Source organism: Prunus mume, linkage group LG1, assembly GCF_029339155.1.
Source record: "Prunus mume cultivar Tortuosa linkage group LG1, ASM2933915v1, whole genome shotgun sequence".
Classification (NCBI taxonomy): Eukaryota; Viridiplantae; Streptophyta; class Magnoliopsida; order Rosales; family Rosaceae; genus Prunus; species Prunus mume.
Window position 1 is genome coordinate 31,605,205 of NC_142698.1, and position 70,553 is coordinate 31,675,757.

The 70,553-nt window shown below is 36.7% G+C and overlaps 6 protein-coding genes, 1 long non-coding RNA gene, 2 other non-coding genes and 1 pseudogene across 15 annotated transcripts; 6 read left to right on the plus strand and 4 right to left on the minus strand.

The window, feature by feature from the left end:
* Positions 1-809: 809 nt before the first annotated feature.
* On the minus strand, positions 810-3,954 carry LOC148921615 (uncharacterized). Its single transcript, XM_089049411.1, has 2 exons — positions 2,326-3,954; positions 810-836 (listed from the first exon to the last, which is right to left on the minus strand). The coding sequence occupies exons 1-2, from the start codon at positions 3,952-3,954 to the stop codon at positions 810-812; spliced, it is 1,656 nt and encodes a 551-aa protein (XP_088905537.1).
* LOC148921616 (small nucleolar RNA R71) lies at positions 3,461-3,567 on the plus strand. The gene has a single exon (XR_016123430.1). It is a non-coding gene; the product is annotated as a small nucleolar RNA R71 (small nucleolar RNA).
* A 12,473-nt stretch (positions 3,955-16,427) lies between the features above and the next one.
* LOC103329047 (UDP-glycosyltransferase 88B1 pseudogene) lies at positions 16,428-18,245 on the minus strand (annotated as a pseudogene). The gene has a single exon (XR_016123237.1). The product of XR_016123237.1 is annotated as a UDP-glycosyltransferase 88B1 pseudogene (transcript).
* An 870-nt stretch (positions 18,246-19,115) lies between these two features.
* Positions 19,116-25,387, plus strand: RIN1 (P-loop containing nucleoside triphosphate hydrolases superfamily protein). Of its 3 annotated transcripts, none has more exons than XM_008231504.3 (13): positions 19,116-19,294; positions 20,870-21,010; positions 21,676-21,864; positions 22,000-22,131; positions 22,240-22,389; positions 22,548-22,703; positions 23,307-23,441; positions 24,109-24,174; positions 24,251-24,357; positions 24,538-24,637; positions 24,748-24,839; positions 24,915-24,984; positions 25,081-25,387. In XM_008231504.3, exons 2-13 carry the CDS (start codon positions 20,921-20,923, stop codon positions 25,168-25,170), a joined length of 1,377 nt encoding a protein of 458 aa, XP_008229726.1. In that variant the 5' UTR covers positions 19,116-19,294; positions 20,870-20,920; the 3' UTR covers positions 25,171-25,387. The 3 variants fall into 3 exon arrangements, with proteins under 3 accessions (XP_008229726.1, XP_008229714.1, XP_008229720.1); XM_008231492.2 differs by having other exon boundaries at positions 19,131-19,294; positions 20,821-21,010; XM_008231498.2 differs by having other exon boundaries at positions 19,156-19,294; positions 20,792-21,010.
* A 1,082-nt stretch (positions 25,388-26,469) lies between these two features.
* On the plus strand, positions 26,470-32,563 carry LOC103329081 (Leucine-rich repeat (LRR) family protein). Its single transcript, XM_008231514.3, is given in 12 exon segments — positions 26,470-26,768; positions 26,872-26,943; positions 27,019-27,111; positions 29,327-29,408; positions 30,504-30,560; positions 30,700-30,764; positions 30,853-30,948; positions 31,218-31,304; positions 31,398-31,478; positions 31,577-31,835; positions 31,838-32,023; positions 32,026-32,563. Coding segments are annotated over 12 exon segments (1,479 nt in total). The 5' UTR covers positions 26,470-26,669; the 3' UTR covers positions 32,328-32,563.
* A 7,008-nt stretch (positions 32,564-39,571) lies between these two features.
* LOC103329091 (uncharacterized) lies at positions 39,572-41,548 on the minus strand. 4 transcript variants are annotated; one of them, XR_513898.2, is made up of 6 exons: positions 41,427-41,548; positions 41,249-41,337; positions 40,789-40,872; positions 40,437-40,710; positions 40,249-40,326; positions 39,572-39,807 (listed from the first exon to the last, which is right to left on the minus strand). It is a non-coding gene; the product is annotated as an uncharacterized LOC103329091 (long non-coding RNA). The 4 variants fall into 4 exon arrangements; XR_016123267.1 differs by having other exon boundaries at positions 41,431-41,449; XR_016123266.1 differs by lacking the exon at positions 41,427-41,548 and having other exon boundaries at positions 41,249-41,420.
* A 5,762-nt stretch (positions 41,549-47,310) lies between these two features.
* LOC103329099 (F-box family protein) lies at positions 47,311-48,611 on the plus strand. Its single transcript, XM_008231530.3, has one exon. The coding sequence runs from the start codon at positions 47,388-47,390 to the stop codon at positions 48,396-48,398; it is 1,011 nt and encodes a 336-aa protein (XP_008229752.2). The 5' UTR covers positions 47,311-47,387; the 3' UTR covers positions 48,399-48,611.
* A 3,979-nt stretch (positions 48,612-52,590) lies between these two features.
* PSAO (photosystem I subunit O) lies at positions 52,591-54,951 on the plus strand. The gene is given in 5 exon segments (XM_008231541.2): positions 52,591-52,761; positions 52,879-52,908; positions 52,911-52,947; positions 53,201-53,383; positions 54,674-54,951. Coding segments are annotated over 5 exon segments (426 nt in total). The 5' UTR covers positions 52,591-52,676; the 3' UTR covers positions 54,765-54,951.
* Positions 54,333-54,404, minus strand: TRNAQ-CUG (transfer RNA glutamine (anticodon CUG)). The gene has a single exon. It is a non-coding gene; the product is annotated as a tRNA-Gln (tRNA).
* Positions 54,952-66,612: 11,661 nt separating the features above from the next.
* Positions 66,613-70,143, plus strand: LOC103329275 (trichohyalin-like protein). The gene is made up of 3 exons (XM_008231726.2): positions 66,613-67,621; positions 67,904-68,026; positions 68,544-70,143. Exons 1-3 carry the CDS (start codon positions 67,100-67,102, stop codon positions 69,879-69,881), a joined length of 1,983 nt encoding a protein of 660 aa, XP_008229948.2. The 5' UTR covers positions 66,613-67,099; the 3' UTR covers positions 69,882-70,143.
* The last annotated feature ends 410 nt before the right edge of the window (positions 70,144-70,553 follow it).

Here is a 70,553-nt window from a genome sequence, read left to right on the forward strand (position 1 = left end):
TGCAAGTAAACTTGAAGGTGGGCCCAATCCGGTCACTTACCAAGTTCTATGTGGTGGACATAGATGTGGCTTACCATGCTTTACTTGGAAGGCCATGGCTTAACAAGCATAAACTTGTGGTCTCTACCCCATCAATGTGTGAAAGGAAGGATTGGGCTGAGGCCATTCCACATACCTGGAAACCAAGCACCGTTCAACAAAAACGAAGCTCATTACTCCGAGGCGAGTTTTACACTGAATGCACAGTCTTTGGAAGCAACCCATCCAAAGATTTCGGGACCTATCTTCTTTCATGGGCTGAAATTCGTGATCTAAGCAACGAGGAGCTCATCACCATTGTCGATCAAGAAAGGAAGAGGCACTCGAAGGTCAACAACCATGCCTACGACCATCCCCAATGCTCAAAGCGACGCTGCCAGATGGGCGCAACGTGTATCGCTTATGACTGGATTGGGGCTTGACCGTGTCTTATGGGAAAGCCTCGAGTATGGAGGAGAGGCAATGCAAACAAGCAGTAGTAAGAGTCCAGATGACAAGACACCTATGCCTTTTGCTTTCCAAGAGCCAATGACAGCACCTAGACACATGCAAGATGGATCAACAGCGGTAGTGAGCAGCTGAAACAATTGATTTGAGTGAGGATCCCTCTGCCCCAAGGCCCATCTCCATCAGCGTTCATTTGACAAATGAAGAGAATGAGGCCTTGGTATATTTGCTAAGGAAATTTTGAGATATGTTCACTTAGAGCTATGAGGAAGTGCCAAACTTAGTGAGTCACACTTTGAATATTGAGCTTGGTACAAAACCTATTATGCAGCCAATGAGGAATTTCCATCCTGAAATTGAAAAGCAAATCAAAGTGGAGGTCGAAAAGCTGCTGGCCGCTGGGTTTATCAAGCCAATCAAGCATCCAACATGGTTAGCAAATATTATTCCCGTGAAAAATAAGACTAGAGTAATTAGAGTATGCACAGACTATCGAGACCTCAACCGAGCTTGCCTGAAGGATGAATTCCCACTTCCCAACATGGATATCTTGATCGATTCGACTGATGAGTCGATTTTATATTATATATTTAACCCCATTCTTAGTATATTTTGGTTAATATTTTGGAAGAATTTTGATACTTTGAATTATATTTCTAATATAGGTCTTTCAACTTCCTCTGGAGCAAAACATAATCAAATGGACGAATTTTGGAGTAATTCCAGTTGGAGGACGTTCGTGAGTCACTTAACTTGATCATGTCAGAATTTCAGACTTTTTCACTAAGCGCTGATTTCCTGGCGAATAAATAAAGGAGCAGTGCGCTGTGCTGGAATAGTGACATTTTGGGCTTTTATTGCGATTTTAGAGCCCAATATGACCTCGGATGGGTTCGTGACCTTCTGGAGAAGTGTTCGGAATATTTGTATCTTTAAAACGAGCTATCTTGGGCCAGATTTGGAGGAGATTTGAGACCAAAACGTGGCTGGGCAGATTTGGGCAGATTCTCCTAATCCAATTTGGACTTTATTTCCTAGTCTTATTTTATTTTAACTTAGTTTCCTTGTGGGGATTGGGTAGCTAGGTTTTAGGAGGTATTTAAGCTTCTTTTCACAGCAATTTAGAGAACTTTTTAGAACTTCTTTTGGGCTTTTGGAGCAATTGCTAGGGTTTTGGATTTTCGCTACTTTCAAGTGTTTTCATTCTTACTTATTCGAATGATATTTTCTTGGATTTCAATTATGATTATGTCTAACTAATTTCTTTTGCTAGGGTGAGGCCGTAAGCCTTAGCATGAAAATGTAGTTTTATTAATTTGCTTATGAATGGATGCATGTTTGCTTTGAATTATTAATCACTGTGTTTAAAACTATCTATCTATTTTAATGACCGATCACCATTAGGATATGTAGACAAGTAATTTGATGCAATTTCTGTTGGAACATCACCCTGAAATTCAGGAGGGCTTCTTGTGATTAGTAATTGTAAGTTCACTTAAGGCGAACATCACGCTCTTAAGGGTTGCATGGTTTTTCAAAGGGTTTTCACAAAGCTTAATGAGTCTTGCATGTTTATATTTGATCTGAACATCACAGACGGATTGCATGTTAGATATACGTTTTCGCTTGAACATCACAAGGAAAGTATGTATTAGGAAAACCTAACCTTCAAAGCATATATGTGGAAATAGGCATCAAATTAATACTTGCACCCAAATCAATTAAAGCACTTTTAAAATTAGAATTTCCAATAGTGCAAGAAATATTAAAACTCCCTGGATCTGTTTTTCTTAGGTGGCAATTTGTGTAGCAAAACACTGCACTGCTCATCAAAATGACTTTTTCCAAATCTAAAAGCTTCTTTTTGCTGCTGCAAACTTCCTTCAAAAATTTGGCATATGATAGAATTTTCTTGATTGCATCCAGTAACGGAATGTTGATTTGAACATTGGATAATGTCTGCATAAAGTCCTTGAGTTGCTGATCTTTTGCTTTTGGCTTCAAACGTTCTGGATATGGAATTGGGGCCTCATAAACACGCTCAGGAACTTGTTTTGGAACAGTTTCTGGATCTGCCCGTTTATGTTTTTCTGCAATTTTGGTAGGTTTTGCTGTTGCAAAATTTTCTATATTATCCTCCACTGCTTGCTGCTCCTGTTGAATGCTATTTTCACGATTGTCATAACTTTTTCCACAACGTAAAGTCCGAACAACATTGCAATCTTCACGTCCATTTGGATTAGGAATCGTTTGACTAGGAAATTTGCCTTTGTCTCTGTCTGAAATCTGTGCAGCTAGCTGGCCAAATTGTTGCTCCAAATTTTTAATTGATGCTTCAACATTTTGAAATCTTTGATTGTTACCCTCGATGAATGATTGAGTTGTTGCTGCCAATTTAGCTAGTTGATCATCCAGAGATGGTTTGGAGGGAACAAAAGGTTTTTGGGCATGCTGGAATGGTTTTGCATTATTCTGATTGTCACCCCATTTGAAATTAGGATGATCCTTCCATCCTGGATTGTAATGATTGGCATATGCATCATTCCTAGGCCTTTGATAGCTGTTCATCATATTGACATGTTGTTCAACAAGCTCTGGGTAGGAGTCTCTATGTGGGCAGCCCATTATATCGTGTGTAGCCATGTTGCAGATAGTGCAAACTATTGTTGCAGGTGGCTGCTGTGTAGAACTTGCCATCTGTTGTAGAATAATGTCAAACTTTGCATCAATTTTCTTCTCCATTTGTGCCATTTGTGCAGACATGTTAGGAGATCCTGCTGATAACTCAAAAATTCCCCTTTTCTGTGAATGTTCTGCTGCCCATTGTTGATATTCTGTAGCCATCATATCAAATAATTCAAATGCTTCTCTTGCAGATTTATTTGACAACGATCCTCCAGCTGATGCATTCACATGACTCTTAGATGTTGGATTAAGCCCATCAAAGAAAATATTCATCTGTGTATCTGAATCAATATTAACATGTGGACACTTTATGTACATCTCTGTATATCTTTCCCATGCTTCATGAAACTCTTCATTAGGCTTCTGTGTAAATGTCAAAATCTCTCTCTTGTAATTCAATGTCTTGGATGCTGGATAATATTTGTTCAGGAATTTTGTGTGTAACTGCTGCCAAGTAGTAATGCTATTAGCTGGTAGAGTAAATAACCAAGTTTCTGCCTTGTCTTTCAAAGTGAAAGGAAAAAGACGTAACTTGATAGCTTCAGCAGAAAAACCCCTAATCAAAATATTCTTGCAACCCACAATAAATTTTGCAATATGTATGTTCGCATCTTCATTAGGCAGCCCACGGAATGTTGGTAAAATCTCAAGCATGTGGTGCTTGATCTCGAACGAATCACCCTCTTCTTGGGTCGGATAGACTATGCAATTAGGAACATCAGTGGCACGGGCTGCCAATGACTCTCTGAGTGGTCTACCTGCTGCAGGTAATTCTAACGCCATGTTACCCTCGTCTACAAACAAATTCTGCAGAAAAGTGTCCTGCGAATCCCTGTGCCCAATTAACTTCTCTTCATGCATGCGAGTTCGCCTCAGTTCGGATCAAATGTATAAGATGTGCGTTCTCGATCCGTTCGACCATGCATTTGCGAATCCAAATGAAGCAAAGCTGTTCAAAAAAAAATTTATATTAATATTTTGACGAAAATTAAAAAAAATATATATATAATAATATAAAAAGAAGAGAAAGAAAAATTGTAAACAAAATCAACTAAGAATATGATAAAAACAAATTAGTTAAAACAATCCCCGGCAACGGCGCCAATTTCTTAGGATTTTTAGTACCTGCGCAAACAGGGTTAAAATCACTGAAAATACTTGCAAGAATACAAGGTAATTGTAGTATAAATGCTCATGCAAGGTCGTTGTCCCCAAAGATTGTTTGACTAATCTGTAATTAAACTAACTCTTAATTAATAACTAAAATAGATTTTATCAAAGATTTGAAGTTTATGAATTTGAAAAGATTAAACTAACATAAAAGAAATCTGAAAGTTGGGAAATAATAACAGCAAAGAAGAAAAACGATTTCTTTTTAAAGACTAACAATTTAGAAAACTAGGTTTAGCCAACACCGTCGCAATCCTATGCAATTCTATCAATTACTTATGAATTTCCACATATATGCTTTGAAGGTTAGGTTTTCCTAATACATACTTTCCTTGTGATGTTCAAGCGAAAACGATATCTAATATGCAATCCGTCTGTGATGTTCGGATCAAATATAAACATGCAAGACTCATTAAGCTTTGTGAAAACCCTTTGAAAAACCATGCAACCCTTAAGAACGTGATGTTCGCCTTAGGTGAACTTACAATTACTAATCACAAGAAGCCCTCCTCAATTTGGGTGATGTTCCAACAGAAATTGCATCAAATTACTTGTCTACATATCCTAATGGTGATCGGTCATTAAAATCGATAGATAGTTTTAAACACAGTGATTAATAATTCAAAGCAAACATGCATCCATTTATAAGCAAATTAATAAAACTACATTTTCATGCTAAGGCTTACGGCCTCACCCTAGCAAAAGGAATTAGTTACACATAATCATAATTGAAATCCAAGAAAATATCATTCGAATAAGTAAGAATGAAAACACCTGAAAGTAGCGAAAATCCAAAACCCTAGCAATTGCTCCAAAAGCCCAAAAAGAAGTTCTAAAAAAAGTTCTCTAAATTGCTGTGAAAAGAAGCTTAAATACCTCCTAAAACCTAGCTACCCAATCCCCACAAGGAAACTAAGTTAAAATAAAATAAGACTAGGAAGTAAAGTCCAAATTGGATTAGGAGAATCTGCCCAAATCTGCCCAGCCACGTTTTGGTCTCAAATCTCCTTCAAATTCATAAACTTCAAATCTTTGATAAAATCTATTTTAGTTATTAATTAAGAGTTAGTTTAATTACAGATTAGTCAAACAATCTTTGGGGACAACGACCTTGCATGAGCATTTATACTACAATTACCTTGTATTCTTGCAAGTATTTTCAGTGATTTTAACCCTGTTTGCGCAGGTACTAAAAATCCTATCATCGACCTCGGGTCAAGGCTTGCTGTCATTCATGGATGGGTTTACTGGTTACAATCAAATCAAGATGTCACCTAAAGACGAAGAAAAGACAGCCTTTCGAACACCATGTGGGAATTTTTATTACACGGTCATGCCGTTCGGTCTTAAGAATGTTGGCGCCAACTACAAAGGGCCATGACAGCAGTATTTCATGACATGATGGGAAAGGAAGTGGAGGACTATGTTGATGACCTTGTGGTGAAGTCCAAGACCAGAGAAAGCCATCAAGAAGTTTTGAGGAGGGTGCGGGAAAGGTGTCGGCTATACAGATTGAAGATGAATCCAAAGAAGTGTGCGTTCGGGGTTTCATCCGGTAAATTCTTAGGGTTTCAAGTACACCAGCGTGGCATAGATGTGGATCTCGAGAAGACTAAAGCCATAAATTCTTTTGCGCCATCTAGAAACCCAAAGGAATTGAAAAGTTTCATGGGAAGATTATCGTATATTCGACGCTTCATCCCAGGTCTTGCTGCCACTATGAGTGTTAAGAAGGGCAAGCCGTACGAATGGAGCAAGAAGTGCCAAGAAGCCTATAAGCAAGTGCAACAAATAATCAACAAGCTGCCCACTATGAGAGCACCCATTTCGGGTCTTCCTCTCAATCTTTATCTGGCTACAACAAATACAGCGGTTGGGGCCTTACTTGCCCAAAATGATCATAGTGGAGAAGAAAGTCCTATTTATTATGTGAGTAGGCAGCTAAGGGGAGCTGAAATGAGATACCCAAAAACCGAACTCTTGTGCCTTGCTCTTGTCTATGCTACACAGCTTTTACGACATTACTTCCTTGCTCATAAGCTACAACTCATAGTGAGGTCTGACCCCATAAGATACTTGTTCACAAGGCCGGTGTTATCTGGACGTCTTACACGTTGGTTGCTACAGCTGTCCGAATTTGATATCACACGCACCACTCCGAAAGCCATCAAAGGACAAGCCGTGATTGACATGCTGGCTCTATTTCCTGAAGTAGAAGAATCAACCCTTTCTAAGGAAGTTATGGGGGAGCTGCCGAAAATAGTTGCTGTTGTTACAGAAGAGGAACCATGGACCCTCTACTTTCGATGTAGAAGCAGGTGTAGTGCTCGTTAATCCCGAGGGGCAGGTCACAGCCCTCTCATTCAAGCTAAATTTCCCATGCACAAATAATACGGCAGAGTACGAGGCCTTCATCATGGGAATGCCTACAGCAAGGGAGATGGGTATAGAAAGAATTAAAATTACAGGGGACTCAAACCTCAGTGCTGAGTCAATTGCAAGGAGTTTTGCTGTGAAATAGTCAACATTGGCGCCATATCGTACAGCTGCTGAAAGGCTTGTTTAGTCTTTCGAACAAGTTGTATTGGAACATATTCCGAGGGTTACTAATAGATATGCTGATGTGTTGGCCACTTTGGGATCGAAGCTTTCATTTGTTAAAGAACAACCCAACATCATCGTGATTAAGAAAGACATGCCAGTGATTGAAGCAATGGCACAAGAGGAGCGGCTAGAAGAAGACGACTGGAGGAAGCCTGTGAAATAAAAAATAGGCAAGGAAAGCAACATCAAGGAATTGAAAGATTATGCGATCATCTTCGGGGAGCTGTACAGAGGCGCCTTCCAGGAGGTATTTTGACCTGCTGCATAGGGACAACAGAAGCATGAGTGAAGCTCCAAGAGGTACATGAGGTCACTTGCAATTTGGAGCCAATAATCAGCTTGTATCGGCATTTCCAATGCAAGGGTTATTACTAGCCAAAAATGAGAAAACAAGCAGCTGAAATGCAAGCCAATTGTCCAAAGTATGCAAGGATACCCTCCACCAAAGAATCATTCACCGTCTCGTTTACGGAGGATTGGAGGGCTCCATACTTGGTATCTTTCATCAACAAAGTTTTGCCAACCAATCCCAAGCATGCTCGCAAGCTCAAAAAGACAATGAAAAGGTACTTCATAGACAGGTCGACTCTCTACCGCAAAAGGTTCAAAGGTGAGCCATTAAAATGCTTGGGAAAGTCAGAGGCACAACAAGTCATGCAAGAATTCATGCTGGAAAGTGTGGTGAGCATCAAGGAATGAAAAGGCTTCACTGGCAGCTGCTGAGTGTTGGGTATTATTGGCCTACTATGAAGGATGACGCATACAACTTTGTGAAGAAGTGCTACACATGCCAAGTCCACGCCAATTTAAGTCACAAGCCTCCCACGTTACTGCAGGACATGCGCACTTCTTGGCCCTTTCACACTTGGGGGCTTGACTTGATTGGGACTATCCATCCACCATCCGATGGTTACATATGGATCCTCACTGCCACTGAATATTTCACGAAGTGGGTTGAAGCGATTCCTCTTCGGAAGGCCACGAGGGCTGCCATTACAAATTTCATCTGTGAATATATCGTATGTAGATTTGGAATCCCGTACAAGATTGTCACTGATAATGGCACCCCATTTGTCAATAAGCAAGTAAGTTCGATGCTTAGTGGCTACGATGTCAAGCATCGTCACTCCACGCCCTATTACCCACAAGGAAATGGTCAAGCGGAGGCCACAAACAAAACTTTATTGAGGATCCTAAGCAAAATGGTCTATGAGTATGAAGGAGGTTGGAGTGTTCACTTGCCGGATGCTTTATGGGCTTACTGCACTTTTCCAAGAAGTGCCACGGGTTTCTCGCCTTATTCACTTGTGTATGGATCCGATGCCATTTCATCGGTAGAGATTACCATCCCTACTGCCAGAGTATCAGCCGTTAACAACCTCCTGCTGGACCTCGGATTGACTCACTGGACCTCGAAGCTTTGGATGAAAAAAGAGCGGAAGTCGAAAGACAGACAATGTTATACCACAAATCTGTAGCCCAAGCCTATAACAGGATAGTCAAGCCTCGAACCTTCAAGCAAGGAGACCTCATGCTAAAAGTTGTGGAGCATGTGAGAAGACAAGTGTCGGGACCTTCCAAGTTTGCTCCGCAATGGGAAGGCCCGTTTGCAGTCAAAGAAGTTTACAGCAGCGGCTATTATCGCTTGGTCTCTGTCAAAGAAGGCACGCTAACGGATCCCATCAACGGGAAGTGGCTCAAGCCATATTACTGCTAAGTTAATTTTATGCCCAGCACCTTTTGTTATCGTATTTCCCTTTGTTTAAATATGAATTCCTTCTGTCTTACTTTCGTATTTTTTTAAAAAAAAATACACTTTTGTATGATGCACTGTCATGGTAGCATGGGCTTTGCAATGAGAATGAAGGAATATTTTTTATAAAAAAAAAAGGTATTATGTCCTTGAAATTTTACTATTACTTACACGTTTCCCAAAATTCTTTATAAAAAAATAATAATAAAACATGCTGCTTAGCAGTAAGACATGCCAAGCGAAGTCACTTGGATGGGGTCCCGAACCATCAACAAGCATCATGCTTAAGCAAAAAATAGCATAAGACACGAAAAAACTGATCTATTACAAAGAAACATGCAATCTTGAGGTGCTGGAATAACATGATACGCAACATCTGGGAGTTTTATAAAACCTTGGTAAAAATCATGCACATACTAGCCTGACCCTTTTTTGGCAAAGCAAGAAGCTATTTTTCGAACCTAGAGGTTAGATAAACTATGCAAAAGAAACTTTAGAAATTCTGCTCCTGTCGAAATTTTGACAGCATGTACCTTGTTTTCAAGGATACCCAACCTGTCAGAAAATCTCAAGCAAATTCGCAGAAACAATTTACGTCCAACCGAGCTATATATATATATATATATATATATATAAAAGGCATGCAGGTTATAATGTGTCTCAAAGCATCCAGAAAATAATACAAACTCTAATGGTTCAATATTACATCACAAAGTCATAGCTACTGGAACATTCGAAATAAAATACATAGCCTTGGCAAGAAGAAATAAAACTACACATGCTGAAGAATGGTATGTCCCATGGTCCCAAGAAAGTATGCGCCAAGATAATCGGTCACCAAGCCAAGGAAGAACAACCTGCAAAAGAGAGGAGGTATATGTCAAGGCTAGCTGATGCTGGAAGAAGTAGCATGATAAAAAAAAATGAGGAATGAGCTACATACCTTGAGGCTATGGGGAATGCCCGAAGAAGATGGAGGAAGCCCTAGGAGACGCTCAGCTTTGCTTCCGCCACGCATTCAAGACTTTAGCGTAAAGCGCCTTTAGCAAGAAAGAGAGCATGTAATTCTCGGTGCTTGTCCTCTAATTCTCGCTGTTTAATATTCAAGGAGTTGGCAACAGCTCTTATCTCATCAGAACCATGTGATAATGCCATGCTATGGATAACCCGCGCTCCGAAGACGGCACGTGCTAGGTCTTTCACGAGGTTGAGAAGGAAGTCCACATGAAAGCCCAGAGTTATGGCCTCATATATCGCGTCCCGCCAACAAAATAGTTTGTGATTAGTGATATCAAGAAGCTGCATGGTGTCTTTCCCGTGAAGCACTAAGCCCAGGGCTCGAAAGGCGACACACCTTGAGAAAGAAGAGGTGATATCGGTAGCTTCCATGAAACTCCCGTGTTTGTCCATGAATTTTCTCAAGACCACAACCGTCTCTGGATGCACAAGTGCGCCTTGGAATGCCACATAACCATTGAATTTGTTGCAAAGCGGAAGAAGCTCGTCGATGGATTGAAGAATTGTGACACAGCCGTAAAAAAAGGCTTTGAATGCAGTGAAGGAATTTTCTCAATCCTGCCAAGACATGCTTTTCTCGGATGAATGCCCCCCAGAGGTACACTGTGACAAAAGCATCACCATTCTTATGGTGTCGTCAATAATCTCGGATGAGGCAAGACCTTTGGAAGGTGTGGAGAGGTGCCGGCAGCTATGTTGGATGTGCTTAGGATAGAAGGAGTAAGAGGCAGCATAGCTAAAGGCATCGAGAGGTCGCAGCTATGTCGGATGCGCTCGGGATAGGAGGAGTAAGAGGCGCAATGCTTGGAAGTGGTGGAGAGGTGTCAACGTGTCGAATCGCTCGAGATAAGAGGAGTAAGAGCGACCTTCTTTGAAGTGGTGGAGAGGTGTCGTGACCATATCGGATGTGCCGAGGATAAGAAGAGTAGAAAGTAGCATTGGCAGTAGTGTAAGATGTGCCTAAAGCGCAGAGCGAGAAGTGCACCGTGGAAGACCAGGGTAGCGTCGATGATGGCGAAAAGTCAAAGCCGGCCTCTAATGAGTCACCTGTAGTGTCCTCAACGGTGGGCACAACTGCGGGAGAAGAACAATGTATAAATTGCAGGTCACAACAGGCAGCATGCAACGTAAACATACCAAGTAGAACAAGCAAGAAGGTTATTTGATACCAATTCAATGTCAACACGCTGCCCACGGTCACTAGCCAATTTGGGAGGGATATCTGAGATATCTGGCTCCTCCAAGTGAGTGTTAAAATCCGGGTATTTGTCTTCATCACGACTATAGTATTGGTCTTCATCAAGGTCCTCATCCATGCCGCTTGTGCTGTGAGTGCTCTCTTGCCTGTGGGTGCTAATCTCAGTCTCTGCATCACCACTTTCGTCACTGCCATCATCATCATCATCAACCATTACCACTACCTTGGGCCCCGAGTCTTCACCCTTGTTCTTGCGGTACTGGCAAACCTTGTTTGGAGAATGCGCATGCTTGGTAACCGGGATCACGAGAGCTTCTTTACCTTTGCCTTTGTTTTGGGAAGTACCTGTATACAAAATAATAATAATAATAATAATAATAATAATAATAATAATAATAAAATTAAATATACAAGAAAAATGGGGAGAAGCAAAAGGAAACAAAAGAATGGTGAGACTTCTGCGAAGAGACAGAGCTTACAGCGCTTGTTCTTCTTTGGAAGCTACAGCTACTGTGGTAAAATTTCTAGGAAGGCACCCTTTTTCAAGCTAGGGGCCATTCGCCGCTACCTTGGGAATTAACGTTTTAGGTTCATTAACAGCCCGCTTCTTCTTTTCAACTTTTGGAAATGAATGGCAGGTTCCATTTCTCACTTAGGAGATGGCCTTCTCTTCGATACAGTGAGCATGATGAATGATGGTAGGAATCAACCTAAGCAGCAATTCCAATAATTTTTGTAGGCCTTTGTGAAGCGACCGACCCAAATTCCACTTTGAAATCCGGGTCGAATCACTGACACCTAGTGCACTGTGGGTCGTAAATGACCAAAATGCCCAGGCGATAACACAAACTCGGGCCCTATCTCGTGGCTGCGCTGTAGGCTGCCTACGTACCCTTTACGAGGATCAAGCCACACGTAGTTCTTTCACCGCCTCGACACATGTGGTTCAATTATCCAGTAAAACATACTCTAGGGCTGGCGTTTGCGGAGTATCCAGGGACTCCGTTTTACGATCCGCCAAATACTATACGATCCTGGGAAAGTCTAGATTAACATACTTGGAATTAACTACAATCCAATGGTTCAAACGTATTGAACCCGGAAATCGCATACTAGGCGAGATCCGTTCGGGGTCCAAACGATATCCGAATTAAGTTCCGCGAAATCCTACGCGCTCGTGAGGACTAGGAGGTCATTCTAGGACTGACTGTGGTCCCCACCCTGTTGCCCACGCGCCGCCACATGCGCTAGCAGCGCGTGGTGCCTAAAGCGATAACGCCTCGCCGGAAAAACTCAACAACTCGGCTCAAGACTCCTATCCTAGGTAAAACACCCTATTTGGAACCACTTTTGTTCTTGGACCCACCCCAAAAAGTGGCCGGAAGTGGCTGAAACCGTGGTCTCAAAACCGGCCGAATCCTAGGTTCGAAATTAACCCTCTCACGCTAGAAATTCCTCAAATCCTACTCAACCATCAGCTAGATCATGAAAAATAGCTAGAAATTCATACCTCACACGACCGGATTGGTGGCCGGAGGAGGGAGAAACCGCTGGCCAAAGTTCTGTCAAAAACCGGTGGAAACCATGGTTTTTCCGACGGTTCGAGGCGGCAGGCGGCGGGAAGATGACCGGGCTAGATCGGCGGAGTGGCCGGTGGTTCGGGTCCGTCCGGTGGGTCGGGTGCTCGTGGCGGTGGTGGGAGGAGAGGCGGAATCATGCACCAAACAGGGGGATCGGGAGAGAGAGAAGCCGAGGTTTTAAAAAAATCCTGATTTCCCAAAATTACCATTTTGCCCTTGAGCGTATTTTGACCGTATTTTCTTCATTATAATTCCAATTCGAGCCTAATACGTGTCTACGGACTCGTTTAAATCGCGCTCTACATAGCAGTGTAAGTGAAACGGTCAAATTCTTTCTCGGTCAAAAAGTCAATCTTTTTCTCAATAAAAAATAATCTAAGGGCATTTTAGTCTTTTCTTCCAATAAATTAATAATTAAATATTAAATTTAGGTTTGGGTTGTTACACTTTGAGAGACCACCAACACGCCGCCGGTTAGCCAGAGCAAGGGCAAGAGGTCTGTCATCTTCTGTTGTCCCGGTCCAAAAAATCCTATGTAATGTCAAAGAATCTCCATGGCTGGGATTGGAAGGCACGCCCTAGTCAAATCCAAGCTGTCGTTTGACCCGATAAAGAGAATAATTCACAGAAACCTCTGAGTGATCGTCCCTAAGTGTGGGCAAAGAAAGGCATGCAACACTTAACAACGCCTCTCTGCGTAGAATCGACAACTCCGTACGGCATGGCGGGCCTCGACCAAAACATCAAAATCAATATAGAGGGGTATACTTCTAAATCCCTATGATAAAGCACAGTAAGGATGGAAGATGAATCTCTCAACATCATCCAATATCTCTAAAAGAAATTGGTCCTTTCTTTGCATTCGACGAGACCATCTACAGATCAAAGGGAGACTATCCCGCACGTAGAAACCCTTGTCAGAATGAACAAGTGACTTAGCCTTTGGATAGGGAAGTGGAGATACATCTATCCCTTTGAAGCAATCCCATAAGAAGATTTGCAGAAAGCTGGAGTTCACGAAAGTCTCCACAGCCATAGTTCTTGCCGTCCCTTTTTCAAGAAACTGAATCTGATCGAGCAATCGGTATAGGTACCTCAAGAACATGGGGGCTAGAGGAATCATGCTACCCCGTGCTATTGTCAAGGCCAATGGAAACACCCTCTCGTGCAAGCAGTCTTGGGAGAAATCACAAAAGAGGAATCTCCCTAGCCATAATGATACAAATGCAGCAAGACGACATGACTCATCCCAGCTATCATCACCAAAAAACTGAATCCAATTGTTGAATCTCAGAGAAGTACTATGAGATGTCGGGGCACCCTTCCGTAAGGCCTCAAGCTTTAGTTCATCCTCCGAAGTCAGCACAATGCAGAAGGGATCTTGGCTACTCCAAAGCGGGAGATGGAAAATTTTGGCCACGTCCTTAAGTGTGGGGGTAAATTCTCCCCATGAACAAATGAAGGTGTGTGTCTCAATACTCTATCGCTTAACCATGTGTCAGAGCATCTTGGCTTCAATATGGATGTCACGAGCCTTAGAAATAAAGATGGCATCCAACACCCTTGCCTGTCTTAAGATGTGACAGGTAGACGGATTCCTCAACTCATGGTCAACCCACTCCACCAGCCCTTGCCGGTGCCGCATGGATCTTGAAAAATAAGGGGCCGAAATAGATCCCTCTCTATACAACACCTTGATATGGATGCGGGATCCATTACTAGGGTCACTTCTGGCGCTAGCTCCCCATCAAGGATTATGTCTTCATTGGCATTCTTGAGCAAAGGAGGCGGCCTTCCTCTTTTCAGTCTGTCGTCTATGGAATAAAGATGATCCCTCATGATAAGTGACGGCTCAGCAGACGCCATGGCTGGTGAAGGTTACCAAAATACTTCCTAAGGCTCTATTGCCCTTTCGAAGCATTTTTTGGGCTTAATTTTCAAACTCAGACAAAGGGGACAATTTCATCAATCGCCTTTTTGACCCAATTATAGCTGCCGGAAGAAAAAGTCCCCTACAATGCTCAAATGAATGAAGAGCATTAATGGCATGTATACTAATTCGTAATTAGGATTCTTAATTAGGATTCTTGATTTTGGAGGAATTGGACTCTTGAGTGGGATGTTGTATTCTAAATGTTAGAGAACTAACCCATCAAGAATTTATTTTTTCTACCCATTATATCCGCACACACTTTTCAAAATTCCAAATTAAAACGAAAAAAGAAGAATAATTCCAAAGGTTGTACCCAACAAGAATCTATTAAAAAAATACTTTTCTATTTTTTTTCTATTTTTTAATTAAAAAATTGTATATAAAAAAATTTATTTTTAATCGTTAAATTAGTTTCAATTCTAATTCAGGGGAATTTAATAAACAACTTATATGGAATCAGTACAATTCCAATCCCTGAATCCAAATAGTTTAGTAAACAACTCCAATGGAATTTGGATTCTGACGACTCCTCAATTCAATTCATTATCAGTTCAATTCATCATCAATATTCCTCTTCATCTAATTACGGATTAGTAAAGTATGAAAATTTCAAGAGGTTTCTACCATAAAGCAAGGTACACATACATCTCCCAATGGTATCGACAAATTGAATTGCTACATTAAAGGCTAGTATGACATTGTTATGGTGTGAAAATAATCACTGCCAGATTTATTGTGAGAGAAATCAGCTATGAGAAAAAACAGTTTGGCTTTTGATAATATTTTTGTTAAAAGTGTTGTTGGTACAATTATCAGTTTATGAGTGTTTGATAAATTTTGTGTAAAAGTGTTGTGAGTTGCGTCTAATGACTAAAAATGGCATACGTTGAAATTATTTTTCTATTCAAGTGTTTGGTAAAAAGAAAAGCAATTTCATTTTCACTTTCACTTATATAATTCTTGTGTTTAATATGTTTTCTAACCTTCACAACTAAAAATTATTTTAATCATAAAATAAATAAAGTATTATGTTAAAATTGTTAAATCATTGCAATATTTAAGTGCTATCAAGAATAAATAGTAAATAAAATATAACCACGAACGAAAATTTCATTTCTTATGAATAATGTTAGAAATAAAAGACTTTATAAACTCAAAAAAGGTGTAGTTCACTAGTAAAAGCACTTCCAGCTATTTGTTTTGCCATGGCAAAAGACCCCTTGAGCTACAAAAACCCACTCCACCAAGCAAATCTAGCCCGTGCAGGAGGTCGGCTCCACCAAGATTGGGCTAGCTGAAGGCAAGATCAGCCCAAATGTTGCCTGATGGTGCTGACAACAACAAATAAAAAATTTGAAAAACATTCAAAAAAAATTATTATAAATACCTAGCAATTTTTTATTTATTAATCTCATACGTATAAATAAAATTAATCTCATGTGAATAGTAATTTTCCTTGGGTTGCCATGATAATAGGTGGAAAAGCAAAAAATCAATTGCTAGGACATACCATTTATGTAAATAAGTAACCTTATTTGTCATTTCCCTTTGTCATGACAAATGAGTAGAAGTGTTCTAAGAACTGCTGTAGGTGGGAGAGTTAGGCCGAGGATGGAGGATGGGTCATGGTGGGGATGGGATGGGGAGAGGTGGCTAGGGTTGAGGCTAAGATGGGGATGGGGTCGTGTTGGAGGCACAGTGGGCTGTGTTTTTATTTATTTGCATTTTTTTAATTTATAATATTTATAAATTGTACTTTTAATTTGTTTTAATTATTTCAAAATGTAATTTGGTTTTTATTAACTTTTTAAGTCCACATCAACACAAAGATTGGCCTACGTTTGCCACATAGTCATTTAAAAGTTTGGTACTAATTTGAAACTACTCCTAAAATTTGGGTACTTTTTGAAGAATATTTATTTTATAAAAACAAGTTATAATCTAAATTACTTAATCTAATTTACAAGAAGAGAGACTCGAACTTGAGTCCTAACCCGCCTATCCTTGAAGAAAAGTTATTGATGAGTTTGAGTAACATAAAACCAGAAAATTGCACAAGTGCTATGGTCAATCAATCAAACAGAAGTTGACCCAAAAAAAAAATTCAATCAAACAGAACGTGGCACTACTATTGCTTCCAAGAAGTTACCATCTTAGAAAAACTAGTGAACGAAGACCCACCGTTGTTCCAGGCAGCCAAAGCCATTGCTTTCATAGCTTGACTTCGTTCTCTCAAACTTTTCTCATCCATCAACAGCGACACCTTCTTCTCCACTTCCTCTGCACTCACAAACCCTTCTTTTGACTCAACTGGTATCCCCAGCTTCATCTCCTCCACCAAAACAACACCATTCACCGCCTGCTCTGCATACAGGGGCCACGCCGCCATTGGCACCCCGTAGGTCACTGCTTCAAGCACTGAATTCCACCCACAATGAGTCACAAACCCACCTACACATCCATGGCGCAAAATAGCAGCTTGTGGAGCCCACGACTTCACTACCAGGCCTCTGTTTTTGGTCCTCTCCAAGAACTCTTTGGGTAGCAGAATCTCCGGATCCGGCTCTACCGAGCTCGAACCCGGAGGGCTTCTCACGACCCACAAGAATCTCTGTTTGCTTCTCTCCAAACCCATGGCAATCTCGCTTAATTGTGCTTCGGAGAACGCACCTCTGCTCCCGAAGCACAAGAAGACGACGCTCTGGCTCGGCTGCTCATCCAACCACATCAAACACTTGGTTGAAGTTGACCTGTCTTCACAGGCACTTGAAGCCCGATTTTTAGCATCGAAATTCAATGGCCCGATGTGGAATATTGGCGGGGTTTGATGATTTGGAACGCAAGAACCATTGCTTATGGCTTTGATTGCAGATGGCTCGAGTGCTTGGAAGGTGTTCGTTATAATTCCCTGTGATTTTGGAAGACAAGCAGCGAAGTTGAGAAAGTACTCGTACGCAGGGCCTCCGCGGTTGAGAAGAGGCAAGGGCATTTGGGAGGCTCGGAGAGGTGGCAATCCGGGAAAGTGGAGAACGGCGGCGTTTAGGTCTCTGAAGCTCTTGGGTGTTTGGTTGTGGATGATGGGTAGGTAGAGAAAGAGAGCAAGAGCAGAGGCGCAGGAGGTGAAGTAGAAGTACGTTGGGATTTGAGGGTCATATGGGTGGTGGACAGAGGAGGTGATAAAGGCTAAGACTTTTGAACTTTGTGAAATGGTTTCGAGGGCTTGGAGGACATTGGGGATGTTGAGACGCATGAATTCGATTGCGGATTCTACAGGGTTTTCGATGTGGGATTGGTGAAGATGGAGGGAGGGGAGGGTGAAGAAGGAGATTGGGAGATTGGGGTTGGTTTGGTTTTGATCAGATGAGATGAGGTTGATGTAAGTGGAGGATGTGGTGGAGGTTTCAAAAGGTGTGGAACTTGTGAGTAGAATCGTTATGGGCAAGTTGGGATGGTGTTGGGAGATTAACCTTGCTAATTCTACCATGGAGATGATTTGGTGAGAACCAGGGGCTGGGTACAAAACTATGCTTTCTTTCATTTTCTTATGTCGATGAGAAAGAGAGAGGGATGGTTTATTCTATAAGGCCAAGTCTTACTAAATATAAGATGATTATTTCCTAGGATAATCGTTTTCTTGTGATCAGAAGTCAAGCTATACTTTCATTTTTCTGTTGAAGAGAGAGAGAGAGAGAGAGAGAGAGAGAGAGATGGTTTCTTCCCAATTCTTCCTACACAAGATGTAAATGTTGTGCGCCTCTTGATCTAAAAAGAAGACCAGTAAGCATAAAGACCATTATTTCCTAAAATAATTATCTTCTTGTGACCAGAAGCTCTTGCCTTTAATTTATTTGCTTTGTTGGTTTTGCCTTCTGCCTCATCACTCAGACTGAAGCGTTACATATGGGCAAGTGAGCTAAATACATGAAATTAGTCCGCTCAAAAGCAATGACTTGATGTAAAAACACAGGATGGTATAGAAACCATACATTATTCTCTTTAGCATATTTACCGGGAGCTAATGTTAGTAGATACTTTAGGAAATGCTAGACATCATTTAAATCCTTGTGTTTGGTTATGTAATTTACCTTCTTCAATTGCTGTGAAAGTTACATATGATGTTCAGAATCTTGTCCTCATACGAGGAGTCTCTTTATAAGCATGTGTGAGATGCTTCTCCTCGTAAATGATTTTAACCATTCCAAAATTATATAAACAAAAATGCAGAGAATGGTAAAACATTCAAAATATCAAAAAATGTTTTTAGTTAATCCAAACATTAAGAATTAAAATTATTAATTAAATGAGAATAATATGGTAAGTTCACATTTTTTCATATTTTAAAAAATTAAAATTAAAAAAAAACAGATAATGAATCCTATTTTCATGGAACACAATTACCCATTATTTTTTTAATTCTAAAATAAATTTAATTTTTTTATAAAAAAATGCATCTCACATGCGCGGAAACGCGTGCGGAGAAGCTAATGCTACATAACAAACAAAGTTACATATAAGTTTCTCTCATCGGAGTGTTATATCAATAAATATAGCAGAGTTATTCATAAAATTAAGTCTTATATCAATAAATAATATCCATAAAGAAAAAGGAAAAATGGCAATCATCTTTAAAATGGAGGTCTTTACAATTTTGCCCAAAAATTTAAAAAGGGGAAATATAGCTGTCACATCAGACGAGGGAACCTTTAAAAGGAGGCGAGAGGAAGAGGCGCGCGCGTCTTTTAGGCGTTGTGGCTAGGGTTTTTCATCAGAAACAGAACAAATAAATAAACAGGGCAAAACGATTTAGGGTTTGCACACTTCAGTTCTCTACTGGATCAGCATTACCTCAATTGCACAGGCGGTGTTAGGTTCGGTTCCCTCACTCTCTCACTCACTCACTCTCTCTTTCTTTACTTATTTAGTTAAATAATCCCCGTACCCGTAGATATGGTTTTTCAGATTGGGGATTGTATCTGGGTTTTATTTATTTAACGTTTTAGACTTCCATCTATTTGGCGAGTATTCTATGCGTAATTTACTGTGGTTTTTCCTCCAGTTAGTTTTTCTCGAATATAGTTGGACACGGAAATCGTAAAATGCTTTTCTGCAGTTCAGTTTTGCTTCTGAGCTCTTCGCATAGTTTACTGGTGCATTTGTTAAATCAACAGTAGAAAGCAGTGGAGTATGAGTTTTCCAGGAAAATAAGACTTTGGGTTTCTAGGGTTTCTTTTTGTTTCAATTGAAAGCTGCCACTCCTATTACTTTCCGGATATGAAATTTCAAGTTAAATCTTGAAAAGTTATTTGAGATAAGACAAGTTTATTGCAGTGCTCAATCTAAAGAGTTTGGGAAAGGTAAGGAGAATGAGTGATGGTTTAAATTAGAAATTATATGTGTCGTTGGATTAATCTAATGATCTGTATTAAATATGACCTCAGGCCTTCTCCAAACCATTTGGGGCTAAACCCAAATTTTCCCCTGCCAAAAATTAACCATTTGGGTTTTGCCCGGACTCAAATAGTTTTTTCTTTCAACCCTCCGGACTCAAATTTTAAGTCCACAACTTTATTAAATTGTTTAAGATGGTTTAAGTTTTTTTTTTTTTTTATGGATAACTTTTCTTCATTTAATCGTTTTAAATAACTTCATAATTTAATTTTTTGAAGAATTTGACCTTAAAAAATTGAAATTCTACAAATATAATTTTTTTGGTAGATTATTTGAGAAATGAGTGGGTATTTATAGAGTTTGGGGTGAGTTTTGATGTTGAATATTATATAGATTAAGTTAAAATATTATTTTGATCTTTGGATTTAAATTTCAACCGTTGGATTTTTTTTTTACCGTTAAAATAGCATTTAATAAACAAACGAGCCTCCCTGCGCGCTTAGTGCGTCTGAGAGACTTTTTTAATCACACGCGCTATGCGCAACATACAAAGTTTCAGTAAATATTTTTTAATTGTATTTATATAGATGTCCGTTTCAACAGTTTCATATTTTAATTGCACACGTATGATATATCGTTGTCCTAAAAATTTTCCTTTATCGCCCGTATTTTAAGATGTGATGTCTAGAAAAATACCGGCGATAAAGGAAAACTTTAGGACGACGATATATCACACGGGTGCGATTAAAATATGAAACTGTTGAAACGGCGTCTATATAAATTCAATTGCGAAAAAATATTTAGAAAACTTTGTAAGTCGTGCGTCGTTAAAAAAAAGCGAAGCGCGTGCAGGGAGGCTAGTATATACTAAAACTAAATCCGAGTTACTGTTCTAGACTGTTCATTAGGAATAGTGAAATGATGTTTGTGCCCCTACTTAACCGGTTGCCCTCTTGATTATGTTGACTAATGAACAGTACAATGGCCTTTTTGCCCTGATGCACAGCAACATAACCCTTTTACCTGATCGCTTCTTTTTGGAGAAACCAAAGCAGCTTCATTGAAGAAAAGTGAGAGAGAGAGGCCTCACAGCTCCACTGCAACTTATGGACAAGGTGAGGATAGAAGAGGTTCAGTCCACCACCAAGAAGAACCGCATAGCCACTCATACCCACATCAAAGGCCTTGGTCTTGAGGTCTTTCTCTCTCTCTCTCTCTCTCTATTTATTTGTTTTTGTTCTAAATACTGATTACCCATAAACATATGTCGTCTTGTAGTATATTTCAAAGCTATCTTGAAGGTTCTTCCTTTTTCCTGTTGTAAAGTAGTTTGCCTTTTTCGATTTTAGGGTTTATGGTTTTAGGTTTTGTTAGGTGCACTACATTTTACTGTCATTCCTCGTTTATTTGCTGAAATGTTAGGTTATTTAGTACACTGAATGGGCATGCGTATCAGAGATAAACGGTTTGTTGCTAATGCTTCATGTTTTACTCTTGCCAAAAAAAAAAAAAAATGCCGTCTGTTATAACACTCACACTCCATGTGGTTGTGTTAGAAATTAGAGTTCGATGCTTTATCTTCAGATGATGCTGTATTCATGGTAGTGTAGTAAGTAAATATACTCCTGGCAGCAAAGAAACCAACTAATGAAATGGAGAAGTTTAAAACGTCAGTTTTTCTGCCATCTGGAGGCATAAAAATGGTTCATAAATCTATTCTTTAAATTTCAAAATCAGGAGATTAATGTCAGCTTAACTCCAATTGTGTATAACCATGGTTTAGTTTTTCATTTTGTTTTCTGGAGTGATCTCCATGTGAATGACAATATAATTTGGGTTTTTGGGTGTCATTCTATTCCAGGCCAATGGAAGAGCAATACCTTGGGCCGCTGGCTTTGTGGGTCAGGGGGAAGCGAGAGAAGCTGCTGGTCTTGTTGTTGATATGATACGACAGAAGAAGATGGCTGGTCGGGCACTTTTACTGGCTGGACCTCCTGGTACTGGAAAGACAGCACTGGCTCTTGGAATATCCCAGGAGCTTGGGAGTAAGGTATTCCTCACGTTTTTCGTCTGTTATCTGAAATGTAATGTTAATTAGTAATCTGATGTTTCATGAGATTTCTTGGTTCATATTCCATTAGGGATAGTGTTTTTTTTCTTAATGGTTAATGGTTCTTGTTTGCAGGTTCCATTCTGCCCAATGGTTGGATCAGAAGTATATTCATCAGAAGTAAAGAAAACTGAGGTTTTAATGGAAAATTTTAGACGAGCTATTGGTCTGCGTATCAAGGAAAATAAAGAGGTCTATGAAGGAGAGGCAAGTTTCTAATGATATCAAATATTTTGTAAATAATTTGGTGTGATAATGTTACTTTTATATTTGAGTTGGTTGGTTTCAGTTGATGTTTTGATAGTTTCATTTTAGGTGACAGAACTCACACCAGAAGAAACAGAGAGTGTTACAGGTGGTTATGGTAAAAGCATCAGCCACGTCATCATTGGATTAAAAACTGTTAAAGGAACCAAGCAACTGAAGTTGGATCCCACCATTTATGATGCATTGATTAAGGAAAAGGTAAGGTCCTCCTGTTATCATTTATTTTTTGTGTATGAATGAAGAATAAAAAAACTATTTGTTTTGCCTAGTTGATTATTTAACATCTTCGTGTTGAAGTACACTTTATTTTTGGGCCATTTGTTCTTTTGATACCACTTTCCTGATACAACATGCAGGTAGCTGTTGGTGATGTTATATACATTGAAGCAAATAGTGGAGCAGTAAAAAGAGTGGGTAGAAGTGATGCTTTTGCTACAGAATTTGATCTGGAAGCAGAAGAGTATGTTCCACTTCCAAAAGGAGAGGTTCACAAAAAGAAGGAGATTGTGCAGGTTTGTTCTATGTGAACTGTGTGTTTCTTTGTAAATGTTCTCTGTGATGATGGTAGCACCCATTTTATCATACTTAGTCTTGGATGGGTTTTTCTATTGGCTAGTAGCCTTATTAGTAATTACTCAAGTTGATCGGTGGAAAGTTCTTGCTGGCTCTGGGTACTACTTTTTTAAAGGAATGTGTATCATCCCCGCATGGTCCAGATATTTCCCAAAAAGTGCATTCCTACTTCTGTTTATTTGATTAATATAGGAAACTGGATTCTCCAAACATGCTGAAAAGTTTAGTTGTCTGCTAAGTAGTTGGACTTGAGCACTGCAGTCCACCCATGAAATGATTATTAAGGATTTTTGGCCTGATAACTTGGTACTAGTAGAAATGGAAACTTAACATTTTCTTGGAATACCATCTGAACTACCATATATAGGCATATCTTACTAAATCCTTAACACTGGTGTTTCTGACCAATTTTTCTTCATGTTTTCTTTAAGTTATTATTGTGTTCAATTTTTGTTAACGGATTCCAACTTTTATGCTTTGCATATAATCTGCTTTTCTGTTGATGTTCAGTTTCTGTTTGCTTATGTAACTCTCTTTAACAGGATGTAACACTACATGATCTGGATGCTGCAAATGCTCGACCTCAAGGTGGGCAAGACATATTATCTCTAATGGGTCAGATGATGAAGCCAAGGAAAACTGAAATTACTGACAAGTTGCGACAAGAAATAAATAAGGTACAATCTTATGAATGTGTAGGAAATGTTGATCCAACTCAATGTATTTTCTGTTGTAAGGAACCTAAGATATGGTTTCCTGGTGAAACGGTTCCTTGCTTATTTCTTCGGTAAATTTGTAAAAGCCTGTTGACAAATTACTAATGGTTCTGAGAGGTCAACCAATAAAGAGTTTCCAAGACATTGACATACTTCAGATCAGATCAACGTCAGCTTTAAATTCCATCTAATTGGGCTTGATTACATTGATTCTGTTTTGCCCTTGCAACACAAACGTAGCCTGTGACAGTCATACCGCTGTGACAAATATGCCCTTTCTCACTTTTTTTATCCATATATTATCATGCTCCAGATAAATGTAGTTTCTTGTTGCATATCTAGGCTGCTTTTGGAAATATACTGATTTTAGAACTTCATCTTTTAATTTCTGGTTTTAACTTTTTCTCTTCTCAAATCTTTGGGTGGGGCATTTCTTATACTGTTGTGTACTCGTCTTGCAAATAAATTATTTTAATTAATAAGTTTAAATAAATTATTCTCTTTCTGACTAAATCCTAAACCCATTTCTCGCACCTCCTTAGCAGTTTCTTTCCCTTCAATAATATTTTCATTAGCTATAAAATAAAGGTGATGGAAAATGTTTAATTTACTTTATGATTGATGACAGGTTGTTAATCGGTACATTGATGAAGGTGTAGCGGAGCTTGTACCTGGAGTTTTATTCATTGACGAGGTTCTTTTCTCTTTCAAGTCCTTTAGAACTATTTCGTCTGTCCAAATCACTTATAATTTTGAATCTTGACCAACAGGTACATATGCTGGATATGGAGTGTTTTTCGTACTTGAATCGTGCTTTGGAGAGCTCGTTATCTCCAATAGTAATATTTGCCACCAATAGAGGAATTTGCAATGTAAGGTATGAAACTTGTAATTTGCACAACAACTAGGCCATGCCTTTTAGTATGCTCGCTGTTAGCATAAAAGCATAACTAGGCCATACCTATCTTTCCATGTTAATTGTAAAGGAATTTCCTAGAATCATCAGTGTGCTCACTATAGTGTCTTGCTTTCTGAACATGGATATGTTACTGTGCAGAGGGACTGATATGGCTAGTCCTCATGGAATACCTGTTGACTTGTTGGACCGGTTGGTAATTATCCGAACACAGACTTATGATCTTGAAGAGATGATAAAGGTCTATATCAATTTCATTTGCGTGTTGTCTATAAAATTTCTCTTTTTATGCCCGATCATCTTCTCAAGTACCAAACTACTGATTATTCTATTGGTTGATGCTTGAACCAGATCTTAGTGATTCGTGCACAGGTGGAGGAATTGGCTATAGATGACGACAGTTTGGCTTACCTTGGAGAGATAGGACAACGAACATCTTTAAGGTGGCATAAATTTTTGATTTGTTAACTCTGATTCACTCTGAATGATGCTTATTGCTTACTTCATTATTTCCTCAGGCATGCTGTTCAACTCTTATCGCCTGCAAGCATTGTGGCAAAAATGAATGGCAGAGACAAAATCTGCAAGGTAGTTACAAATTTGACAATGTGTTATGTGCTTGAAGTAATTGTTCAAGCCTTTTCACTAACAAAATAAGTGTGTTATTATCTGTATACTTTGTAGGCTGACCTAGAGGAAGTGGATACCCTATATCTGGATGCTAAGTCTTCAGCAAAGGTTCTTCAAGAGCAGCAGGAAAAATACATTTCATGAGAACTGAGAATTTCTCTGGAAGTTTAGTTTTGGGAATAGCATTTAATTCTGTATTATTTTCATTGCCCATGGCTTTTGTATGAGTGGGACACATCGGTTAAGTAAATGGCTTCAAGTTTCCTGAGCTCTGGGTAATCTGTATTTACCAGCTGCTTCACAATTTTCGTATGTGATAACTCAATGAAGGTAATTCTAATCGAATTGTCACTTTTGCTTCCTTGTTTAGTAGTCATTATTGTCCATGAGACAGGGTTCTTGGACGCAATTAGGTGTAGCGATTATTCCCGCCCTTTCATTTACGTGAAATATACAACCGCTGCATGAAAGAACTTTTCCTCATTTACACTTCACGCATTCCATCTGAAGGTGAATGAGAATTCTTTCTTGAGTCCGTAAGGGGATCCCATCTCCGAACCTGACTTCTCGTCTTGTCTAGGGGCTGCTTGTGCTTCTATCTAGGCACAGAATTTTCTTCAGCTTTGTTTGACACCTAACAAACGCAGAACGGCAGGTGGTACGAAATTTGTTTCCCTTGGTTGTTGAGTAAAGAAGTCATATTTATACAAAATAATGATCAAACAATGCCTGCCTTATAGCTCAACTGGTGTAATTAGTTGGACTTCCGAGTAAAAATTGTGAACGATGAATTGTGTCCTATATCTGTTCTTTAAAAAGCAGGAAAGCGTCTTCACCTCATTAACCATCACAGGTTCTCCAGAAGTATGTTAAATGAAGAAACACATGCCAACTTACAAAATTTATCCAAATTGAAGATAGAAGATGGATTCATAGTGAAGGAAATTTTTCTCTTTCAACCCCACAAAATGGTAGATAAACACAAATTTTTTTAGGGTTAGGTTTTTAAACCGTTTGATTTTTTCTTGGTCAAAATCAAACCGCCAATTTCATTGATTAGGTTGGATTGATGCCCACTCCCAACTTTTTCTTTCTAATCCCCATTAAATGAAGAAAAAAAAATCAACTCTATCTTCAATTTTTACTTCAACATACTTTGAATCTTGTAGCTATTTAATTCAATCCTTGACTCCAAATGTGGACTTCAGGCTAGAGCATAGGGTAGTAAGCAAGTTTGAGGCTCTGTAAGAAATTGGCATTTTGCTAAGTCATAACTTCATCCTTGCAAATGTTTCCAAAGCAATAAAATAAGAGTGGTGATTTAATATTTTAAATACACTTTTTATTATAAAAAAAGTGTAAGAATAAAAAGAAGAAAATCATAAAATAAAATAAAAAAAAAGAAGAAGAAAAAAAGAGAGAGACAATAGAGGGCCCAAGGAGAGAGCCGTCGAAAGCCCAGAACAAAATTGCAAGGACAAAAGTCATCATCACCCCAGTATTCCAAAACCCTAAACGCAGCTAACGCAAGCGATCCTCTTTGAGCTCGAAACCGAAATGTATTCTGCAGCATGAAGTTGCTTGCATTGCAAAAGCAAAACCAAAGCTAGAGTTTCAGCGAAAGCACAGCACAAGGCAGAATCATGAACCGTCTGAGTTTGGAGCAGGTGCTCAAGGACAACAACACCCGCGACCCCAACTCCATTTCAAGTCTCAAGCTCAATCACAAGGCTCTTTCCGATGTACGACGTCGTTTTTCTGCTCTCCTCCTATCCTTTTTTCTATTTTTTGGTTTATTATACAACTTCCTTTATAGATAATATTGATGTGTGCGTAAATGTGTAGGTGTCGTGCTTGAGCGAGTTCAAGAACTTGGAGAGGCTCGACCTCAGCTTCAACAATCTCACTTCTCTTGAGGTACTTGTCAAGTTGTCATCTTTCATTTGTGTGCTGTGATTTTTGTGAAGCTAAATTTGTGTGCTTGAAAATCAGGGGTTAAAGTCATGTGTCAATTTAAAATGGTTGTCAGTTGCAAACAATAAACTGCAAAGCCTCAAAGGTATTGAAGGACTTTCTAAGCTCACTGTAAGTACCAACCATTTCCTACAATTTTCTTTTGTTGCTTTTTATATCGGTGTTCGAAGCTGTTCATATTTGGAAGATACCCTTTTAGCTACTTGCATTCTTGGATAGGAACAGCGTTTGGATGTGGAAGTTTGTGTAGGGTAGTGCATCATGTAGTCTGGACTTGTTTCTAAAGCTCATTTAGTGGTAATTTTGAATTTTGAATTCCTGGTCAGTTGTTTTTTTTTTATGCTACAGTACTCTTGTTATACCATAAACTTGATAACCAATAGTTTATGGTTTTCAATTTTTCTGTTGCAGTTAGGATTTCTAACATAATTAGCTTCCTCCTGATGCACCTGGTTATGCTTTCTGAGCAACTTGTTCTCTAAACAACAGAGAGCAAGAAATCATGGCTACTGAGTGAGCCAGTGATGGATTTTCCCAGAACAATTAATTCAGATATATTAAGTTCTTATTTGTTAAATTACATGCCATTTTGCATGTATAAGAATAAGAGCTTATACCCAGAGTCCTAGCTCACATGGGTTTTTCATTCAAAATTATATCTTGTAGTGGTTGGTATTATTGTTATCATGCTTGATATGTTTTTGAATGGAAGGCCCATGTGTGCTGCGACCATGGAAATCTTTTAAGAAGAAAAATGTTTATATTAGAAAATTTGTATAATATTATGGTTATATGTAAAAGATGATATGAAAAATATATAATATAGAATAATACATCAAACTCTATCCCAAGAAGCCATATTTTGTGGCTTTGATTGGTTGACAAATTAATATGCAGGACATCAGTGGATCAAGTGAATATTTTTAATATATTTATATATATATATATATATATATATATATATATATTTATGCATAGAGAGCTTCCATTGAGGGATCCCTCAAAGTAGCTTATTTGAGGGACACCTTTGTAGGGCCCACTCCGTATTGTATTTCACTAATCCAAACAGTCTATGTTTTAGATAATCATTCAAAGATCATCTCTACAAAAAATCACTTGAATCCGATATTGTTTGACCACTAAATTGTGTTATTGAAATTTTAGTACTTTCTTGAAGCACAGTGTTCATTGATTTTGTAGGATTCAATTGGATGTTGAAACGGTTTCTGATGTGTCTAAATTTTTGCAAGGATGATCTATGAATGTAGACTTAAAAATTAGATGGTTTGGATCGTTGGAAAAAAAATCGTAGGGTACCCTTAAGGGTGTCCCTCAATGGAAGGGGATTGATATATATATACCAGTTGAGAGTGAAGTGAAATTTTCAAATAGTAAGAACTATGGACACTACAATCCTTGTGGCTGTGACTATTGCAAATTTACAATTATATTAAAAATTTAGATTTTGTACTTCCTTAAGAACATTTAATCATAATGGGGAATACAACTACATATTCCGTTTTCTTCAGATTAGATGATTTGGAGACCTATCTTCACTCTGTGTTTTACAAATATATTGAAAACATAATCTTTAGTGGAATTTTTTTCCAATGTGTTCCACCTGAATTGTATTCTCCCTGCTATCCTTATTGGCATGATGAAAATTCCTTTCAAATTTGTCCTGAAAGGAATTGTGCTAGGACTTAGTTCCCTTTTAATGTGGTGGTCGCCAAAAGTTTCATAAATCCTAGGCCTGCCTGTCAGCTACTTTTCTCCATAAGTAGGAGGGTCAGTTTCAGATGAGTAATTGAGTTGACAAACGAAACTTTAAACAGAGAGTGAATAAATATGAAATAATTATACTAAACAAAGAAATTTGGGACTAGATTGAACTAGGTAAAAGAAAGACATTTATATCAGTTGGAAGGATTGAGACTAACCTGACGGTGTGTTTTGAAATCATTGTTAGGACTTACGAGAGGAGAAGTAATAGGAGAAAAGTCGAAGAATAAATCTCTAGTTTTCCCTGCTTATTTCTTCTCTAGGGACAAACTCTCAGCTTCTCCAAATATTCCACCTTTGAGAGAAGTAAAAGGTATGCCCTAAGAGAAATTGCTGCTTTTTGCTTTCTTGTTTCTCCACTTCCTAGAAACAATTTTTTAGACAGCTTACAACCAAGAGTGCTGATAGTTTATTTTTAGACATTTGTTTATTTAAGTTCATTCTGTTTAATTAATTTGCTCTAGATAGGCCAAGTCAAGATAATTCTATACTCAATAAATCCAATTTGGGTTCTAGAGTCACTCTGTTCAATCTTTGTAATCAGGTGTTAAATGCAGGCAAGAATAAGCTCAAGGTAATGGATGAGGTCATGTCTATTGTTAGCTTACGTGCAGTGATATTGAACGGTGAGTTTTTTTGTCTTTTTTTGTTTTAAATATTATGAGAATATCATTTAAGCTCTTCTTCAAATACCGTCTTTTTATTATTGTTTTTTGGTTTTTTGTGAAAACAAGATCAAAATGGAAAGATCTAGACAAATGGGTAACCAAGCAAACTAAAATGGACACCGACAAAAATGCGACTAGTAGTATTACTGACACCATAATAGAATGTTCTTTTAATAGCACACTTTGTCATATTATGGTGGTAGGACATATTATAGGACTCTAAGCACATTTTCTAGCAATGATAAGAGCAAGAAAGCAATGGCTCCAAATCCTAGAAACCTTTATGATGTAAGAAAGGAAATAGCCAAAATCATGATATCCTACATCAAGTGGACTAATTATAGTGAATAGTTTTATGGGAGGATAAGTATTTGCCACACCCAGTACGGTATTTTAATATAGGTAGTAATTGTGCTAACTGTTCGTTGTGGATGATGGGAATTCTCCACTGTGGGTATGTATTAAGAGATTCCAAAAGTAGGTCGCTTATCCTTGATTCTAGAAAATGTTATGAGGTGTTCACATTCTCAAGGCTGCAATATTTGTTCTAACAAAATTAGTCGTTCATTTCCTGTAATTAATTCCTCCAAGTGTTCCTACTTTGTGAATGAAGAAAAAGTTCTAGTTGCATAGTGCTAATTTATCTGAAATTTTGAATTTCATCGTACTTTGAATTTCAGTACTATATCTATGCCTATATCACAGATAAATATGTCTCTTTTGGCCCAAAGTTGGTTTGTAGAATGAAATTCATAATTCCAAAACATACCAACCATTATAAAAACCATGTTTCCCATTTGGGTTAAAGCACCTACTGATCCCAAAAAATAAAGAATTTTTGTGCTCAACTTGACAAGCAAGGATTAGAAGCTTTGCCTTACTTTAGGGGGCTAATATTTTATTATTGCTCATATTTTTGCAAACACAAAAGAGCTTCTCTCTCTCTCTCTCTCTCTCTCTCTCTCTCTCTCTCTCTCTCTCTCTCTCGTTCTCTCTATCTATCTCTATCTCTCTATCTCAACTGTTTCTCATTTTATCTTCTGGGTTGTGTAGATAATGAGATTGCTTCAGTTTGCAGACTTGAACCTCTGAGAGACTTGAACACTCTTGGTATGAGTTCTAGTTCATGATTCATATTTATCACGGAAAAATGAAAAAAAAAATCATTTTTCATGACTGATACAAAACAATAGAGTTCTGACTCGAGGAACACGAATTGTGCTCTCTTACTTTTGAAATTTTTCTGTAGTTCTTTCTAGAAATCCGATCCGTGACATTGGTGATTCTCTGATGAAGGTGAAATCTATCACAAAGGTAAACAGTTTTCTGGTTGTTGATTGTCCTTGGTGGTAATATCATTTACATTCAGCTAAAGCCCTTGGAATATGTTTCTTGGTTCCAGCTTTCTCTCTCCCACTGCCAACTTCAAACTATACAGTCTTCACTCAAGTCCTGTATTGAACTGAAAGAGCTCCGTCTTGCTCATAACGATATTAAGGTTTGTTTACTGTTGATTGGTTTAAAAAACCTTTTGTAAAGTATGCTTTCTCTATGTAAAACTGCAATTATCTTTTTTTCCTTGCTCAGTTATAGTAACTGTTCTTTTCAAGTTATGCAGTCATCTCATGTTTATTTCTTCCCTTTAATGTTGAAAATAAATTTTGTTCATCAAGTAGCGAGTTTTGTTATGTGTGTGTTGTCAGGGTTTGCTCATTAGGTTGCTCTCTCTATCTCACTCACTCATTCACTATCTGTGTGCATGCTCAGGGTCTCCCAGCCGAGTTGGCTCTTAATAAGAAACTCCAGAATCTGGACTTGGGGAATAATGTGATCACAAGATGGTCCGATCTGAAGGTAAGATGCAAGGAGCAGAAACTTTTGTTTCTCTATCTTTCTTTCTATCTTTGTGAAAAAATGTTCCTGAATCTTGGTTACATTCTGAAATAGGTGCTCAATTCATTGGTCAATCTGAAAAATCTCAATCTGCAAGGGAACCCTATTGTTGAAAAAGATAAATTAGCAAAGAAGGTATTGGTTACTGTCCTAGCCTTTTTCCTGTTTGGATCTCTATCTTGACTCCAGTTTTACCCTTGTTAAAAATTCTTATAGAAAAAATGATACTGTAGATTAAAAGAATATTGCCGAACCTGCACGTATTCAATGCAAGACCAATAGATAAATACATCACCAAGAATGAAAAGGGTGCTGGAGTTGATGAAGTTGATGATTCTTCACTTAATGCTGCTAACAAGCAAGAAAATCAAACAGAAAAGCGAAAAGATAGAGACTTCAAACATCTTACGATGGCTGGAACTAAGGGTGGTATTGGTAAGCTTGGAAACTCTAGTGATTCTGATACGAAGAAATTGAAACCGAAAAGCAGAAACTAGATGACAATGTCTCAAACCACGAAGTTTTGGTCCAGGGGGATGAAAAAAGAGATCATGTCAAGAAAAAGAGCTACAAACATCAGGTGTTAAATGAAAATGATCCTAGTAATCTTCAAAAAGCTGGGGATTTGGAGAAGGAATCACAGAAAAAGAAGCAGAAAAAGAATCCACTCCATACCGAAGATATACCAAGGTTGGGAAAAAACTAGAGAAAGCAAAGGTGAAACAACAAGGTGAACTTGATGTTATTGATGATGCAGGCACACCGTTTTTGGAGCTTTTTTCTTTTAACATGGGAGATGCTGAGGTTGGTGGTGAAAACAAAGTTAATGACAAGGTCAGTGAAGAGGCGAATTTGTTGGGTGGCTTAGTAACCTTCCCTTCTAAAAGGAAAAAAGCTAAAAACCGCGGCACTGGTTCTACTCTACAGCCATTGCCTGTGAATGAAATTGGAACAGGCGGACCATCAACATGGGGTGATGACTAATGTTGTGAAGGCAGATGTTTTGAGCCGATGAAATTGTGTTGAGGTAGCTTTCAGATTGTACCTCTTCTATTCTAGTCTTCCTCAAGTTTGGCTAAAATCGTGCAACACTAGTTGTAGATGTACTTGCTATGTCTAAAAATTTGGGTCAGGACACTTGAATCAAAGCAGTATAGAAACGTTTTGGTTGACTTTTTTACTCATCTTTTTCTAATGGGAGTTTTGACCATTTACTTGAATTCCTTTTTGTGAAGTATGATTTTTCCCACTTAAAGATGCAAACAAAATGGCCGAAAATGAAATATTGGCTTGGCTGCTATATTTTGGCTTGGTGGTTGGGGATTCATGGTTTAAATGTTTAGTGTGATCAAGGAGGGTTTTGGACTGCAAAGGTATGTAGAACTTCTTGCTCAACAATTGTGGTAAAACGAATCAAGAAACGCTATTATGATATTATCCCATCAAGTGCATAATGGAAATTTACTTAAATCGTTCAATTCAGGCTCATTTTTAGCTTTAAATAGAAATATGACTTGTATGCACGAGTGAACGTTTTTTAATTACTTGAGTTACAAGTTCTTTTTATTTATGAAAAAACACTTTGCTTGAAGGATTGAGGAAAGTTTATATTCATACATTGTCTTTCGTTTTCCCTTACTCTTTCCTTCTTTCCTCTCTTATAGCTCTTGTAATTCCCCCTTTATTGTTCACTAAACAAACAAACAAACAAACAAAATGAAAGTGTTACCAAACAGGAATTGGTTATCAAAGTAAATCATTGCATTGCCTCCAAAAGCACTTAAAAACAAGCTATATAAAATTATGAGCAAACTGGTTTTAGTGGGGAGCAAGTATGTTCTGCCAACTTTACCATTTGCAATCTACGACTACGAGGGTCTAGTATATATTGATACTTGTGGAAGAGTCTCCAACACCACACAAGCACATTGTTCTGGAATAACCGACAACTCTTGGCAAAATTCTCCATACACTATCATACAAGACTTCAAATTGTCGCATAGCCTCAGGAGAATATCTCGCACATGTGGATTTGCTGCAAATGGAACTGCTCACAATTTGGTTCTCCTCCACCATCAAAACCGGTCATGGCAGCCTCGTAAGGACAAATACTTAAAATGTGAAAAATGAAAAAAAAAGAACTAGGGTTTTGAAGCTTGTTAGTGAGGCTGTAAGCTTTGCCATTGTATTTGGATCTTAAATTTTGTGGGTGAAATTTTGGAAGGGGTGATGGGGTGTTTTATAGCCTATGTTGTGCCTGTGGTGTAAGCGTAATTAGCTTATAAAAGTTGGGGAATCAATTTGCTAATTAGGTAAACTATTACAACCATGGCTTGGCCTTTTAGAAGCTTGTTGACGCTACTAAATAATCCAGAAAATAAATGCCTTAAATATCCAAAGAAGGCATGACCAAATCAGCTAGGTAGCAACCAAATACGGCGAGACAATTTCTTACAATCAATTACAAAATAAGCCAATCTACCATGGAGTTTACAATCAATTGCAGAAGACATCTGGCAGCTTCTTGAAAAGTTTGATCAAGTGACTAATAGCTACAGAGAGGCTAACAGGGTTGCAGATCAGTTGGCCAAAAAGGACATCGTTATAACAACTCATGTATTTGGTTTAGTCAATCATTTCCTTTTGGATGTCCTGACTAGAGTTTATTTTGACTTGTATGGTTAAATTTTAATGTATTTCAATTTTCAAAAAAAGAGACAATTTCTTATGTAGACTTCAACCACGTGTTGCAATCATGCATAAATTAGTCTTTGCTTTTATATTAAGGAAAATACTTGGCACTTAGGAATCCTTTCTCCTTGCACTCAAACCAGAGTTTATCTCTTACACGCAAGGAACAAAGTTTATACAAGGACTTCTTTGAAATTTTAGAGGATTTGTGCAAAATGAGCAATAAGGCCTTTCTTTTTTCTTTTTTTATTTATATATAAGTAATATTGATGGAGGGGGGAATCGAACTTAAGAAATTGAGTGCGGAATGTAAGAATAAATGATTTTAACCACTTGAGCTCAAGTGCTTTGTAGTAAACAAAGCTTTCAAACAAAAATATTATAAAAGGAATTGGGTCCTATACAATAGAGAGCAAACTAGGGCCTAAGATTTACAGTAATAAGGCCTTCTAAGACAAAGCTTTCAAACAAAAATACTATAAAAGGAATTGGGTCATATGCTGTAGAGATTGAACTAGGTCCTAAGATTTACAAAACAAAATCTTATAAATACTAAAGGTCCATTTGGTATCCTATTCAAATAAAGTGAACTCAAAAACCATGATTCATTTTAAAAACATGAGCTTTAAAATACTTGTTGAAATAGTGTCTCGGGTAGAGTAAATAGATAACCAGAATATGATTGGACAATGATGTCAATCCCAAATCTAACTAATAAAATCTTGCAGTAGAAGTAAATTAACACAAGGATTTTTGTACCCAATGGTACGAGGACAAAACCCAACCGGAAAAACCTCTATAAATCCACTAAGAATGGACTATTACAAGACTCAAGAAGATAAACTTTAAACAAGAATCTATCCAATACTTTTGTCGTGCCTTACTCAGTCCTTGCTTGAACTCTCTCAAATTGATGATCCTCAAGAACAAGCATGCCCGCACACAGCTTCCAATATGGAATATGAAATATGAAGATGCAAACTAGAATTAAAAAGCTTACAAAGTTGCTTTATCATTCTAATTTTTCATGAACTCACCTTTACTTCTCTCAATATCAATCTCTCAAATTAGTTTTTGCATAAGTAAGTCACAAAGGTCTTCAAGCTTTGTTTTTTATCAAGAGAAATCACGTTCCAAAAAGAGTAGGAAAAAGTAGAATTGGTTTTAACGTGAAAAAGAGGAAAACAATTTTGCTGATTGATTTTATTGTGAATTTCATTCCTAATAAAACTAAATGACAAAAATATAGTTTTCCTAATATGATATGCAAATGCAAATTACGTTGTAGACATAATCACCCTTGATCTGCTCAATCTAAATAAGTCTTGTGGCCCAAGTTAATTTGCCTAAAAACTAGGCCTAAATCTACACAACGAGGACACAATTACAAGTCTAGGAAATTAAGCCAATTCCTAAATAAATTCACATTTACACTGATTTTAAGATATAAAAACTTGTTTAGTATTGAACTCCAAACTATTTTTAAGATCTAAAGAAAAATTAAATATCATAAAATAAGAAACCGTAGATTCCAAAATTGAAATTAACAAAAGAAACGGAAAAATTGAAGCCAATCCGATTTGAAATATGTGAGATGGAAAGAGAGGGAGAGAAGGAGTAGGAGAGAGGAAGGAGAGAGGCAGGTTGGGTGTTGGAGAATAAAAAAACTGAAAAAACATAGTCTTAAAAATTGGGTATTTTTGAGTTTGGGTTTTCAAAAATTGGCCTACCAAATAAGTTTTTCTGGTTTTAAACTCATTCTATTTTTTGAGTTTAAAATGTTGGATTCAAGTCAAAAACAAATCACCCCTAAACCCTCTCTTTTTTTTTATTTTTTTTTTTTGGTGTCGATAGAAAGGGGGAGGAGGAAGTAACACATATTGGGTTTCTCTTGATGTCTCCTCTATGGTTCCAACTCGTGCCATAGGGGGGGAGTGGGGAAGCACCTCAACCACTGAGGTAAGAACCCATTGGCATAAATACTAAACCTATAGGCGGTTGGACCTTTTGGCTTTTAGTATTATTAATCTATATATAAGAGGTAGAGAAATGTGAAACATTCAAAATACCATAAAATGCCCTTAGTTAATGCAAACGTTAATAATTGAAATTATTAATTAAATGAGAATAATATAGTAAACTCACACTTTTTCATATTAAAAAAAATTAAAATTAAAAGAAAAATCAGATAATGGATCCTATTTTTATGGAATACAACTACCCATTATCTTTTTTAATTCTAAAATAATTTTAAAATTTTAAAAGAAGGAGCCTCTTGCAGGAGCATAAGCGCATGTGGAGAGGCTAGTTATATATTAGACTTATTTATTGTAGTGCCCTCTGAAACTATGATCAATTCTCACTTTACCCCTTGAAAGTTAAAGTGACCCAGAATGCCCCCTTAACCAAGGTTTCGTAGTTCACTTTACCCCTCACCATTAACTCAGTTAAAAATTCTGTTAAAAATGATGACATGGCACGAAAGGGACCCACCTTTGTGCTGAAATGTGTCACATATGAAAAAATAATAATAATTAATTTTTGTTTCTAAAATATTTTTTTTTTTTCAACCCACTGATTCAATATTCCCTAGTGCTAGCCCTAACCCATCAACCCTTATTGCCCCTCACCCTTCCCCTGACCACCCCCTCCCCTCTGCTCCCTACCTAACACCACCCTTCCCACATCCTCGTAAAGAATGTTGCCATATCCTCCCATATCCAAAACTTCTCACCCCTGCTTTTTTATTTCTCAATTCTCACCACCAAAACACCATATTGTTCTGTTTTATTTGATTTGGGAACCAAAAGTCTCCAAATACCAAAATAATGTCCTACACCATATGAATATTTTTTTTTCTCATAAGACAGAGAGAGACAAAAAGAGATAAAGAGAGAGGAGTTTGGGTTTGGGGATGAAGAACAACATGGTGGCTTTATGGGTTTTCTAAGATGATGAGTGGTTATTGCATCACTAGGTGCGTTATGAATTTGGGTGCACAATTAATGGGTCAATTTTAGGATTTTGAAGGTAGTGGGTTTTGGGATTTTGGATTTGGTTTGTTTGATTCTGGAAGGTGGTGGGTTTTGGTAATAAGAATTGAATTCATAAGAGGGAGAAACGAAGAGGGGGTGATGTGCCTTATATGTACATACCCGCCTCCATCTAGCACGAGGCCTTCTAGGAGCTCACTGGGTTTGAAGTCATGAGAACCCCGAAGGTAAGCGAGTTTGGGCTAGAGAAATCTTAGAATAGGTGACCCAGGGAAGTTGCTCGTGAGTTCCCAAAAACAAAATCGTGAGGGCAGAGAAGGGGGCCCAAAGCGGACAATATCATGCTATGGAGCCTATCCCGGGATGTGACAATTTGGTATCAAAACTATTCTACCGTGTGATGTGAGTGTGCAGACGAGGCGTCAGGCCCTAAGAGGGGTGGATTGTAACATCCCACATCGACCAACAGAGAAGGGGGTGATTTGCCTTATATATACATGTCCTCCTCCATCTAGCACGAGGCCTTTTGGGAGCTTACTGGCTTCGGAGTCATGGAACTCCAAAGTTAAGCGAGTTTGGGCTAGAGCAATCTCAGGATGAGTGACCCACTGGGAAGTTGCTCGTGAGTTCCCAAAAACAAAACTATGAGGGCAGAAGAGGGGCCCAAAGCGGAGCCGATCTCGGGATGTGACATGTGGCACTTACATGGCATATATTTCATCAAAAGGGTGGGTTTAACAGAGTTAACGGTGGGAGGCAAAGTGAACCACCAAACTTTGGTCAAGGAGGCACTTTGGGTCATATTTTAACTTTCAGAGGATAAAGTGAGAATTGATCATAGTTTCAGGAGGCACTACATATGTGGTATCATAAGTTGAAAAATATTTTGTGGTACATTTTTTTGTTTGGAGGTGGATTTGTTAAATTAAAATGAATATAGAATATAGAATAAAATAAGAATTTGGTGGAACTCTTAAAATTGGGGACCTATGTGCACCCCTAGCGCCGCCCTAGCCGTATGCTTATATCAATAGCTCACAATTTGGTTGATGGCAGCCTTGTAAGGACAGATACTAATGAAAAGAAAAGGAGAGTAGGGTCTCGAAGCTTGTTAAAGCACTTCCATTTATTTGTTATGGTAAAATGTAGAAGAGAGACAACTATTTTGGGGTAGAAACTTACTTTTTATGTGAATAATGACTGTCTTAACAATTTTTTTGATGCATTCCCACCTATTACCATGGCAACCCAAAGTCAACCACAATTTACATTAGATATGAAGAGAGGATTTTGTATGGAGTTTTGGTATGGGAATTGAAGAATATGGCTAGGTATTTATAGAAAAAAAAATCTGAAATTTTTGTTTTTTATTTAAATTTTTTTATTTATATTTAAATTGACTGCTGATATTACAATGACGTCAGCGTTAGATCACTTGCTTAGGCAGCAACCCAGGCAAGTCTTGCCTTTGAGCTTGCCTACGCTTGGTTATGACCCACATTTTCCCGGGCAGTTTTGCAACGGTTGCAATGCTAGGATGGGTTTTAAAAGCCAAGGGCCTTTTGCCTAGGCAACTCTTAGTGCTGGAACTTGCTCTTAGTGAGGTTGTAAGCTTTACCATTGTGGTGTGATCTTAATAAGCTAGTAAGCATATTTTTATTTAGTTATAAATTACAATCGGCTTGTGTGTAGATATGCAAGTGCAAATAGGTGTGTGAGTTTATATTGGCTATGGGATCTACGATTTGAGGTTGGTGTCGTTAATTACAAACAATATTGTACAATGAATTGTTGGGCTGTTAAGACTAGGTTACCCCAATGAAAATAATAAATCATATCCATATTTATGGTATGTTTACTTATCAGAAATAGGGAACTAAGGAATTGGGGAATTTTAGGGATGGAGCAGCTAAGGAATTGATATGGGAAGAATCATTTCCATTAAAATATTTACTAACCATATGCAATCAGTAGATGACTGGAGATGAATCAGAATCTAAACTAATTTGATTACTGAATGCCTTGCACATATAAATTATATAATTTCTTCACCAACTTAGCTACTGAAAAAATTAATTGGCAATACCTTATTTTACAACCAGTCACTACACCAAACACATCTATTATGGTGCACAAAGCACGTCATGAATTATCATTCATGACGCGAAACACGCAAGCAGTAAAAGCCCTCGTCCTAAATAGTGTTACTCAATCACGGCGTGCATGAACGTCTTTATAAAAACTTGAGACGACGTTTCCTATGAGACGTTGAAGCAATTACAACACGCTTTGCGTGCCTTAAAAGAACAATTATGGCGTGTTCCGCGCGCCTACTTAAAAGACTAATTATGGCATAGAATGCACGCCATAAAAGAGTAATTAATTCTCATTTAAGACGTTCAATGCACGCCATGTTTAACTTTAAATTAAAAAAATTATTAATTCATTGCCTACTCTTGTTTCATATTTACAATATACTTATATCATCTATTACTACCCTAGATACAAAATTTCACAAAACGAAAAGTAGTATTGCAACCAAACTTAAAATAAAGAACCATTTCATTGAAAACTATACCAATCATAATCAATTCCAAATACAAACTCTATAAAGTATTAAAGAAACACATAATAGTGCTGCCACATTTACAACACAGCTTCCAACTCATTCACTCATAATAGTGCTGCCAAACCTACAACATAACCTAAGCAAAAACCTCATGATAGCACTGGCAATAGACATCATCTAACAAGAATCAAACTCACACTTGCTCTGCCACCTGCATTTTGTTAGAAAACTCATTTTAGCAATTGAACTGTTGTAATTTGCCAAAGGAAAAACTTGATAATAGAAGGGCAAACCTAAGCATGAATGTTATGATTGAACTGTGCATCATTAAGGAAAGAATTTGACAAAGGAAAAAATAAAAACAAAACAAAACAAGAATATTAGAAGACAGGATGTTATGATTGAAGTGTGCATTATTAAGGAAAATGGTGGAAAAAAATGTGCCTCCTGTATATCCAGAAAATCGTTTGTATACCTTTTCATCAACACAACAAAAATGGACAGAGGCATAACTTGTCGTTCTTCACTTTGTTCTTTACATCAAACGTACAAGAACCAGATACATGACTGATAGATTTAACCTCTAATGTTTCCTCTACTGCCATATCATCCAAAAGAAGTATGAAAGAAAAACGTGCCACATGAAAGTTACCTGATCTATACTAAATTTTGCAGATTGAAATTGTTTCATTTGATGGGTATTTTGGAACCTGTCAGCGCCATCTAGAGCCTAATAAACAAAAAATTTGATGAAGTTATACAGGAAACTGCAAGTTTCTAATATAAAGTACATAACTTTTTGATTCTCATATGAATTGGAACATTTGAGCAAGATTTTACCTCTCTCAAACTATGAATAACAAGTTGAATTTGTCTCTGAAGTATTTCCTCTGCCATTAGATGAACATTTCAGCAACAAGTTGAATATCTATCAAACTATGAATAACAAGTTGAATTTGTCTCTGAAGTATTTCTCTCTGAACATTTCAGCAACATAAATGCTTACAACCAAAGAACACAGATGAGATATAATATCTTTGAGCTGAAATGGTTTTCAGCAGCTTCGCATATCTCATCAACTTTAGCCTCCTAAACCTTTGATTCCAGTCAAGTTCTGCCAAACAGAAATCAGAGTAAGGAATCAGACCTTAACATGCTCAGTGTAAGAAATTGGAGTTTAAATTCGTTTTACCTTCTTCGTATGCATCATCAAGCCATTGCAGGTGTAGATCCCAGCGTATTCAAGCTTCTTATTATCCCGGCACCTAAGCAATCACTACACAAAACTCAAGCGTTACTATTAGAATTACTTAAACGAAGAGGTACTCATATATTTCTGGAGTTTTTTTTAAGAAATATAGAGCAAATCAAACAGAATTTTAAAAATACGAAAAGAAAATCAAAATCTGAACACGAAATCGAAGACGTACAAAGATCGAGCTTGAAACAATGAATATTTAAATAAATCGAGAAAAATAGTTAATGATATCGATTTTTCTGAATTGAAACGAAAATAATGTGCGAAGTGGTATAAATCAAGAATTAAAGACAATGAGGCCTCCTAACCACATGAATGCAGTAAGGAACATGATTCTAAACTATAAGAAAATTCATAATCAAGCATTAGGAGTTAGGGCTTTGGAGAATCGCACCTTTGGAATGTCACTGAGAATTCAACTTCGAAGCAATACGGCTCAAGTAATAGTCTTCTCGCGAACGAGAAACTGGAGCTCTTGATTAACTGTGAGAGAGAATTTAGAAATTGTAAGAGAAAGAGATGGAGAGAGAGTGTATAATATAGAGTAAATCTCATAAACAACTAGTACATACTAACAATATGGAGCCTGGCAGTGGATTTTTGTTCTTGGAGCAATTTGGCATTAATTTGTATTTTTCTAGGGTTTAGGGTATTTTGGGGTTACAGTAAAGTTGTAAGGTCCCGTTTGGTTTACGGAATGGATTTAAAGGAAAATCACTTCATGTCATTTCTAAGAAATGGGAAATGAAAGATTCTTTTCCCGTTTGGTAATGTCGGAAAGTAACTGGAAGATTTCACTTTATTTCCTTTCTCGTGTTTGTTTTGAGTAGGAATGAAAAACAAAATTTGTATAATTTTCAATTATACCCATATTAAATCAAATAAAAAAAGAGTGCATTTAGTGATACATTGTAATTCTAAATTGTTCATGAGGATAAAATAGTCATGAAAATTGTGCATTGAATGAGCACAAAGGAGAAAAAGTCCATTACCTCAGCCAATTATAAATGCTAAAACCCAAAAGTAATTCAATTAGGCATATTGACAATATAAATGAAACAATCCTTAAGAAATTGGCCATTAGTTTTGTGGATATTAGAGGAGAATTTAAAGCTTTTCTTGGCAGTATTCCATGAGACCTCTTGTTTCCTTTGAAACTCTGCATATTTTATGGATGTGGAGTCAATCATGGAGGAAGGTTGCACAAAAATTAGAGTAGACCTTGTTTACTTAGATTTCTCAATTTGATGATGGTCCGGCCAGAGTGACTGTAAGTGGCTGCAGCAGCTGTCCCAAAGTTGAAGGTTGGGTGGTACGGTGGCAATTTCCTACATGACCGTTACACGACTCGAAACCCGCATGGAAAAAACACGATTGAACCCTCACGATTAATAATTGGGTAATTTTGAGTCAACCCATTTTGACCCGTTTATTAAATGGGAATTTCAGTTCAACCTCCCAACCCGTTAAAACACATGTGTAACCCGTTTATTAAGCGGGTCGTGTCAACCCGTGTAAGACACGCCAACCCGAGAAAAAGTATAAAGAAATAAAGACTCTTCAAAACACACATATGAGGTTTAGAACCCCCCGTCATCCTCATTACTTTCCAACATCTCATCCACCATGCTAGATACAACTTTGTGATTATATACTATGCCTTTTGATATTTATAATGTTTCTTTTTCTTCTTTTGTTTTTCTTTCTTTTCTGTCTATCTTCTCCTCTCTCTTTTTTAATTTCTTTTCCTTCTCTCTTTTCTCCTCTCTTTTTTTACTTCTCTTTAGTTTTCTCTCATCTCTTATTTTTTTTCTTTCTTTTCCTTCTCTTTAGTTTTCTCTCCTCTCTTTTTTATTTTTATTTCTTCTCTCTCTCTCTCTCTCTCTCTCTCTCTCTCTCTCTATTTTTTTCTTTTCCTTCTCTCTTCTCTCCTCTCTCTATCCTTTTTTTTCTTTTTTTTCCTTATATTTTCTCTCCTTTCTCCGTTTTTTAAATTAAATTTTTTCAGTTGTGACTTTTGTAACATGCATGTTATTATTTATCAACCCGTTACACGACTCAAAACCCGCACGATAAAAGATGACCCGAACCCGACACGACACGTTTATTAAATGGGTTGAGTTCGAGTTGAGTATTCTTGACACGTTTAATATCCCGACACGACACGAACCCGACAAGACCCGACCCATTGCCAGCCCTAATTTTGACTATAGTACCTAGATCTGAAAGTTAGGTTTGAAACTTTCTCAATGGTTAAATGTTAAAACTTGGGTAATTAAATTATGACATAAAAAATGGCATGAATTGTCATGCTGGTTGTCGCGTCAATTGGTATCGTTAAGTTGAGGCCCGTAGCATTATTATTTTTTCAATCTCCTAAGCCAACTCCATGCAATCTGGTGGACTGGCAAATCATTGCCTTTATAACCAAGTATGCAATCTTTCTATTGATCTTCTTCTATGCTTAAAAAAAATATCTTTAAAAAATGCCTAGCTAGTAGCAATTAGGTGGTGAATGAGATTAGCTATGGTCATGTACACATGGAGCTGGTGTGTGGAAACAAGCAAGTTCACACATTGAAGTCCACTCAAGCCAACCCAGAGAAAGTCAAGACAGACTCTAGTTTAAAAACGTGGCTAGGCGTTTTATTAATTTGATTAGCTTTAGCATCACTTTCTTGGATCGTTAATTTCTTATTTTAAACGAATATAGATTGCTTATTAGCCCAACCCAAGAATCAAAGAAATAAAGTATTGGATTCTTATACTTTGGATGGTACCATGCCAACCTCTTTTTTTTTTTTCTTTATTAAGTTTTGCAAAATTTTCTAGAGAGGTTTTGGAAAAACACAAAGGAGAGAGAAATTTTATAAAAAAGTCAAAATAGACAAAATTGACCTTATTTATTTTTAGATTTCCTAAGGAATCCTTTACATTGCATGTTTTTTATTTGAAAGTTGAGAGGTTTTTCTGTCTTTTTCAAAAAAGTTTTAATTTTTTAAAAAAGTGAAAATTTTTTTTTTTCTAAAACTTAAATTTACTAATTTTCTATTGTCTCGCTTTTAGCATGATCACTTTCTTGGTCTGCATTTTGGGTGGTTAGTGATGTCACATTGGTTGACTTTAGGAGGAATGGAGACATTAACTAAATAAAATAATCACAGATATAATGTTTTTAGTCAATTATGTCAAATCACATAAATGTTTATGCGATTAGGAACTAAATGAGGAGCCAATTCAAGAGAATAAGTGAATGGAGGACCTACGCCAGAATGTGGCAATATTAAAAGGGTAGAATTTAAAGAATAAAACAAAATTGCATCACTTTCATTATCACTATCATGTATTTACAATTTAGAGACTATGACGATGAGTCATGTGATACCAATAAATTTATTAATATCTTTGCCCAGATACGATGCTCCATCTATATATATCCGTAAATAAATAAATAAATAAAAATAAAAGCATTTGCACGATAAGCAATATGCCACGTAGATTGAGCGATAGGTTTTTTGGGTGTGAAGATTAAGAGATAGTAAAAACACGTAGTTTCTCATGTCAACTTTCCAAAATGGCAGGCGTCCAACCTCAGAAGCAGCCGCCAGTACTTATCAACCAATTTATCCATGTTGGAAATTCAATGTCTGCGGACGAGGACCCATGGCATCGCACAAAAATTTCAAAGTATACTCAATAGGGTTGAAATCCTTATCACTTATGTGAGATTCCATTGGAGAAAGATAGATGTATCATTTAGTGATGGAGTCCTTTATAGACTTCTAATAGTCTTTGAAAACAGATGAGACACTATGATAATTGGTTAGGGCAGAGTTTGAAAATTCTTCTTTCAGTATATTAGAATGAAGCACGCCATTTTAGAAGTTTAGACTTTCTTATAAAAGAAACATCACTTTGCCAGTGGAGTATAACTCAGTTTGTTGAGCTTTTCTCCCTAGAAGCAATCTTATCGCATTTGGTGTGTAATACAACTATACTATATTCCTAAGAACGAGATTTACATTAGCGTATAAAAAAATATAAAAAACAATAAAGGATAAGATTTACGTAGCAAGTTGAAGATAACACCAAGTGAAAACCATGCACACACCCATCATATATTAGTCATTAGCAGCAAATTAATACATATCGTAATCATGTGGAAAATATGTCAATAATTTTTATTTGCTCGTGACGTCCCCTTTCATGGACAAACGCTAATATTATCTCTAAACTATTCCACCTAAATTCTTTCAACTTGGCGTGTATATCTGCTTGTCACCGGTAGGAACACAACAGTAGAGTAAGTAGCTTTCTCTTTCTGTCATCCAATGCATTTAATAAACTAGGTTTTCATAAACAAATCCATTTATTCACTTTCAAAACTTAAAAGCGGACTGAACCATTTAACTTATCTCTAATTTGGATTAATTACCGGCCTAAGCCGGATAGTTTAAATTTGTGAATGACAGATTGAAACGACAACTTGAAGTAATTTTTTTTTTTTATACAAACGATATTTTACTTTTAATTTTATTAAATTACGAAGAGAGGGGGTTCAAACTTGAATACAAAGTGAAGAGCATATCTGCTGTAACCAACTTGTGTCTGTAAAGCCTTTATGTTTTTTTTTATTTTTGGGTAATTGAGAAATTGTAAAATTTAATTAGCAGCCATGAACAAGCAGACGTACGTACGAGATAAAATAGTTTTACTATGCACAAAAATGGTCTTGTTCAGACCGATCGATAGTGAAAATAAAGATGGTCTTAGTTTGCTCTAACAGCGTTGACTAATATATTAACCAGTCCGGCGTTTCCAGCTATTGCACGCCAACAAATTTGTAATTTTTTAGCTTGGCTGACTGGTCACAAACAATAAACGACCACTTCTCTAATTCGTGCATGGATCCCTGAGAAAAGTACACACATCTTTCTTAGCGCAACCCATCAATGTATTTTAACCGTATTTTACGTTAATTCTTCAAGGGCTTTCTTTGTTGAAAAAAAAATAAAGAACGAACATTAAAAGTTCAATAGGAGTCTCACGTCTCATGTGATTAGTAAGTTTGGAGTTTAATACCAAATAAGTTTTTAGATCTTAAAATTAATATTTAAAAACTAATGTTTTTTTCTTAAAAAAAATAAATTAAAAATTCTTTTTTTAAACAGGATACCAAACAAAAGTTCAACCGGAATCCCACGTCTGGTGTGACTAGTAAGATTTACAGTACCCATTTTATGAAAAGAAAAAAAGAAGTTTTTGTTGACATAGCAGCTTCACAGAAAGTCAGAAAGGCATCGATCAACGCCGTCCACTTGCACGCGTCATTATAGTTAGAGCATATGCCAAAACAGTGTTAAGTAATTGAGTTTGACTGTTTAATTTAGAGTCAAGTCAAGTAAAGACAACCAAAAATAGACACATCAGCTATCGCTTATGTCATCATCAAGCTTCTGATAACGGTCTAATTAATCTTTAAACAATGTATATGGCCTCATCCTACTTCCTCGTCAAATATATTTATTATTAATTAATTATACCATACCTAAAATCTTTCAATGATGTTTGGTAAAATAACTGAGAATTAAATATTTTAGCGGGCTGTTTGAAAACTATTTTGTTTTTATATTTTTTTTATAAATTAAAAACATGTTTGATAATAAATTTGGTTTTTTATTTATTTAAATAAGGGCTCTTTTTTAAAACAACTTCAAAATATTTTCATTTATTAGTTTTTGTTTTTTTTTTTCCTTTAATGATCAACTACATGGGGAATTCTAGACTTTTTTCAACATTAGCAATAGAAATATCACCAAACGAAAAACTAGTTTGTGTAATTAGTAGATTTTACTTTCACTACCATACTAATTTTGTTAGTGAGCTGCTAACCTGTAGCACAACTCATCATATACATTAGGTAAATATATTGCTTATTTAGGCAAGAACTATATACAGTAATTAAAAAATCACACACAGAGACTAGTCTTAAACCCAAAAATAGATAGATTAATAAAGTACGAGCGCACAACTTTCTTATGTGAAACCAAACACAAAACTAGAAAATACCCAAAGATTGAGTCTTTTGGTATTGCTAGCTTGAGATTGGTTGAGTCAATAACAGCAGCTATGTAAACAAATAATAATAAAATTACAAAAACACACAAATAATTGTCAAAGAACTCAAAAAGAATACGTGAAACCAAACCCTCTCCCGACTCCCACCAAAAAACAAAAAAATAAAATTTATTTAAATCCTAATACCAAAATAAAATAAAGATATATATGAAACACGCTTGTGTTCCAACTCCCAAATAAAATTAAATAATTAATATTTGCCTGCACCTTCACTGCATCAAAGTTTAATTATTATTTAATCAATTAAACTAAGGTTCAATTCAAAGGCTTGAAAGCCGTTTGTTGACTCTCAAACATTTCATTTGCTCCCTCCCTATAAAACCCAACTCTTCACACCCTTGTTTGTCACCACTCAAACCTCCACTTTCGCATCCAAAATTAAGACAGAATATACCATGGGTTTTTCTGCTACATTACCCACCGTCGATCAGGGCGACGGCGCTTCCATCTCCGCCGTCCATCCCGACATAATCATGGCCCATATCCTCACCCGCCTCGACGGCCAGACCTTGGCCTCCGCCTCCTGCGCATCCTCCCAATTACACGCCTTCTCCACAGAAGGAAAACTCTGGAGGGACATCTGCTCCGCCACGTGGCCTTCCGTCGCCGATCAACGTGTCGACGACCTCATTTCCACTTTCCCAGCCGGTCACCGCTCGTTCTTCTCCGACTCTTTCCCGCTCCTCGACAACTCTCCCTCCCAATTCGATCTCAGCCGTCCGTCTTCACCTCCCACCACGGAGCTAATCTCCGCCGTCGATATCTTTTACAAAGACCAGCTGATTTTCTCCAAGGTTCAAGAGTCCGAGACCGAATCCGGGTGGTTCCTCTGCTCGCCTTTCCGGGTTGACTTACTTGACCCGAAAGAAACAGTCCCGACACCAATCCGCCACGTCGGAGAAGACCAGGCGTCGCTGAAGCAATTGGAGGACAACTTGAGTTTGAGCTGGATCGTGATCGACCCGACCCGGAAGCGGGCGGCGAATTTTTCAAGCCGGAGGGCGGTTACGGTGCAGCGGCACTGGTTGACCGGGGAGATACAGTTGCGGTTCGCGACGATTTTGAACGGGGAGAAGAGAGGGGAGTTCGTGCAGTGTGGGATGGTGGTCACGTGCAATTGGAGCGAGGGCGGGGAGCTGCAAGTGAGGGAGGTGAGCATGCAGGTGGAGGGCATGGAGGGGAATCATTTGAACGGGAAGGAGAGTTTGGTAATTTTGGAGAGGGCGATCGAGGGAGGAAAGAGAAGGAAGGAGGTGAAGGGAAAGGGGAGGTTTGAGGAGTATTTGGAAATGAAGAGAGAGAGAAGAGAGAGAAAGGAGAGGAGAGAGAAGACTTTGGACATGATCTGCATTGCCACAGGGGTTACGATTTTCTTGACCTTTTGGTCCTTCGTCTTGTTCAGATAGAGAGATTCATCATATCAACCCAGAAGCAAAAACAGTTGGGTTACAGTTATTACAGTTTAATTCTTTAAACGAAAATAGAAAATGGATAATCATTTAATTTTTTCATTTTTCAATTTTTATTTTATTTTTACATATGTGATTATGTATGTAGCTATATACACCATTGGATTGGTTCAAATCAAATGAAAGATGTGCCCCTTTTTCTATTATAAATCTTGGCTTTTTTGTAGATACATTAGTGATCATATTCCAAATTCCTATTCCTATATAAAGGAAATAGAAATGCAATTGAAATATTTATATATAAAAAGTTACAAGTATGAACATGGGGAAATACATAGTCAAATTAAAATAATTCAACAGCTAGAAAAATCTCTTTATTTACATATATAGGTCAAATCTTTTTGTTTTTGTTTTTGTTTTTTTTTTTTAACTCAATAATGTCAAATAAATTAAGGACCAATTAATTATAGGCTAGTAGTGGTCTATTACCTCACTTTCAAGTCCTACTCACCTTATCTTTAAAATTTTAAAAACAAATTTATCATTTTGTAAAATTACTTTTAAGGACTTATACCACCTCATTAAAATTTAATCCAACAAATTTGATATTTTTCTTAATGAAAAAAAAAAAAAAAACTCTAATGGAACTTGACAATTTGAACCTTAACTCCTGCCATTGTTTACCTTTTTTTTCTTTTCTATTTCCTTTCTCTTCAACCTCTCCCCCTTTCCTATTTTTTTTGTCTTAAACATCTTCCCCAAATCAGTTTTTTTTTCTCGGTCAGTATCTCCCTCAATCAGTTTAGTCTTCTTCTTATATCTACAGTTTCTCCACCCAATTGCACAAGTTTGGTTTTTCCTTCTTCCTTCCTAAACCCTAAACAAACTCTCCAAAACATAAGGGAAAAAATTTGTACACTCTCGTTCTAATGGCTTCATTGATCCCTACATAATCAAAATCGTTCAAATTCAATTCAATTCAATTCAATGTGACCTTTCTTACTCAGCCATGTCTCCTTATACACCATCTACATTTTTCATTGCTTCCTACAACCTCTCCCTACAAACCCGCCAACTCAACAATGAGACCACCCTCCAATTTTGGAGTCCCAACCCCAAATTTTCTCAACCAACCCCGAATAATGATTGCCACATTGTTAAGTTCCATTGGGTGGGGAAATAGGATAAGGGAAATAACAGCACTCTTTGAAAAATAAGATGCACAGTTCACATAAGTTTTTTAATACATGAAGGATGAGTTTCATACACGCTACCAATGTCTTGTGAGGATTACTCTAAAACCACTGATCTGTAACTACAAGTGAATGTCGTTTTCTACCGAAGTAGACCTCGTTGACAATGATACACATAATTTGTTGACCAAGTAAGCAAAAGTCCAGTTTCTTATATATTCAGTATCTAATACGCTATAAATGAAACAAGCTTTATGGTGTCTTAAATTTGAACAAGTCAGCGAAAGTCCAATTTACATCATACATGCATCGTTATTCTTTTCACATCACTACCAACTACCGATCTTTATGTACAAATATATATATTTTGAAGAAGACTAAAATGAAAAAAAGAATAAGTAAAATTTTATTTGCGAAATATCAAATTATATAATGCATAAGATGGGTCCGTACGTATCACGGGGGAAGGCCCTTTACGAATGGATTCGTGGGGAAAGTCAGAAATGGGAAACACTCCGGCCAATACGATTCTTTGACTTTGAATTTGGCCCGTCGCTCTTTGGATGCTTTCTAAACGCCTCAGTTTTACAACGGCGGGCGTCCGGCTGTGCCTGCCGTGTTGAATTTTACGCAAATCTTACTGTAATTAAATTATAATCTAATGATGATTAATTAATAATTTTATTTCCTTCTCTAAAATATAAATTTCATTTCCTTCTATTAATATGCCCTCCCTCTCTAAACAGCTGCTACTAGGAAGATTCCTTGCACGACTTTGGCTTTGGAAGTACAAGACTATAATAATGTTAAGATTTGTTTTTAAATTATTTATTTTTAACAGATGTTGCCTATGGTTAGGAGATTATTGTGTGTGAGATCCTTCTAGTATATTCTATTAGTACATCATATTTTTAACCATTAGTTGGATTAAATTAAATTAAATTAATTGGTTTTCTTAATTTGAAGAAGAGTGCTGATTCTTTGTCATACTCATCTTATCTTTAAAATTTTAAAGACAAATTTATTCCTTTGGAAAATTACTTCTAAGGACTTATGCCACCTCATCAAAATTTAATCAACGAATTGGATATTTTTCTTAATAATAAATAAATAAACTCTAATGGAACTTAACAATTTGAACCTTAACTCCTGCCATCATCTACCTTTTTTTTTTTTTTTCCTATTTCCTTTCTCTTCAACCTCTCCCCCTTTTCCAGTTTTTTGTCTGCCACATCTTCCCCAAATCAGGTTTTTTTTTTCAAGTCAGTATCTCCCTCAATCAGTTTAGTCTTCTTCTTATATCTGCAGCTTCTCCACCCAATTGCACAAGTTTGGTTTTACCTTCTTCCTTCCTAAATCCTAAACAAACTCTCCAAAATAGAAGAAAAAAAATTTGTACACTCTCTTTATAATGGCTTAGATCCCTAAATAATAATCAAAATCGTTCAAATTCAATTCAATTCAATTCAATATGACCTTTCTTTCTCAGCCATGTCCCCTTATACACCATCTACATTTGTCATTACTTCCTACAGCCTCTTCCAACAAACCCTCCAACTCAACAATGAGACCACCCTCCAATTCTGGGTCCCAACCCTGAATTTTCTCAAACCACCATCAAAACCAACCAAATTTAGAGAAAGGAAGAGGGAAAAAAAACATGTGCAATTGGGTGGAGAAATTGCAAAGAAAGAAAGAAGAAAAAAAATGAAGAATAATAATAATGATTGCATGAGTTAATTTCACGTTGTTAAGTTCCATTGGGTAGGGAAATAGGATAAGGGGTGGAAATAACAACAATTCTTGAAACATGAGATTCATGAGGATGTGGTCAATATGAAAAATAAGATTCGCTATTATACCAAATATAGGAGCTCAAATTATAAATAAAAAAACTCCATATGAAATGGACTTTAAAAACACACCCAAAGTCTATTTACAACATAATAAAAAGGCTTTTAACTTCTTTTAAATTACAAAACTGCCTATTGATTTCTTAAAACAAACTCAACCCCAAAACCTCATTAAAAAAAAAAACCCAAAACACTCAATAGGGAATCAATAGGGTCAGCTGTCATTTTTTGGGTTTTTTTAGTTTGTTTATAGAAATTAAATGGTATATGGTTTATCTATATTATTAATGCTAAGAATGAATATATGACTAAATATCTTCTTTTTTTTCTTTTCACGACTCCACAAGAATCATCTCCCTTTTTCTGCAAAAGAATGCCACCAAGCACTTTCGGCCTTCCGATATCACTCAAGGGGAGGCAGGGGAAACCATCTCTATGTAAACAGCACCTCATAGTCTCTTTTCATCCCATATCTGAATCAGTATATGAAAAAGAAAAGATAAATTATCAAAGGTGTAGAATAAGTTATTGGGCATAATTAGAAGACATTGAAAAGTAAAATGAGAAGAAAAGAAAAAGAGAAACCATGAAGAAGAAGAGAGGAGAGACGCTGCAGAAAGTTTTTAGGGTTTTAGTTTTTATTTTTAACTTTATGGTTTAAGCAAATTATTATTTTTTATTAAAAAATTGTGATGTGTCAACTCACAACAACCTTTGATGAAATTTAAATGAGGTAACATATGAAGAGCAAAAATCAAGCAGATTACAGAAAAAATCAAAACAGAAGATCCGAATCCAATAATTATTTAGTTGTGACATCCGGTCTTCACTTTATTGAAAGAGGAGGTATCAGGTGAACTGATCAAACGCATGGGTGTAGTTAGCTGTCAGAAGGCCCAGTTCAATTCTTCTGATGGATCAAACTTTGCAAAGCTCAACTTTAAGCCCTGGCATCACAATTCACCATGCTGAGCCCACAACTTCAGCAAAATGTAGCAGCTTGTTGTAATAGATGAGCGAGGCCCCACTTTATCCTGTGAAGTGCCAGGTGGCAGAAGGCCATTGAAGAACAGGCCATCCATGCAAATCCACTCTATCTTCTCCAGACAATCTCTATCAAAAGCTGACAAAACCATACCCCTTTCAAGTTAACCTCAACCACCACCACCAACATCAATAACATTTCTGACTCTCTCACTCCAAAACTCAACCCAAAAAAAAGAAGAAGAATGGCAGCGAACATGGCAACTGCATCAACCGTGATAGGCTTGAGCAGTTCCTCGCTCTCACCAAAGAGGACATGCCTCTCTTCAGGTTCAATTCAAATATGCTCATTCACTCTTAACTTGCGCCTGCTTCTCTAAAATGCGCCTCAGTGTGCACCATACACTAATGTTGCAAATAACCTTTTTTTTTTAAAACTAATTACAGGCTTTGTGAAGCCTACTGCGGTTGGTAACCCCTGAGGCAAGCCAGGGCTTCTGGAGGAAGGTTCACATGGTAATTTACTTATCAATCCTTCTTTTCTTTTTTTCTTTTTTTATAGAAAATCATGACCGTTCGTTTGTACATAGGTAATAATTAGTGTGCATTAATAACATCACACCGGACATGTCGCATTCTGTAATGATCACACCGAAAAATTACTCGTTATTGCTGTTTATGTAGTTTGATCTTAAATTGAGCAAACAATTAAGGGTGACATGCAATCAATGATGTTTGATATTTGTTGTGTTGTGTTGGGCATAAATAGCAACTTCCAGAGAGATTGGCTGCGGAGGGATCTGAATGTGATTGGATTTGGGTTGATCGGATGGTTGGTGCCATCGAGCATACCGGCAATCGACGGGAAGAGTTTGACAGGGCTCTTCTTTGAGAGCATTGGAGCTGAGCTTGCTCACTTCCCCTCACCTCCTGCTCTCACCTCTCAGTTTTGGTCAGTAGCCTTGTTCTTCTCTTTTTGGTTCCCTCTTAGTGATCTTTTATTTGCAAAACATAACTTGCCTTATTCTAATCTTGGGTCTCTTTTTTATATTATGGTCAGGGCGTTACCATTTACTAATCAAATGTTAAATTTCATTCTTTTCCATTTTTGTTTAAAAATAAGAGCGCACTAAAACAAGGCCCAAATGCCGAGACAAACAGAAACGAACACACAGGCAAATTCCAAATAAAAAAATAACGGCCCAAAATAAGGGGAAACAATGTTAGCCCAATAAACCACATATATACAGCTAAACAACCATCAAAGTAACCCCAAGTGACCATCAAATCCCAACTCAAAAGGTTAAGTGATCAAAATTCTTCCACTAGCCAACGAGTCTAACCCAGTGAAAAAGAGTCTTGCCTTCGTAAATTAGTAGTCTCAGGATTCAAACCCTCATGACACTTTAGTAGTGTGTGTGTGAGAAACCCTCATCTCCCTTATAGTTTAGACTGTAGCTTGTATTAAATACGAAATTCTTCCACTAGATCTTTCATATTTACTCCAAGAATAGAAGTCACAAATTTTGTTGTGGGGTTGAATTCAGGTAGGCTTGCTTAATAATCGTATTAAAGCACATCAATGCGACATAACTTGTTTATTAAATTTAAGGATGATTTTGGACTGTGCAAGTAAAAATGTCTTAGCATAACAAGAGTAGTTAATTGAGTCGATTTTAGGTCATGACCTAAGAGAACTCTAAAACCTAAAACCTAAAAAAAACTGCAAAAATTAGGCGAACACGCAAAAACTCTCTGATAAATCCTGGGATAAATGAATTTGGGCCCAAGGGCAAACAAATTAATAAAAGAGGCCAAACCTGGTGCAGTGCAGGCTTTGCGTTTGCGTCCAACGCCGACAGTAGCGTGTACGCTGAAAATTGCAGAAAAAGAAAAAAATGAGGTCCCACCGAGACTTGAACTCGGGTTACTGGATTCAGAGTCCAATGTCCTGACCACTAGACCATGGGACCTCTTGTTGTTAATGTAGAGTTACTGTTCTTATTTATACGTGTATGAGGTTTTAAAAAATCTACTTAATGAAAAACATAATTAATTAGAATTTTGTTAAATACAAATGACATTGAGGGCATGAGAATTTGAGCACAAGGCCTCGGTTGCATGGGTGTGGTCTTAACCATTTGTGATATTTGATTAGTACCACTGCCTATTTTAAAAAAAAATAGACATAACTATCCATTCGGGTAAACGTAACTTGGATTATTGTACATTTTTTGAGTAGGTTGTGGCTGATAACATGGCACTTGGGGCTTTTCATCACCCTTACTTTTGGGCAGATTGGATTCAAGGGGAGGACTGAAGATTACTTTTGAATTTGATCCGTTTTAGGTTATGTAAAATCCATGCTTAATGTTCAATTATCTCAATACTTCCTTTCCTTTCATCTCCAAGTGTAACTGCAAACTTTATTATCTTGAATTAAAATTCTGTACTCCCGATGTAAATAAATATTCTAGTCAGGCTATACTGACAAAAGGTCTATTTATGTTTTCTTCTTAAGTTAACCTCTCTTAATGGAAAATGGATGGTCAATAACCAAAAGTACATGGGCATTAAGAAGTTGCATCAACTTAATTCTTCCAACGAGGTCTTGAAGGGGACAGATCACGCATTCAGTCGTATAAGGCGATGTAGGCTCAGCTAATTTAGTAAAGAAATGGGAGTAGGCTCAGCTAATTTAGAATAAAGAAATTTCACGCAATCATTTGTTAAACTATATATAAAAGTATCAACTAGCTCTTTATTAGTGGTACTTCTCATTTCAATCTCGAAAAATGCTCTATGAGTTCCACTCCACCGTCCCTTTATAATAAAACAAAACTATAAGCGAAACTTTTTTTGGTTCAAGTTAAGCTTTTCCTGAGTGAAGAAAGCATTTTATCTAACACACCTCTTGAATGGTGTTAATAAGGAAACACAAGGACAAATAAGGGTAAGGTTAAAGAACCTTTGAACATGTGTAATTTGTAATTTGTTTTAGTGGGTAGAATTAAGAGATTATATATATATATATACCCAATTCTATCATCAATATTATAAAGATACCCTAATTAATCTAATGTGGAGAACGAACCCAAAATTAACCTCATGTCATGCATTTATTAATATTTTATACATGAAACTTCCTTTTTGTCCTTGTGTCATGAAATTTTGAGAAAGAAATCTACATCTTGCCATCTGAATTAAATTTAGAGAAAAAAAGCACACCAGTTGGATTAGAGTTAGAGCATCTTTAAGGGAGATGTCAAATATCATTAGAAACATAAATAGGCATTTTTGTCTATTTAAATTTGCTTTTCAAAATGGCTGATGTAGCAATTTGATATTTAAACAGTTTTACATTCCACCCGATATGTCAAATAAATAATTATTATAGATCAAATCATTAAAGATAAAGAAGAAAAAAAAAAAAAGTAAAATTATAAATGAAATGTAATACCCAACTGTCTTTAAAAATAATAAAATATTCATTTGACATCTTGCTTTTGGGATGTCAAAAATAACAATTGAACCTCCAACCTTCATTCCACATCAGATTTGACAATTCGGTTGGAGTGATGTTAGATGTTATTTCTAACTGTTAAATGTCTATGTGTACTTTTGACATATCGGTTGTAGAAAAAGCCCATTAACTGTCTTAATTGGGTGGTTTTTTTTTTCTTTTGTTGGGGTTTTTATTGTAAAACATGGCCTAGGCTTCATTGTGGGTTTTTCTTGTGAAAATTTGGTGGCAGTGTTGTAATTTATGGGTGTTTTGACTGTTCTTTTAGTTTTAAAATGAGCTTTGGGTTTTTTTTTTTCATAGAGTTTTTTTCTAGGGTTAGGGTTTCTACTATTCCAGGCCCCTCTACTGGGCCTGAATCTTAAGCTCCCTAGAATTAATGTCCTCCTCTAAATGAATCTCCTAACCGAATTATGATTTACCTTAAACCCCAAGTAATCCTTTGTCAAGCTTAGACTCCAAATCCTTTATTGATTAATCAAATCCTTTACTGAATCTGCCTCTATCAGATGCCACCTCATTCCTTGACATCTAAGGAAGTCATCGGTCATAATCTCTGTTAACGGGGAAGCCATACTAGTTTTAGTTGCGTTGAGGAGCTCTCTGATATACAACAAGCTCTTTTTTATGATTCAATGAGTCGGTGTCAAGCTGATCATCCCCCGTTGTACTTTTTCAATTCATCAATAAAATTTCCCTCACATAGTCAAGGTTGCTTAAAAAATTCAATTGGGAAAACATTATCTCTGACAAGGCTGGGCCATAGGTCAAAAAGGCCAACTAGGTCAATTATGAAATTCCTAGATAGCTAGCGTGGTCAATGATCCTAGCCCTATTTTTGTCAAATTATCTTATCCCAATTTGGTATGAGAAATAGGGGTCCAAACATATTGATAAGAAAAATACTTCGGTAATTCCTAATAAATGATTATACTTTCGGGTTTATAGTAATGAGATTACCAAGAGTTCATGTTTCATAATCGGCACTTCAAAATTATCATCTAACACTTCTCTAGTACAATTTCTTTTGTATGTTTAAAAGGAAGGAATGCATAATGATCTTTGCAAGGGCGAAATTAGGAACTTTTCAACAGGTGGACTAGCTAAAGTTATTAGCTTAAATCTATAATTTTTCTAAAAATAAAAGTATACATTAAATCATATAAACTACGCTAGTTGCAAACATAAGACAAAGATGGAATTAGAGCCATGAATTTCGTTTAGAAAAATGCTTCTCTTTTCGAGACATTAAAAAGATTAAAATTAAAGAATTAGAGCTAAGGACTTTATCCTTACTATGTGTCTTGGTGTTGAAAAAATATTTGTGAAAAACCTCTAACTATGCCTATTGGTGTTGGTAAGGTTTGAAATTGTTTATTTTTCTTTATTTTAAATTTAAGACACTCGGCTACTCAACTTTATAGGTTTATATTTGTTTTTCCCCAAAACCTTCCGTAAGCTAAAACTAATCGGAGCCCATGTAATGGGTCTGCCAATGGATCTTTGACAAACTAAAAATCTTATGTGGTTCTAAACTTGGGTGACTAGTTGGCCAAGGCAGTGAGGCCACCGACCTTTCACTAAAGTTCAAGTACCCTTCCTCATAGACATGGTTGGTGTTGTGCATAAGGCGAGCTGGGTGCCTACCCACCCAAATTTTTTCCCAAAAACAAATACATACATGTGTTATAAGTCCAGCTAATTTTTTAAAAAAATTAAAAGCAAACCCTAAAAGCAAACCCTACACACATGCTGCCCATCCAGGTGGTCTCATATCTTCTCTCTCCTTCTCTTTTGACTATATGACTTCTTGTTTCTCTCTCTTTACTACCCAACATCAGCAACTTGTTTCTCCCTCTTTTTCTTTTTTCTTTTTTTGGGTCAAATTCTACTTCTATTGGCTACATCTTCTACTATCTTGGATGGGCAACTTGGCAACAACATCTTCTCTTCTCCCTTTGTTAACAAGCATTCTTCTCATTCTCTCATTTTCTATATATCTTTAATTATAATTATATTTTAAAATTGAGTATTCTAGGGTTTAATTAGGGATTAATTATAATTTTTGGGATTTTATTGAAATTAATTAGGGTTTTGATTAGGGATGAATTATTATAGGGCTTTGATTTGTGATTTTGTTGAAATTGAGTATTCTAGGGTTTAATTGGGGATGAATTATAATTTTTTGGTTTGGTATTGTTGAGAAGCTATTATGATAATTTGTTTGATTTTTTGTTGATATGTTTGATTAAAATTCTTTCTACATATTATTCATAGGCTATCTTTTTGCTATGTCAGATACTAATCGGAATCCCAAGAGAACAAAGAATTAGTTGTCTTTTTTTAAGAAGAAGAATGATGAGTCATCATCTAGTACATTGCCTTCTAGCACTTCTTTATCTACTCCAATATGTGATGAGCAAAATCTTCCCGATTCTCCCATTATTGAGCTCTAGTTGAAAGAGTTGAATTTCAAAGAATCGATGATGATCATGATTTTAATATCAATTATCTTGAGCGTGATCCATGATTACGTTATCTAATATGCAAATATCCGGTTAATGGACAAGATAATGTGTGAAGAGCATATATTCTTTTAGGACTATATCAACCTGAGTTAGAAGATTATTCAAGCCACTTAGAAGGGCGGGACTTTCGTCGATTTACTAAAAAGTGGTTTGGCCAATTCATTTGGTTTGAGTATTCAATTAGTAAGAATAAGGTATTTTATTTTCCTTACTTCCTTTTTGACATGAATCAATCACACTCAACCATTATTGTTGATAGGTATAAAAAATGAAAAAGAATTGGTGGGAATCAATGTGCATTTCAACATCATGTAGGGAAGCTAAATTCACCACATCATCTTGTTATGCAAAAGTGGATTAACGTAAAAATAAAATAAAAAAAAAAAAAAAACACATCTCTTCATATTGAAAAAGTGATAGATAAGCAATCAAAGTAATAAGTGATGGACAATCGGTTGTAACTTACAAACACAATAGAGGGCATTAGGTATCTAGCAAATCAAGCATTGGCCTTTCGAGGCCACGATGAATCCGTTGACTCATCTAATCGGAGCAATTTCATTGAAATAGTAAAGTCTTTTGCAATAATTAATATAAAAGTTGAGAAAGTTGTCATAGATAAAGCTCCTCAAAATGCTCAATACATTTCTAATAACATACAAAAACAAATTTTGCATATTTTTTCTACCAAAGTGAGGAAGATAATTTGTAGAGAACTTGGAAGAACAAATTTTGTATTCTTGTTGATGAATCACTTGATGAATCCAGTAAAGAACAAATGATTACTATTCTAAGATTTGTTGATTGTGATAGCTTTATTTGTAAGAGCTTTTTGGATATTGTGAGTATTGCAGACATTGATGCCTTGAATCTTAAAAATGAGAAATGCAAAGTGCTTGGTAGTAATGGCATTCTAGTGGAGAATATGTGTGGTTAAGGATATGACGGTGCTAGTAATATGTATGATTCATGAAATTGATTACAAGCATTGTTTCTTCAAGATTGTCTATATTCATATTATGTACATTGCTTTACTCATCACTTGCAATTAGTGAAATTCACTCATACTGTCGAATTTAGTATATAAGTTTTTGTCTAGTTGGCTTTTGAATCATAGAATCACTATTGTAGTAGAATATATTATTTTTATTAATCAATAATATCATATTGATTTACTTAAAAATAAAATAAATGTTTAATATTAAAATATTTAGGTGGCCAACAGACTGGCCATGGTCCATGAATGAGCTCGTTCTCTTGTCATGGCTCACAACTATAGATTATGTTGAAGTGACGATGGCCACCACACACACCCCTAAAAACATATGATATGACTCTGAATAGAAACCAGTAATACTAAAGACTGCAAACCGAATCCACAGTATGGGTGAAAGTGAGAGTAGGAAGACCTGTCGTTTACAAAGAGATATAATGTCAAATCCAATTGTATATCAATCTATTGTCATTGAAGTTAGGGAAGAAAAAAAAGTAAGTGACATAAATCCTCTCTCTAGGTGGTAGAATTAGGTGGTTACGTGCAGAGGTTAGGTCTGTATTGTCGAAATTTGTTGAAATTTTGGGACTTGTCTTCTCTCCAACAGTGTAGAGAGGATGAGATTGTTCATGTAACTGGACAATGCTTAGTGTCAAAATAATTATTTTAGCTAATGATAGAAGTTAGTCGGCAAAAAAAGAAGGGAGGTTTCTAACACACTTATTATTAATGTGTGTGTCGGAAGTTCGAATATCTGTCACTCAGTCAGTCTAGTAGTAGAAATAGGACCACATAATAGACTGGTTTCCCCAATAACTTGGTCATTTTATAGAGATGAAAAATTGACAAGCACGTTCTTTGAAGGAACCATACTGACCCTTTCCTGCTAGTTTCAAACTGTTCACACAGTAATGCCATTGGACGGTTTGGGGATTTTATATTCTAAAAAATTGTCTTCATCAATTTATTAGGCATTCCCTACTTCTTAGCCTTTCTTCTGGTTGAACCAGAAAAAAAAAAAGATGCAAAACTTTGCAAGTCAATCTGGAATCTTTTACCAACTTTGGTGCAACTTTTCAGCAGTGAAAATGTAAAATAATTTGGGAGTTTCACTAAAACACTCAAAATGAGAGCTGAAATTATCAAAAAATTCAACACCCAAAATACTTTATAAACACACTTAAAATCCATCATTACGCACACTCAAAACTTATTTATAAACACACCCAAAAAATATACAATTGTTGACTTTGGGGTTGATTTTGGGTGTGTTTCTATGTTTAAATAGTGGTTTGAGTTTTTTTTTATAAATACATGTCTATGATTGAGTTTATTTATAAATTTGTAAAATAATTTCTGAAAATAATGTGGCTAATTTGGAGATAATTATTGAATTCTTTCAGGTGGTAAAACTTCTAAACCATAACATTAAATATTTCTTATTCCGAGAAATCCTAAAGAGTTTCCAAAAAAGTTAAAGGTTAGGAAGACAAAAAAAAGTAGAATATTATATGGTCGACAAATATTTTAAGAACTTTTTGTTTCTATGGAAATAGGCTTTTGGGTAAATATGGAAATAGAATAGTTACCAAAACTTGTTTTATTTCACACTAGACCCTTGACAGCCAATTGGTTATTTATTTATTTAATTTATTCTAGAATTAAAAATAATAATGGGTAGTTGTTTTCATAAAAATAGGATCCATAATCTGATTTTGCTTTTTTTTAATATGTAAAAGTTTGAATTTACCATATTCTCCTCATTTAATTAATAATTTCAATTATTATGTTTGCATTAACCAATGACATTTTTTGTTATTTTGAATATTGTACAAGTCTACTTTTGAATATTCAAAATTACAAACAAAATAATACTTTGAACATAATAGTTTTAATTTGAGTATTCCAGTATTACTGTTCCAAGTACTTTAAAGAAAATTCAAAATTTTTTTTTTTGAAGACTTTTACTATTAAGAGGGGCGATAATATATTAAACTCATATACACTACACATATACTAGGACTGGAACCCAGGACATTTTTTGTAGGAACAATTGCTCCAAATCACTACACTAATGGATACTTTGAAAAGAAAATTCAATTTAAACCAAAAGAAATCGGACACTAAGGCAGGCAAAAAGTTTTACAAAACAACATATGTTTTCAAGGGAAAAAACATTATCGTAGTTCAAAAACTCAATCGACCCAAAAAAATAAAAAAATAAAAAAAATTCAAAGAAACAGTTAAAAGAAACGTTGCTTCTGCTCATGTATACTCAGAATGAGCCCTACCAATACGTTAGAGAATCGGCATGACAGTGTGCCGCAATAGGACCACGTGTTGTTAGTTCTACGCATGAACTGTTGAATATATTTTTCCAATCAAATTTGAAAGCGCTCCCTCGAGAAGAATAAAGAGGGCAAGAATATTAATGCAAATGGAGAGTAATGTCACTCACTTTTCTTTCAACAATTTTGAGAAGAGGATGCAAGAAAACAAAGCAATAATAGTGCAATCATATATGTGTCCACCTCACTTTGTGATTTCACCTTTCAATGAGTTTCTTGCTTTCACTCTCATCTTCCATCCCTCAATCAGCCAACTTTAATCTCCTATATTCAAAGAGCCGTACGGGTTTTCAACAAAATTATTGAATAATTGTACAATTAGTAGTGCATTTGAGTAAGGGCTCCAAATGCATCAATGGTTAGGAACCACCTCGCACTTAGCGACATGCCACAACACTACTTCAAATTATTTGTACTCTTATAGAGGAATGCAAGAATACAAAAGGAAAGTGTTATTCGCGCTCCCTTAAGTTATCCTAATTCTCTCTTATAAAACATCATTTCCACTATAGTATATGCAAGTTAAGACCAGTCCTCATACGTGCATGTAAATAAGTGAGTGTTTTTTGATTGTAACGTGAGTGATATCTAATCGTTGCATAGCTTAAAATAATGCTCTCCCCCTTATCCTAATCCTTTCTTTTCGCGCATCATTTCCACCACAAGATGCATGCATGTGAATGAATGAACCGTCCTAGCTAGTTTTATTTTATGTCATTGGTTGTGCTAGGGATTTCAGGAACAAGGTTAATTGCTATGCTCCCGTAGCCTCAATACTGATAAACACAACTTGTGGCATGTGACTTGAATGTTTCAAAAAATTTGAAATCGAGCTGCATCATGGACCACCAACATCAACATTTATCAAGTTTGAAGTGAATATGACAATCCATGAGCCACAAGATTTCAATTGGCAAAGCCGCAAAAGACATGAAGATCATGTTCATGGGGGGTGGGGGTTGGCCATGGGGTGCAGGTGTGGGGGCCGCAATCTATAATTATATTTATGTTGGTGTTTTCCATAAGAATTGTTTGAGTGTAAGTTCCAAAACATACAGCAAGGAAACTCCAACCAATCCCAAACATATTGAGCCGTTAGTAGGACCCCACTCCTCTCTTCCCATAACTTTTTGTTAAGAGGAGGTTCTTAAGGCTTGATTGACTGATTACATATTTGTGAGCTGTACTGCCATTTGATTTGATAAGATATTTCGCAATTATTACTCGGTACTTCATATTTGATTTAGCCCCTTTTGTTTCTCCTTTTTATTTATTTATTTATTTTTAATTTACACAATTGTTAGAAACTCCCTTCCCCTTTAAATCTTTTTTGTTTTTTTTGGGCAACCTTGCTCTTCCTTTGCATGTTCAGAAGATCCACACATATCAAGAAGTGTTTTATTTCATCCATTACTTGTTTGTCATTAGTTCCAATCCTTACTAGAACGATTTCCTTACTTGACACAAATGTATATGACACTTATAGCATACCCACAAATGGGCATTGAAATTATTCTAACTCATGCTTCTCTATATATAGTAATACATATCTTATTCAAAAAAATTTAAGGGGAGATTGGCTACTCACATTACTAGCGCCAAGGTATACACACAATCTCGAGCCGGAATGACCTATGCGCATGGCATCCAATTGTCAATTGCCACAAGTATGAATTTATGTAGGAAATTACAGATCGCGCATCAATAAGGATGCTGGCAGGGACTTGAACATTGGTAGGACTACACGCAGTACATGGACCTTACTAACTGAACCAACTCTCATTGGTTATATATATAGTAACACATAGATATTAAAATAATTCTGATTCTTAACTTCCCCTACGTTGATTAAGTAAGTTATAATGGACTATGTTAACATTCTCTTTAAAATGAGAGATTAACTTGAATAGTATACGGTATATTTAAAGGGAGCTGATTTTCACACTTCTCTTTTATCCATTTGCATTCCATTTGTTAGAAATTGTATGTTCCCACTCATCTTTTGTCCATTTACACTTTTTTTTTTTGTTATAGTAAAAACTATTAAAAACAAAAAAAGTGTAAGTGGACAAAAAATGAGTGGGAAAATCACCACCCTATTTAAATCCATGTCGTATTCGTCATAAACACCTTTATTTTCTAGCTTTTAACACTCTTCCCTTGTCTTTGCATATTGGAAGGTCTTTCCGCACAAATCAAGATGTACTCTATTTCATCCATTACTATTTTGTCATTAGTGGATATATTTAGTTCCAGTATTCTAAAAGTACTTCATAACTTGACACTTAAGATAGAATTATATCTAATAACTTACAGATTAGTGACACTTGTAATTTAAGATAACATTCTTTTGAAGCGCGACATTACGTTGAATAGCATTGGATTTGATGTATTCGAGTTCTTGTCATTATATTACAATAATTAATGATAGGGGAATGCTAGCAACATTCTCTATAACTTTCTCATTTGAACCTTCTCCCTTTCCTTCATCACATGTGCATGTGGTACTTTACTTACACTTAAAACAATGTCATTAATGCATTAGAAAAACTAGCTTTTGTTTTTCCAATTTACCCTTATTAAATTATCCTTTAATAATCCATTTTTTTACAAATAGAAAAATAAGACTAGATATTAATACTAATAGAATAAATTTTATGTTTTTTCTTTTGACCCACCAGCCTCCTCTCCCAATCCTCGCTTACAGCCAGCCACCACACCATTCTCTCTCCTCTTTCCTTGCCAATCCAACCCAGCCATCCACTACCACTACTCTCCCTTTCCTTTTCTCTCTCTAGCCAACAACCCTTCCCCCGTCGTTGATTTCCTTGGCTGTGTAAAGAGGTGTAACCACCTCGCCTCAATTTTCACCCTCCCCTCCACACATTGCGTAAATCTCCAACATCAACCCTGTTGATCTTCACAACGAAGACGACTCCCACCCACGCCAATCTTCCCCCACGACCGCGGCTTCGATCCCTGCCACCCACTTCGTCTTCCCATCCCCTGTGGTTGGGTTATGGGTTGTTTTTTCGATTTTTTCATATTTCATTCTTAGTGTTTTAATTATTCAATTTCTTAAAACTGATCTTTAAAAAAAATGAAATTAGGTGTTTGTTAAACGATTTGATATTTTTTTTATCAATTAGTTTTTGAAAAAAAATTATATAATAAAACAATACACAAAGAATAATACATTTAATAAGGTTAAATTTGAAAAACAAAATGTAGCTTATGTGGTGCATTAATAGTATTGTTTTGAAAGTGCCACATGTCATGAAGAAAAGAGAAAATGTCCAAATGAGAAGGTTGCTAGCATTTCCCTTAATGATATATTGATTGATATATTAAATAGTATTTGATATATTGATATTGATTGATAAGTAGGGATTGTAATTTTCCTCATGGGTAAGGATCTTCGTGGAGATTCGACCATAATGAGTCGAGTATGAAGGATAAAAAATGGGTATGAGGTTCGGGGAATTTTTCAAGTATGGTGTTTAGGGAGGGGCTGGGATGGTTTTCTAATCCCTAACCCGAACCCTCCCAGTTTATAATATATATATATATATATGTGTGTGTGTGTGTGTAATTTATTTTATCATATAATTAAATTATTATGATGTATGATGGTGGTGCTACTTCTATAATGATGTTCATGTAATTTTTTAATTTTTTTTGGTTGAGAAATGATGTTCATGTCTTGAACATGTAGTTATGACATGTGTTAATTTTTTTTTGAAAACTAGTCTAGATTTTTAGTTAATAAAAATGGAATTGATACAAATCTTGTACTCATAATGTTTTTTTTCTCATTTAACAAAGTAGCATTTTATTTTTATTTTTTCCGTAATGGGACGGGTCGAAGAACCGGTTCCTCAATGAAGGTGGGGATGAGGAATCCTCGAATTGAAGATGTGTATGAAAGCAGGAATGGGAAAAAAAATGCTTAATGGAGATGAGAATGACATACCCACCCCCGATTCGACCAATTTCCAACCCTTTTGATACGAGCACAAAAAATGCAAATTAAGAATAAAAAAAATATAAAGTATAAAGCAAAAAACTTAGAATTGCAGGTTTGCACTTATGCCACTTGACATTCTACTCATCTCTCTTCCCACTCCTACATTTGACGTTAAGAGTATTTTTTTAATCTGTCAAATGTAATCATAAAGTTAATTAATTAGTTTTTGAGAGATAAACGTGGGAAATAAACCAATATTACGACGAAATCAAGTGAAAATTAAAATAGAAATTTTGACATCAAGTAATCTAAAATGGACAGAGTCGATTAAAACAAAGTAAAAATGAATACTTGAGGAAGGGTTTAAGCAGATGGCGCAAGATCCGAGGATAATTAAGCAAAAATAATAACAGAACATTCCAGCTTAGAGAGAGGGGAAGGAGACAAAATTAAATACTGAGAACCTAGTCAACATTGTGGGCCGTATATAATACACAGTTACACATGCACGACCCTGATTGAATACCCCTTGCTTCACATGTTTGCCACGTCATCTTCTCTCTCTCTCTCTCTCTCTCTCTTTCTCTTTGTTTTTTTTTTTTAAAATATATTAAAAAATAATTTTTTTTAAATAAAAACCTCAAAACTTCATGCTAACGGAGTCTAACTAAGTGAAATACTGCCTTAACTTACGAACTAGTGCCAGTCTTAGCTTTGAATTTTAATAGCACCGTGATAGTATATGTGAGAAACCTGACCTCTTATAATTTAGACTATGGCTTATACAAGAAATAAATAAAAAGCTCCCAACTCCATTTTCCAACTATCACTCTCTCATCATCCCTTCCCAATTCTTTTCCCTTTTCAATTTTTTTTGCTTTTTAGTTTTTTCCCTCTCAACATTTCTAAACCAAAAGCTTCCATTCTTCTTCCAAAATTCCCATCTCTCTCTCTCTCTCTCTCTCTCTCTCTCTCACACCCCACCTTCCGTTTTTGATAGTTTGACACCTTTTTGAGCTTCTTTGATCCTCTTTAAGACTGCCCAAAATCCACCACAACCCAGAATCTTTGACACTTCTCTTTTTCTTCTTCTTTGCTAAATTCGAGGCTGACAGTTTGAATTACTTACCCAAAAAGAAAAACTTGACACTATCATTATCATCAATGTACTTCCATCAACTTTTTTCAACCCCTTGATTTTTGTTTCCCCTTCTCCTCCCCCTCCATCTCTCATTCAATCGCCCAAATCTTCAAGATCTTCCAATTGGATCTTCACCATTTCCTTCTTTTGTGCACATTTTATTTTCTATGTCTTGGCAAAACCAGCAGCATACACACATTTCTCCAGTCGACAGGCAATGCAAAATCAGGAAGCGAGGCGGGTCTTCGTCGTCTTCCTCTTCCCTGGTCCGTAGGTACAGATTGAAGCGGGCAATTCTGGTGGGTAAGCGCGGCGGGTCGAGCACGCCGGTCCCGACTTGGAAGACGACTATAAGCGCCGCCAGATCATCGCCTTGCGCCGCCGTGATGATGCCGAATGCTGCTTCTGATGATGGCGAGGAGCTGGCAAAGCAGCAGCAGCGGCTGGCCTCGAAGGACGGTGGCGGCAGTGGCGGTGGCGGTGGCGGTAAAGGGAAGGGTGTGCCATTGTCAGTTTCAGCAAGAAAGCTCGCGGCTACTTTGTGGGAAATCAATGAAGTGCCTTTGAAAAAGAAGGATGCTAAAGCCATTAAAGAAATGAGAATCAGAGAGGGTGTTGCTCAAATGCCATCTTTAGAGGGTTCCTTGCCGCCGAAGTTATCAGATCCATCTTATACTCCTATATCTGAGGTGGGTTTATTTTATTTTACTTTTCTTTTGTGCTTATGTTTCTCTCTTTTCTGTTTTTTTTTTTTGGCTGTGAAAATATTGTTAATCTTTCTTTCTGGGTTTCTTGTTTTCCATATTATGTGCCACCATTTCCCTGTGAGCTTTTGTTTTAAGAATTATTAGTTTTTTTTCCAGTTGGGAAGAGTTCTGTTCTTGCTGATATTATGGAAGGGTAATTTTTGTTTTGTTTTTTTGTTGTTGAATTTGAATTTCAAAGTTACTGTCTTTTTGGAAATTCTGCAGAAGAAAAATGGATCTGGAGGAGCTGAAAACCAGAGAAGATTGTCGGCCGTTTCTCATAACCTTCATCTGACTGATTACCAATTGGGAGGTTTTGAGACTCATAGAAGTTCCAGTTTAACTGAGGTAAAAAACCAATGCTATTAATCAGGGCATATCAGATTAGGTAAAAAGATAGACATGTTTGTGTCGTTTGTGGAATTTAATTTTCCCTTTTGTGTCAAAGGGGCACAAAATTATTTTTGAAAAAATGACAAGATGTTGACAGTGATTGTAGAAATTGGTCCCCATTAGATTTGTCTGATAATAACCCATCTATCATAAATATCAAAAATAGTTTCCTGCCTTGTCATTTTCATTGAATAGTACATTTCAAAAGTTCATTATCAATTTCATCACTTTCATGCTTAAGAAATGAGCTCTTGAAGAACCTATTTTGTGACTTGCTCCTGATAGTATTATTGTAATGCATTTGTTTGCATGATCAACTAGAATGTTTGTGACTTGAACTTTTTGAGCACAGAAATTTTGAATATCTGAGAATATGTTAAGATGAACCTGCATATGGCTCCCTGGGGTTTCTAGGGTGAATTTCAAGGATGATAAACTTTAACACATGTTGATTGCATATCATTATTTGTAGGTCAAAGATCAATCTTGTGGAAAACCTGATCGAAAATGCGTTAATGGATTTACCTGTTTGAAGGAGGTCAGTAAGGGCCTTTCTACATCCAAGGAGCTCTTGAAAGTTCTTACTCGCATTTGGGGTCTTGAAGAGCAGCATTCCTTAAGTACAACCTTGCTCTCAGCCTTACGAGTTGAGCTTGATCGAGCCCGTATCCAGGTTCATCAAATGATCCGAGAACAGAGGTCTAACTGCAACGAAATTGAGTACATCATGAGGCAGTTTGCAGAAGAAAAGGCGGCCTGGAAAAGCAAGGAGCGAGAGAGGGTACGTGCTTCCATAGCATGCATAGCGGAAGAACTTGAGGTGGAGAAGAAACTAAGAAGACAAACAGAACGGTTAAACAAGAAGCTTGGAAAAGAACTGGCTGATAAAGAGGCAGCTCTGTCGAAGGCCATGAAAGAGCTTGAGAGGGAGAAGAGGGCAAAAGAGATTTTTGAGCAAGTTTGTGATGAGTTAGCCACAGGTCTTGGGGAGGACAGAGCACAGGTGGAAGAACTAAAGAGAGAGTCGGAAAAAGTTCGAGAGGAGGTGGAGAAGGAGAGGGAAATGCTTCAGCTAGCTGATGTTTTGCGCGAGGAGAGAGTCCAGATGAAGCTCTCAGAAGCCAAATATCATTTTGAGGAGAAAAATGCAGCTGTGGAACAGCTGAGGAATGAGCTAGAGGCTCACTTGAGATCCAAAATGGGTGAAGGTAGTGGTGACTCTCCAGATTTGAAAAGGATCAAAGAACTTGAGGCTTATTTAAAGAAAATAAATTTCGGATCATTTCAGAGCGCAAAGAAAGAAGGGAATGGAATGGAAGTTGCTGCATATAGAGAAGAGTGTGATGATGAAGACGACTCAGGTGGTGATAGTGACCTTCATTCCATTGAATTAAACATGGACAATACCAACAGGAGCTACAAGTGGAGTTATGCTTGTGGAGATGATACTGAATATGATTCGAAAAGGACTTCAGTTGATAAACAATTTAAAGGAAGAAGATCTCTCTCTGAAAAAATTCAGTGGGAAAGCATATGCTTAAACAAAAATTCCAATGGAGTTGATCGGGAGTTTGGCATAAAAAGTCAAGGACATTCAGATGGGAATCATATGGAAAAATCCGAGCTTGTTCCTCAAACTCAAACGCAAGAATATGAAGCTGAAACCAAGAAAAATGGATCTGCCAAGGGTCTCACAGACCTTAGATTATCCAATTCAAAGGTGGTACCTATCCAAAGCTTTGCCGGTACAACTTGCCAGTACCAATCCTTGCCGCAGAAGAATCCCGGAAGCGAAGTGTGTGGAAGTTAGACGGGTGTTGCAAGAGAGTGATTGAAAGGCCCCCTCCCGCGGCTATCAGGAAGAAGAAGCCAATGGCAGGATCAATAGAATATAGATGTTTGCATGTTATCTTATTTCTTCCAACAAAGCAATGCTTTGCTTGTTTTTTATTCTTCAAACCTTGCCATAAAATTGTTTGCATCAATCATGTTCACTGGTCACTCCTACAGATAGAACAATTGTATATACAATTTTATACAATGCTATATGAATCCAATATAATTTATTTTGATTTTCGGAATTAGATTTGCAGCATGGTTATTGAGCGTGTTTAGTCCAAGCAAGAACGTTCAACTAAAATAAAAATCTCAGAACATAAAGAGAAAATCAAAGAATGAAGAATCTGGTCAACCCTATCATGCTTGCTAAAATAAGAACTTTACATTCTGCATACATGCCATTGTCTGCAGCTCGTACCTTCATCAGCAACATCTTTTGCATACGCAGGATATAATGCCAACAGAATCAAAGATTTAGCAGATCTGTTCCACCCATACATATGCTAATTTTGAGAAAAATGTTACTCGGGCGTATCCAAATATTTATACCGTCGCATCGCATGGCGCCCTGATGTACTCAATAATTTTTGTTCATTCTACATGACATCTTATTTTAAATAAACAGTCCTATTATGATATGCTA

Excerpts from the sequence above, each read along its gene's own strand:
- LOC103329099 (XM_008231530.3), top strand. The coding sequence starts at position 47,388 with ATGGGTTTTTCTGCTACATTACCCACCGTCGATCAGGGCGACGGCGCT.
- RIN1 (XM_008231504.3), top strand. The coding sequence starts at position 20,921 with ATGGACAAGGTGAGGATAGAAGAGGTTCAGTCCACCACCAAGAAGAAC. Across the intron at positions 22,132-22,239 it reads AAGAGGTCTATGAAGGAGAG|GTGACAGAACTCACACCAGA; the intron begins GCAAGTTTCTAA and ends GTTTCATTTTAG. Across the intron at positions 22,704-23,306 it reads AAAAGAAGGAGATTGTGCAG|GATGTAACACTACATGATCT; the intron begins GTTTGTTCTATG and ends TCTCTTTAACAG.
- LOC103329275 (XM_008231726.2), top strand. The coding sequence starts at position 67,100 with ATGTCTTGGCAAAACCAGCAGCATACACACATTTCTCCAGTCGACAGG. Across the intron at positions 67,622-67,903 it reads CTTATACTCCTATATCTGAG|AAGAAAAATGGATCTGGAGG; the intron begins GTGGGTTTATTT and ends GAAATTCTGCAG. Across the intron at positions 68,027-68,543 it reads GAAGTTCCAGTTTAACTGAG|GTCAAAGATCAATCTTGTGG; the intron begins GTAAAAAACCAA and ends CATTATTTGTAG.
- LOC148921615 (XM_089049411.1), bottom strand. The coding sequence starts at position 3,954 with ATGGCGTTAGAATTACCTGCAGCAGGTAGACCACTCAGAGAGTCATTG. Across the intron at positions 837-2,325 it reads AGCTTTTAGATTTGGAAAAA|GATGGAAATTCCTCATTGGC; the intron begins GTCATTTTGATG and ends TTTCAATTTCAG.